At 56.6% G+C, this 65348-nt stretch overlaps 1 protein-coding gene across 2 annotated transcripts; it reads right to left on the bottom strand.

The window, feature by feature from the left end:
- Positions 1–4889: 4889 nt before the first annotated feature.
- On the bottom strand, positions 4890–61359 carry KIF3C (kinesin family member 3C). 2 transcript variants are annotated; one of them, XM_067550472.1, is made up of 8 exons: positions 59508–61359; positions 23350–23451; positions 22558–22680; positions 22018–22136; positions 19397–19513; positions 15006–15114; positions 11998–12173; positions 4890–9971 (listed from the first exon to the last, which is right to left on the bottom strand). In XM_067550472.1, the coding sequence occupies exons 1-8, from the start codon at positions 60921–60923 to the stop codon at positions 9878–9880; spliced, it is 2256 nt and encodes a 751-aa protein (XP_067406573.1). In that variant the 5' UTR covers positions 60924–61359; the 3' UTR covers positions 4890–9877. The 2 variants fall into 2 exon arrangements, with proteins under 2 accessions (XP_067406573.1, XP_067406574.1); XM_067550473.1 differs by having other exon boundaries at positions 15006–15111.
- Between the last annotated feature and the right edge of the window lie 3989 nt (positions 61360–65348).

Raw genomic sequence — 65348 nt, 5'->3', positions numbered from 1 at the left:
TCATCGGCCTGTGGGGTGAAGAGTCTGTTCTGGCTCAGCTCCAAGCAAGCAAAAGAAATTTGGATATCTACGAGAAGATAGCTCGTGGCATGTTGGAGAAGGGGCACAACAAGGACACGCAGCAGTGCTGCATTAAGATCAAAGCGGTGAGGCAGGCTTATCAGAAAACTAAGGAAGCTAACAGCCGTTCTGGCTTCTCACCCAAAACATGTCGCTTTTACGAGGAGCTGCATGTGATTCTTGGCAGAGACCCCACCACTGTGCCACCACGCAGCATTGATACCTCGGGGGAATCCGAGGCCAGAATGAATGAGGACGAGTCCATGGACAATGGATGATTGTCCATGGATGATGATGATGATGAGAACAGGGGACAGGCAAGTGGGGTATCCCTTCTCTCTGAAAGCCAGGAGCTGTTTGCAACCCGGGAGCAGCCCACGCAGACGCAGGAAACCGTGACGCAGGGGAAGGCACATCTAGTGAGTATGTACTGCAAATTGCATGTCTTTGGTTATACCACCTCTCCAGAACCTTGTACCAGCGGTAAAAAGAGGGGTGTGTTGCAGTGGGGGCTGTGCTTCCTCGTACTTGGTGTGCTTAAGCATTGGGTTCACCCCGGAAAAGATTATTTATGTGCACAGGGATGCTCCAAGAATTTTCCATGCATATCTCCAGGAAGCTTTCCTGCAGGTACTCTGCAATCCTTTGCAGCCTTATTTCTTCCACTGCGATAGGACACTGTCCCCCGCCACCCTGTTATTAATTGTGCAGGCATCATCGCAGAACGCAGCATAGCAGCATAAGGGACAGGCCTGTAGCAGATGCTTGCAGCAAATCCTCCCTTTCCGCCTGTGTGACCCTCAGCAGGTTGATATCACTCATGGTTACCTAGGGAAGATGGCGCACATTTACAGTACCTGACCAAGAAAGTTTTTTAAACTGTGTTATTGCACAGCTGGGGATGATTGCTTGATTCAGCACACTGCCAAGTCCCTAAGCAGGACGTTGTTGCTATGTGTCTTGGGCATCCACAAATGGGTTCCCACTTTTTTCCTCCAGAGATGGTTAACCCGTACCCACCCCACACCCTTTCTACCACCTGTTAAAAGCCTGATCAATTGGGAGCCCGGCATCCATGCTACTCTAGGGAGCATGGACTTGTGCAGCATGGGCCCCAGGGATTTCCCTCCCATAGATGCACTCGCCCCTTACTCCCACGGCTGGAACGGCACTCCGACCCCTGCAATAGTCAGACAATGGTGTGTGGTTGTAACCTTCCCTTGGGAATGTTCAGGGGACTTATTTTTACATTGTAACATTGCTTTTCGTCCATGGGATGAGTTAGCAATGGGTACCTTGTGCTTTGCTTCCCTCACAGTGGCCAGCATGGCCTTCAACACACCACCGTCTCCTAATCCTGAAGCCCACCTGTCGCAGGTAAGAAGGCAAGAAAAACAACCCGGAATGACATGTTTTATGAGCTAATGAACGCCGCCGCGGTTGCTGACACAGAGCTAAGAGCGTGGAGGATTTCATTATCTGACAAACTGAACATGGACATGGACAACAGGAAGGCAGCCCAGGAGTAGGAGCGTTCAACACAAGAAGAGATGCTGCATATAATGCATGATCAGTCAGACATGTTGAGGCATCTGGTTGAGCTCCAGGAAGCTCAGAGGCAAGACAGACTCCCACGGCAGCCCCTGCAAAACTCTGAGCTAACGCATTCTTTCCTAGCCCTCACCCCAAAGCGGTCTAGGAGGAGGTTGAGCAGGGTGCAGTACGTGCTGCACTCCTCGCCAGTTGAGGTGAATGGAAAGAGGTGACGGCCCCTTTAAGGTGTGGGGATGTGTGGTTCTTTTGTGTGTGCACAGCCAAAATGGGCTCTGTATCCCTGGCCCCACACAATGCATGTGCAACATTCCATTTCCCCCTTCTGTGAAGGATCACTAATAAAGAAAGTACGACTTTCCAGTTCATTGCTCTTTATTTATTGATAAAAGGGGAATAAAGAGAGGAGGAATTGGGGCGTGGGAATGGAATGGAGGGGGAGGGGGAAGTGGCGGAGGAAAACATACTGCTTCACAATTCATTACTGTTTATTTATTGATAAGAAGGGAATAAAGGGAAGGGGAAAGAGGGGGGACTGGAATGGTGGGGGAGGGGGAAGGGGGGAAACTGGCTCGGTGGGGGAAGGATAGGGGATGCAAAGTGAAAGCACAGCAACACACGTTACTGTTGTTTCTTGTTGCAAAAGCGGTTTTTCACTGCTTCCCTGAGGCGCAGTGCTCTGCAATTGGCTCTCAGTGTTGCAGTGACATCTGGCTGCTCAAAATTTGCAGCCAGCCTATCTGCCTCCACAGCCCAACCCAATGGGAACGTCTCCCCCTTTGTCTTGCAGACGTTATGGAGCACACAGCAGGCAGAGATAACTATTGGATTTTTTTTCACGGAGGTCTAACCTAGTGAGCAGACTGTGCCAGCACACCTTTAAACGTCCGAATGCACATTTCACCGCCATTCTGCACTTGCTGAACCTATTATTGAACCGCTCCTTCTCGCTGTCCAAGTGCCCGGTGTAGGGCTTCATTAGCCAGGGGAGCAAGGCATAGGCAGGATCACTCAGGATCACTATTGGCATTTCAACATCGCCAATATTTATTTTTTGGTCAGGGATGAAAGTGCCCAACTGCATCTTTTTTAACAGACCTGAGTTCCTAAAGATACGCGCGTCATGCACCTTTCCAGACTACCCTACATTGATGTCGGTGAAGCATCCCCTGTGATCCACAAGGGCCTGCAACACCACTGAGAAGTATCCCTTTCAGTTTATGTACCCTGTGGCAAGGTGGTCTGGGGCAAAGATAGGGATGTGCGTGCCATCTATCATCCCCGCCACACCCCACAGTTTGGGAACCCCATTGTGGAAAAACCGTCCACTACGTCCTCCACATTTCCCAATGTCACTACCCTGCTTAGGAGAAATCTATTAATGGCCGGCACACTTGAATCACAGCTGCTCCCATAGTGAATTTACCGACTCCGACTTGCTTCCCAACTGACCGGTAGCAGTCTGACGTTGCTAGCTTCCACAGAGCGATGGCCACTCTCTTCTCCACTGTCAGAGTTGGTCTCAAGAGAGTATTCATGAGCTTCAGGGCTGGGGAGCGCTCTCCGCAAAGTTAAAAGAAAGTGGCCTTTCGCATTTGAAAGGTCTGCAGTCACTGCTCATCATCGCACACCTTCATAATGATGCGATCCCACCAGTCACTGCTTGTTTCCCGGGACGGCGCGTGACAGCCTGCAGCAACCGGCAATTGTTTCGTTCTATGGCTTGTAGCAAGGAAGCCTCTGTAACATCGCAATTTGCAGCGCTGCGGCTCCTGTCTCACCACTGAAAATACTGCAGAATAAGTCGTGAGGTGTTTGTGATGCTCACAATAATAGTGCAGCGCTGAGCAGGCTCCATGCCTCCCAAGCAATGGCATGAGCATGGCAGAGCGTGAAGGGTTTGAAAAAATGGTGCGAAAAGGAGCTCGTCTGTGTGTCTGGGACAAGCAGGGCAGTGGGGGAGAACGACAACCTTCCCCAAAGCCTCTGCAGCTAGTTGCACTGTGGGACAGCTACCCTCAGTGTACTGCTTTGCTTGTCGACCCAAGCACGGCTAGTGGGGACACCATCCCCCGACACAATGAGCGTGGTGTGATCACGCTGCTGCAACTTCTACAATTCGGCGGGGGAAAGTTGATTTAAAATTAATCAACTTCCCTCTGCAATGTAGACGTACCCTGAGATGATGATGACTGCAGGAAGCAGTGTTCACAGCAGTTCCCTAGCCATTGTCTAGTGTTTTGAAGCCATGATAGCGAGGAGTTTTAGAGAGAGCTTTGAAGGCGGATAACATGGTGGGTTTACGGAGCTGGCATAGCAGAAAGTGCAACAGTGCTCGTGGGAAAACATGACTAGTAGGTAAACTTTCCTTCTCGCCTCACATTCAGGGGCTCTACACATCTTGCTGCTCCCTCCTAATCCTTTCCAATATGGAAACCCTTGTTCACACCACAGTTTGGTGTCACTGGTATGCCTGTAAATTCCTCCTCTCCAGTCTCCCTGGCTCTCCCCAGGAGCCTTTCTCTCCTGCAAACCCTTCCTCAGAACCTATTCCTCCTGCTTTTGTTTTCACTACTTCGCTGTTTACTCATCACTGTCCTCCCTCACAATGCTATATATTCCCTTCTTCACAGAGCATCCCTCCTTTCCCCACCCCCACCCATTGCCTGTCTTCAGGTTCTCTGTCCAATTTAGCTTGTAAACCCTTTGCGGGCAGAGACTGTGACTCTACAAATCATCCAGCAATGTTACTAAGGCCCGGTCTACGCCTACCTGGCAATTCGGCGGCAGTCGATGGGAGTTACGCAAGCGACACAGAGTAGTGCTGTGCTTCCCTTCTGTGCGGTGGCGTCTTCACTGCACTGAGCCGATGGGAACTGCGTTCCTGTTGACGCAGCGCTACGCCACTTGAGGGGGTGGTTTTACTGGATCAACTCAGTGGGTCTTCACTGACCGCTCAGTCGATCCAGATAGGTCGATCCAACGGCGGCGACTTTGCCGCCACCAGCGTAGATGTACCCTAAGGTGCCATAGTAAAACTGCTGCGTCATGGCTGTTGGTAGCAGTTAGGCTGCCCTGGTTCACACAGTGAGTAGATATCCTAATCCCAATGCCCTTGCGCACACCTCTTGGGCTGAAGATTTAACATCACCCTCAGCTCTCGAGCAGCAATGCTGTGTGGAACTGTTATGTAGGGGTTGATTTGTGAGTCACCCTGCCACGGTTCTGCTGAGTCCCTGCTGGAAACCCTGCAAATGAATGAGGCCACAGCCTTCTTTGCAATGATGCTCATTTCTTTATTGTCGTCAGTCTTGACATTTTGAAGGGTGCCAGCACTTGCTGTTCATTTCCAGCACCAAATCAAAGCTACATTACAGAGTATTGAAGAAGTGTCCATCCAAAGCCAGAGGGGGTGTGAGGACAATGACCTTTCCCAGTACAGTATGTATAATATATATATATATATATGTCCTGTATATTCATATGTATAGCGCGACAAGGATGGGCCACCATACAGTAAACTTTTGATTTCTAAATAAATCACCATAGCAACAGGCACAAAAATTTGGTCCTAATCAAGGCCCTCACCTTGTCAGTCAATCAGCTGATCAATTAAAAAAACAACAACCCAACTCGCTAACCCCCTCTGGAATATGCCCCTGTACAGTCGCTCACACTGAAGGTAAATAGTTCCCTTGGTGACACACACGCCCGCCCGCACACACCTACATACGTTCATATGTAAATACACACACACCAACATACAAAGACCAAAGAACATTAGAAATATACATCTGAGGTTGTTGCACAACGCAGCGAGGCTGTGAGAGCGACCCAGCCCGGCGTACCAAGGCGGAGGGCAGACACCACTGCTAGCGTCGTGCATCTTAAATAAATCAGTATTTATTTACAGCCTTACTTGGTTTTTGTGCTAAGAGGATCGTGAGGTTATTGGCAGCAGCGGACAGCGAGTGTGTGCGTGCGAGATTGTCGGACGTCCACGCACAACAGATGCATCAAAGCGGCACTTAGGCATTGAGAGCAGCTCAGCCCCACCCTCTGCATGAGCTCCCTGCACACCACCAATGGGGGAGGGGTGCTAACTGTAAGTTTTCTTAGGATGCCAAATCCTAAAAAGTCAAAATTCAAAGCTGGCCATGTGGTGTGATGTGATCCCAAAGTGTCTGTGTCACATTTCCAACCCCCTGTGGGATTCTGAATGAGAGTAGCTGAGTCAGTTGGGAGAGTTCTCACAGGGACACCGTCCTGTCCGTATCCTGCGCTTCATCATGGCACAGAAAATACCTCCAGAGGGCAAACAGCTGCTGCACAAGATGCTGTGGGAGATGGTATTTAGTCCTGGCTGGGCAGGTAGCCAGCCCATTAGGCTTTGTCTGCATATACCCACCTTACGCACCGTGTGAAAGAAAAGAGCAGGGTGTCAATGTGCTAAGAGAAGGTGGGCAGGCACAGATGTCAGCATGTCTAAAACTGGGTAGCTAGCACTACACAACTGGCCTATGCTGGAATCATAGAAATGGATGGACAGGAGCTAAAGGGCAATTGCATTTGTCTACAGGTGTCTTTGCGTGTCTAGCTCAGCCAATTTCCAGCACGTTTACCGTAGGTGGCTCTTGTGCTTGAATGAAAATCCAGCAGCTCTCTCTGCATGTGTTTGCAGCTACATCCCTGGTCGCATCCTTCTGCAAATCAGGCTTCCCCCAGCTCTGTGTGAATGGGACTGTGGAAATGGAAGGTGAGAAAGGCTGTTCTGCAGCTGCCTCAGCTAGTGCAAGTTCCTCTTGTCTAAAGGGGTAAAGAGATGGGGAGAAGGGGTTTTGTTCTTGGAGCTGGGAACGGTACATACCTGCCATGGGTGCGTATGGGCATGTAGCTGCTTTTGACCCACCCACATTCCTGGAGGAGGGTTGGAGCCCAAGTGAGTCCCCAGGGATGGTGCTGAAGATAAGATACTTTACCTGGCATGTTGTCCATACAATCATCCCCAGCGGCTCACCCTCCAGATTAGCTCTCTCCTCTAATCTGGGGAGAAGTGAGCCCTTCAGGCAGGTGCCCTGCTTCTGGGTAAGATAAAGGAGCAAAGCTGTCCGTTTAAATCACCACAGACCCACGTGCTTCCTTCCAACATTACGGGCTAAGGTCTAGGGTGAGGCAGCAGGAACGAGGAGACCCAGTCAGTTCTTTGCACTAGATGGAGAGAGCGAATCCTCCAGCCGCAAGGAAATCTGCCAGCAGCTCCCCGTTTTCAGCCCCAGCTAGCTCCATCCCACGGAATCTGATCAATACCCCCTCCCCATCAAATATAACTAGGCCAGGTCTCAGTTTCCCCAGCCCCTTTACTTAGCATGGAGATGGGAGCATTGGGGAGCCACTAGCGTATTTTAAGGGGGTACATGGAGTCCCCAATTTTCAGTCCATATCCTCCCTCCTGCAGCCCAATTCTCCATTAGTAAGTGTGGGGATTTGTCCAAGGGAGACTGAGCCTGTCTTTGATAGGAACACTGCTTCAGTCCGTCTCCATGGCCACCGAGAGAGGAGGAATGCATCCCAGCTTTCACTCCCACCTCCTGGTGCTCCTCTCACACTCTGACCTGGACGGGACACTCCCTGTGATTGGCCCTGCTCCATGGCAGCACGTTCCCCAGTGCGTGTGGGCGTGGCACCTGGAGGATCTTCCATGATCTCATGGGTCTTTCACCTTCAGATGAATATGCTTCTTTTGGTTGCTCAGTTAGCTTTTCCACAGACCGTGGATCAGCAGGGCCAGTTACCAACCTCAGCCAGAGAGACGCTGCTTCTCTCACCAGCTCTACACACCCACATCATTGGAAGTGATGTAAGCACCACACATGCCATCCTTCTTCCGGTGAACAGGGCGGGGACTAGAGAGAAGTGTTGGTGATGCTACTGCACGAGCACTGTAGAGCCTGGTGATGCAGAAGCAAGGTGCCTGTGCATTGCCCAATGGAGAGCTGCACTGGGAACTTTTCCAGTTTGGAAGCTCCATGCTGGCTGGTCGGGAGCCTGAACACATCCTGGAAAAAGCAGCCACTTGCTTCATCTTTAAACAGGTCCGTGTGGCCAGCTGTCTCAACGGGCAGTAAGCAAGGCTGCTATACGCTGAATGACGGCAGCTTCCATGGGCTACACCAGGATATTAAACAAGAGGGTGACTGACAGCCCTATTATTGAATTCCATGGACTCCACAGGCCATGCTTTACCCATCCATGACCTAGGGACTAAATGGAAAGTTGACTCAGCAATAACCATTCTCTTCTATAATCTGTACAAACTAAGCCCTAGATCCGGGGCAACTAATTTGCTGATTCCTAAAATGCAGGAATCTGCAACCCAGTGATCACTGCAGTGACACTTCCCTTTCTGCAGTGCTCAAACTGTTTTAAACAGGAAGCTGTTGGTGTCTTCCCTCTGAGAGAGACCCCAGCCCTGCCACTCTTTTGTTCCCTGCACAATTCAACGGCCTGTGGGTTTCAACAGCTGAGCAACTGGGAGCAGGAAGTTCTAGAGAGCCTGGTAGAGGCAAACAGCAGTGACGCTGAGAGAGGGAGAGAGGGGAGCAGTCACAAGTGCAGAAGGCTCCAAGATGGGCGGTGGCCAGACCCTGACGAGGAAGTCTCTTGGTCTCACGATAATACACTCTCTGGGGCCAGCCCTCATATCTTCCTCAGATTTCCTAGGTCACGCCCAGTAATATGGATTCCAGGGCACACCTCCTTCTTCCACTCCAGCAGAGTGCTGGCCTCAGACCAGGAAAAGTGGAAGGACAATTTCGTAATCCAAGTCTTCTTGAGTGAACCAGATACACCACTTTCCCATCGACTGTGATCTTGAAAAACTCTTTCTTTGATCTCCCCTCCCTCCTACACATTGGCAAACCATCCTAGGGCCCATAACTCTGCCCACCCAGTCACATCCACCCAGATGGGCTCAGGCATCAACCACCTGCCTTCATCTGAACTCAGGAACCCTGAACTGCAGCAGTCCATACTGTTGCCGGAGCCATGTTTTAATCCTCAACCTCAGGACAAAAGTTTCTCACCTCTGGTCCCTCTTTCTTTTATCTCCGACCAACGATGTTCTTGAGACTAGCAGTTTAACACCTTCTTGTATCACCCAGTCCAGATAGCCAGTGCAAGGGATAGATGTGTTCAGTTACCTCTCCTAGCATGAGCACTTCTGCCCGTCACTCTTTCTTTCCCTCTAGCTGTCAGGACAGTAGATATTTTCATTTCTGGTTTGACCTGCAAGGTCAGTTCCTGGGTAGATAATGGTCTCCAGCCTCTGTGCATTTCTTTGGGGAGAATGGGATGAGGTTCCCAATGGCTGCTCCACCCCATCAAGGGACTGTGAACCAACCTGGATGTCAGATGACTCAATGGGGCAGGCCCAGCCATCGCCAAAAGGTGCCATTGGCGAACAAAATCCCAGCTCACCCTATTGGCTCAGTCTAGTTAATTCACCACGGGGTGGCAGTTGCGCTCAGAACGCAAGGAGCTGTCACTGCTGCTGCCACGGGTGTCACAGCATGGGAGGTCTCTCTTCGCCTGTGGCTAGCAAGCACATGGCTCAATCGCCAGAAAATCCCCAAACACTTGTGAAATGGCAAAGCAAACAACCACCCCACATGCTGAGTACACGGAGAGCTCGGGGCGGGCGCATCTCACAAGAAAGCCATCAGAGGGAGAGGACATAGTTTCTCTCCCATCTTCTGCTTGTTTCCTCCTCTGTATATGTGATTGTGCAACAGGGATGGGCAGTACATCAATGACACGAACAAAATGCAGCTTCCGCTGGCTGTGGCTGGCTCCCTGGAAGATGCTCTGGCATTGCACAGCTGCTTTAACAAGATGGTGTGTAACCGAAGGGTGAAATCAGCATGGTGCCCACCACCAGCCTTGGATGCACCTTAATCTGAACGCATCTCCTGACTCTGCATTGCCAAACCGCTTCATAAATAAATACGATAAATAAATAAAGTGACAGATCCAGATGGGGAGAGGCAGGAGGGACAGCGCCCGTGTCCCTGGGAACCGTCTCCGAGTGTCTCACACAAACACACACACACACAAGAAATAGCTGAAGACAAAGACGCAATGGGACAAGGCGGGGAGGCTGCCAGCGGAGAATCCCCTTCCCGGGCCGAGCGCTTTCAGCAGCAGCCAGCGATGGGTGGCGTAGTCCTTGCTGTGTGAAGACGGGAGGGAAGGAAGGAGTTGCAGGGTGTCACTCATGAGCTGGCATCGTGGAGGGGCGCTGCGATGCGGATGCCAGGGAAACATGAGTTGTTGAGGGTGGCAGCGACCGGGGTGTCTGGCACCTGAGAGCGGGACAAGACAAAGTGAAAGCTGGTCTCTTGTTACATCGTCCACCTCTCCCCACCTCCCGGCCTTCCATTCAGTTCCGTTAACAGGAAACACCAGCCATGCTGCTCAGCGACTGGCTCTAAAGGAAATTCCAGCGTTGGGCATGTGAAACTAGAGGGGCTGGAATAACTGCCGCAACAGCAGGACGAAACTCCCTTTGAATCAAACCAGGTTCAAATTGCAGCAGAGTCAGTTCTGCCCGTCAGTTCCACATCCTTTCCTGTGTACCTAGCTGCTGCACTTCAGGCCAGAGGAGGCTGCATTTTAGTGGCACCGGTTGTGGGACGGGAGCCCCTGTACATGTCTGGTACCATCATCATCCTGCTTTTAACAGTGGTGTGACAGCAATTATAAAAATAACGTGGTGGTTTATCCAAAGGGAATTGGGGTGCTCCATCGACTTGGGACCAACATTTTCAAATTTGGGAACCTAAAGTTTGGCACCTAAGTTCTTCTTGGGATTGTTAAACCGGCACTAATAGCTGGCTGTAAAGTGCTTTCCTGCCCCGGCACCACAGCTGTCTCTTCAGCGAGAGGGCAGCTCTGAACCACCGGATGGCCAGGAAAAATAGTTCAGTCCGGCTGAGGATTCTCAAGGCTGGGCAATGCTGGGCTGCATTCGTTGCGACGCCTGTGCTCAGTGAGACTCGGGTCCCCGGGATTTGCTAGCTCAGGAAGTCTGGTAGGGCCGCACAGGTGGAGACCTGCACTAGACTTGTGAAGAGGCTCTGGCTGTGTGAAAAGCCGCGCTGTCCTTGAAACTGCCTGGCTTGGGCAGGATGAGGTCCCACCAGTCAAACAACAAGCTTGTCATCTCTGTGGAGGCCCTGGGCACTGGCAGAGATCACTGCTCTCATTCGATAATAAAACCAAGCATGTGTAAACAGTGCTTTCCCCCCGGACAGCGCTGTCTGAACCCCCTCTCCAGTCCCTCGGACGTGGGTATGTCAGAGGCAGAAGGCGGCGATGTGACCTGTTCGTGGCAAACAGCAAAGCCACAGCAGAGCGGCCAGCAGAACCCAGGTGCTCCTGGCTCCCACTCCTGTGCTCGGAGCACCTGCCTCTCACCACCACGTACAACAGGGAACAGGAAGGAATGACACAGCTCTTTCCATGCTCCATGTTTCTTCCTTAGGGGACATGGAACCACAATTGTCATCCGAAATCTCACAGGCGTGGGAGTATTGATGAGGTGGCACCTGTGCCTCCTGGGGGGGCGAAAGGGGAGGTGAAATCAGTGGTTCTTTCCATGATCGCTCAAGCCAAGCCAGATGGTGGGGAGACCCTGCATGGTGACATTGGGCTGCACAGGTCGTGTCAATCTGGGAGCTCGGGAGCCAGAGAGAAGCACCGAGTGTCTGTATCCAGCTGCCTCAGTCAAGAATCACCTTTGTGGTCACCACAGCTGAGTCCTGTCTCTTCTCTGCTAGGAGGGGGATCTTGGGAGCGCTGGGACAGCAGCGGGAGGAGCACCTGGATGGGGTAGTGGATGGAGGGAAGGGCCACTTTGTGTCACTCTGCTGTGAGCTTCCTAGCAGGTTAGGGGCCAGGGTGATGGGCTCTGGCAGCTGTTGGGGCGTGGGTGTGTAATGCAGGGTTATGACAGATGTACACGAGTCCCCCCTCCACCCCCAGATGTCACCAGGGAAATGATCCCTAAAGCAATGACCAGGCGATTGCTTTTCTCTATTCTTCTTTGCTTGGAGCTTCCTCATTATCCGATTCTCCAGCCTGAGGAACAGATGCCCCAGCAGCAACAAATGCTCGGTTCTTATTTCAGTGAAACTGGTTATTAATTATTCACTGGCTGACCAGTGGAGACTTCACAGCTGCTCATTTCCCCTTTGCCTCTTCCACCCTGTTTGGAGGTCCCGGCCTCCCTTCAACACCCATGTTCTCCCAGATGCCGGTGTCACCCCACTGAGCGCCAGCGGGCATCACGATCAGGCGGTTTTCCCCTTCACCCCAACAGGCACTCACCAGGATCGGGACTTCCGCACCCTGGAAGCCGCTGGCCGCTCCAGGAGACTATCCAGGCGCATCAGTCTCTCGAGGTGGAGAGCTCGTGGGTCCTGCTCACCTTGGTCCCCAGTCAGCTCGAATTCAAACACAGCTGGAGGGGAGAGGTCCAGCTCCAGGAACATGATGTTCTCAGCCTTCACCGGAACAGGATGAAAACAACACCAACAAATGGATTCACTGACATGGGCACGGGCAGAGCCATTGATCACCCTGAAAGCAGCACTGCTGAAAAGCCCTGGAGGCAGGAGACCTCTTCTAATCGGGGCAGCGGTAGGTCAAAGTCCCCAGACACCCGGCCTCCCATCAACACACTCTGACCCTCCCCTGCTCCCTTTCCAAAGCCCGCTCAAACCTGGGCTGCCTGCCAGGGAGCTGGCTAGTGCCATTGGGGGTGATTTGTCCACCAGGGGCAGGGCTGAGAGGCCCCAATCCCATTGCACACAGGCCACCGGACAGCTGGCTGATTTAGTTGGGGTGATTTTTTAATCACTGGCTGTAACTGTGTGGACAATAAACACGGGCACCGATCTCACTAAGCGAGGCCCAAATGGCATAGATTCCCAGGCCAGAAGAGAGCACTGCGACAGTCTAGTCTGACCTTCTGTCCAGCGCCGGCCAGAGAATTCCCCACGGTCATCCCCGGAGCAGATCTTTCGGCAACACAGCCGACCTTCACTGAACAATTGTCAGTGATGGGGCGTCCAACGCTGGGCGCCTGACTTGGGGCACCGAAATGTACCCAGCCTGACTTCTCAAAGCAGCGCCGACCGCCCTCGACGGAATTCGCAGGCTTTTTACTGAATTGCTGTCCATGAGCGGGATGGACTAAGAAGGGCCGTCCAAGGTAATGGGCCCGAGGAGCCGCACAGGCCCCTCTACTGCGCTGCCCCACAAGGGTATTTGAAACCTTTCCTTTCTGCCAGCCCGAGCAGAGAACCTCTCCTTCCGCCTGTACGTCTGAGTGCTTTTCCGGAACCCACCCGGAACTATAGGCCATAGACCCTCGTGGCTGAAGTAGCTTCTGATTAAGGCTACGAGTCTGTCACGGATTCTGTGATTTTTCGTGACCTCCGTGACTTCAGCCCCAGGGGTGGGGTTTGGGCTGTCTGCCCTGCCCCTCCACGCCCTGGGTGGTGGGGCTCAGGCGATCAGCCCCCATCCCCACTGCCCTGGACAGCGGGGCTCAGGCTTCCATGAATTATTCTTTACTGACCACGTCCTGTCCGTGACTTTTCTTAAAAATAATTGTGACAAAATCTTAACCTTACTTATGACATATTTAGTGTGTTCCCAAGTATATGAAAAGGTTTAATGTCCTATGAGTCAGTGACCCCATCGAGTGAGGTCAATCAGACTGGAGGCAGTAGTGGGATCCCACTGCATTTATGAACATAAGAACGGCCACACTGGGTCAGACCAAGGGTCCATCTAGTCCAGTGTCCTCTCTTCTGACAGTGGCCAATGCCAGGTGCTTCGGAGGGAATGAACAGAACAGGCAACCAGAGGCTAGGCACACCCACAGCATGGGGTTGCATCTTTGACTATCTTGGCTATTAGCCAGTGGTGGACCTGTATCTAGTTCTTTTCTGAACCCTGTTACAGTTCTGGCCTTCACAACATTCCCTGGCAATGAGTTTCACAGGGTGACTGTGTGTTGTGTGAAGTGGTATTTCCTTGTGTTTGTTTTAAACCTGCTGCCTATTATTTCACTGGGTGACTCTTGTTTCTTGTGTTATGGGAAGGGTAAATAACACTTCCTTGCTCACTTTCTCCACACCAGTCATTATTTTGTAGACCTCTGTCATCTCCCCCCTTAAGAATCTCTTTTCCAAAGCTGAAATGTCCCAGTCTTTTTAATTTCTCCTTGTATGGAAGCTTTTCTATTCCCTTAATCATGTTTGTTGCCCTTCTCCGTACCTTTTCCAATTCTATTTTATATCTTTTTTGAGATGGGGTGATCAGAACTGCACGCAGTATTCAAGGCGTGGATGTCCCAGGGATTTATAGACTGGCATTATCCTTTTCCTAGCATTCTGGTAGCTCTTTTGACTGCACTGCACATTGAGTGGATGTTTTCAGAGAACTGTCCATGATGACACCAAGATCTCTACCTTGACTGGGAACAGCTAATTTAGACCCCATCGTTTTGTAGGTACAGTTGGGATTATACCTACATTGGGTATTCCAATGTGCATTATTTTGAACTAGTCAACATTGAATTTCAGCTGCCATTTTGTTGCCCAGTCACCCAGTTCTGTGAGATCTCTTTGTAACCCTTCGCAGGCTCCTTTGGACTTGACGATCTTGAGTCATTTTGTATCATCTGAAAATGTTGCTCCCTCACTGTTTACCCCTTTTTCCAGATCATTGATGAATATATTGAACAGCACTGGGCCGCTATTTACCTCTGAAAACTGACCATTTAGTCCTACTCACTGTTTACCCCTTTTTCCAGGTCATTGATGAATATATTGAACAGCACTGGGCCGCTGTTGGTGAATTTGGCTGGCAAGGCAGTGGGGGAGATGCTGTAAGCACAAGCCTGCTCTGTGGCACCTTTCCCTTCACACAGAGGCAGACAGCGCAAGGTGTGATGAGCGTAGCATGGCTCGGAGGGGGAGCTGGCTCCCTTTGGCCCATCAAACAGAGCTCCTCTTCCCAGGCCAACACTTATTCGCCAGGTGGATGATATCCTCTCCCCCACACCCACAAGCTTAAAGATAGATCTTCAAAGCCAAACCTTGAACATGGTCCATCCAGCTGCTCTGCTTCACAACAGTTAAACATCTCTTCCTGCTGATATGACCCCAGAAGAAGAGGTCACCACATTTCTGCACTCAGAGGACCCATTACCTTGAGTCCCACATTCCTTCCATCAATTCACCCAGCCACAAATCGGTTCCACCTCTTTCCCATCAGACCATCCAATGACTCACTCCACCCCTCCCTTCAGCTCCGTCACTCACCCGGTACCTAGGGTGGGATCCCATGGCCATGGCCACCCGTGCATACTGGCTGATGGGTCTTTTGTAGCCCACGGCAGAGGTCGGCCTCTTCTTCATTTGGTTGTTGCTGCTAAGGAGAGATTTACAATAAATAAACATTTTACAATATAAAATGATTTACTCAGAATAAATCCAGACAAAGCATGGCATTGGCTGTCTCAGTCTCCCTCTAAACAGATGTAAATATCTGCAGAGTGGGTCTGCCCTTTCTTCACATTATATGTCCAGGATCTGGTGGAGAGCTGATCCCCTAGACCAGCGGCTCGCAACCTTTCCAGACGACTGTACCCCTTTCAGCAGGCTGATTTGTCTTGCGCACCCCCAAGTTTCACCTCACTTAAAAACTACTTGCTTACAAAATCAGACATAAAAATACAAAAGTGTCACAGCACACTGATACTGAACAATTGCTGACTTTCTCATTTTTACCATATAGTTATAAAATCAATCAACTGGAATATAAATATTGTACTCACATTGCAGTGTATAGTACATAGAGAAAGAGAAACAAGTCATTGTGTGAAATGTTAGTTTGTACTGACTTCACTGGTGCTTTTTATGTAGCCTGCTCTAACACTAGGCCAATAGCTAGATGAGTTGATGTAGGCCCTGGAAGATCTCTGCATAACCCCCCAGGGTACACATACTCCTGGTTGAGAACCACTGCCCTAGACCTCCAGGGTTTAACTTCTATTAATTGCATGTCCTTAACAAAGACCACCCACAAGGATGAAAAGTATAAACGCTTAGGAACAAGAAGAATTTGGGGGGGATGTCCAAGGGGCTATGGCTAACAGCAGAGGGCAGAAACTAGTACAGGCTCATTGTGGCTGAATAACGCAGCCCTGGAATAGATGTAGCAGTCTGTGGAAGAGGCTCACTGTGACCTGTGACTCTCTGGCTAGGAAGATCACCGAAGAGGGTGCGTGTTGGGTTGGGAAGCTGAAAGCCAAGGGGGTCAGAGAGGAGGCAAAGAAGAGAGATTTGGAGAAGCGGCTGGACTTTGGGAGGCTCATCCAAGCTGAAAAGAAGCTCCAACCCTTTGAAGGCTTGTCCATCGCTGGGAGCTGAGACAGAAGAGCCAGTGATGGTTATCTGGGTCAGCCACGCTAGCCCGTGTTTCCAATAAACACAGGCTGGGAAGGATTAGCCTGGTATCAATAAGTGTCAGGAACCATCAATGTCACTGCTCACGCACACACACACACAGCTGAAAAAGATTTCCATCGATCGGCAAAGTCAGACAGATGCTGCTTGAGTTTGATGTAAAGCTATTTGCTTGGTATATTTTGACATGCGATGGTGACAATCTGTGGTTTAATGGTTATAAAGCTTTCACGTTTTGAATCTCAGTGTCACCTGTAATCATTGTCCTGTCCCCTCTTCATTTTCCACAACTGTGACAATTTAAACCAACGAATACCGTGAAAACAAACCATTATTAGCCACCAAATTATAAAAAGAAAATCCTGCCCTGCCTAAATAAGTAAAAGCCTTATTCAGAAACATCAAATCCACCTATGCATGGTGCATCTGGCTTCCCCTCGCCGGCAGCTTTGCATGAGCCTTAGTCACTGGGTCTCAAACTGTGTGGCCCATAGAGTACATCTCTGTGATCTGGAGCCCTGGTTTGCCGGGAGGGCTGGCAGGGAAGAGATGCTGGTCGATGTAGCAATTCCTGTCCAGAGGAATTGAGCTGCCTCGATAAAGAATTGAACCCCAGCAGTTGAGCTATCACTGCACAAGGGAACAATGAGATAAGGCCACTGAGTTTCAGTGTCTGCGTACGGGGAGGATGGGGGGTCGGGCGAGTTATAAGACAGTGGCTCCCTCCCCGGGGCTTGGCAGATTGGGTGGGGAAGACGAGGAAGAAGCCAAGACCGGGAGGAGGATGGGGGAGGTGTCCAGACCGGATCCCAAGCACAAGAAGTGGGCAAAACAGAGGAAAAGTGAGCGGCCTTGTCCTTGTGGTCTCTGTGGCGAAGAGGATGGTGGCGTAAGCCAGCTGAAGGCTTTTCACTCTCTCCATACGGCTCCTCTCACGTTGCCCCCGCACTCCCAGTTCCCACTAAGGCTAATGCTGAGCAGCGGGAAGGCAGCACGGCTCCCCATGCTACTGGCCCGTCCCCTGCACTAGGACTCGCAGGGGTTGCAGCACAGTGCAACTTATGACAGCCCAATGCCGTGCTTACAATAGGCTAATTCTCCCCCAGCCAGTCACAGCTCCTGTACGGCCCCTCCAGGCTGCCAGAGTGGCACAGAATGGGCCCCACAGCTGTGCCAAAGACTCCCTGTATGACCTTGGGCAAGTCACTTAACCTGTCTGTGCCTGTAATGAGGGTTCCCTTCTCGCACCCTTTCTCTTGTATTTAGATCTAGGTCAGGGAGTTCTCATGAGCCCGGAGTAAGAGGCAGTGCACAGGACAAGACCAGGGACTGAGCTGTGACTCCGACGTCCTTCGGACACTGGTTCCCCCTGGCTCCAGGAGGGATGTAAGTGGCCCCCCTTTTATTTCCCCCTTCGCACTAGCTCAGTTGGGCTGGTTGGCAGGGTGCAGGGCAGAGTGAAAGCTCCCTCCATTCCCCGCCCCGGCCTGGCTGCTCCCCCGTCACGTGAGTGGCTGAGTGGAGTATCAGCCCCACGGAGGCTGCTCTGCCCACCCTGCAGGGACCTGCAATGTGTTACCAGTTGGATTATGCCCTGAACCTGCAGACCGAAGGTCAGGAAACATTCCCGATGGGGATTCCCATAAGGCCGGGTGCAACAGCCTCCAACGCCCAGTTCCTTGGGGCATTTACACATGGGCTAGTCAAAGCCTGGGGAGCAGATTGTAGGAAACAATCCCACCCTGGACCCCTGGGTGATGCACAGATGGGACCTAACGGGGTTCTTCTCCACGGCTGCTGTCTGTGACTCACTGAACTTCCTGCGGGTTTCTGCTGCCAATCTCACCACACTGCCCCGGTGCTGTGCTTCTTGGCCGAGCAAGAGCAGCAGCAGCAGACACAACAAGGAGACATGCAGCAGACACAACAAGGAGACATGCAGCTGACAACATTACTAGCTTCTTCCCCATCCGCTGGGAAAGTCCACCACAGACAAGGAGAACTCCATGTAAAGCCTGGCGACCCCCCATGCAGGTTCCAGGGCTGAGGGCCGCACACAGAGCCGGGGCAAGTGCCACAAGGTGTAAAATGAAATGAATCCCCCGATGGAATGAACAGGCAGCAGATTTAACCTGAATGTGCGCGGGGAGACCCTAGCCCTCTGACTCAGAAGCGAGGGGTGGAAGACAGGGGTGGATCACTCCACAGTTGCTCTGTTCTGTCCACTCCCCCTGAGGCTTTGGTGTGGGCCATGGTCAGAGACAGGATACGGGGGAAGGTGGACCAGGGTGTGACCCAGCATGGCACCTCTTACATGTTCTTAAAAGCCCCACTGTCTGTCCGGGACATGCCAGGCTCTCTGCCTTCATTTCCATCAGGCCATCCAAAGGGTGAGTCCTGCCCTAAGGGGTCCGGACATAGTGATCAGCATCTGTCCGCCTGACTGCGGCAAGAGCCATTGCCCTGCCAGCCCATTAACAGAGGCACGCCTGGCCTAGATCTGAGAAAGGGAGTCCCAACGCCAGCATGAGCCAGAGGCTGGAACGCCCTGCTGGGTGTCCGGACAGAGCCAGCCCTGAAGTTGCCCTGGTATGCGATGTCCAGATGGGAGGCGGCTGGAGCACAGCTCGCTTGCCTCCTGAGCTCCCCTGGATTCTCACCCTTTTGCTGTGTGCAGCCCTCCAGGAGCCTGGCCATCTCTGCCCTTCCCTGCACGGTGACGGGACAGTTCTGTGGGTATTTGCCTCTCAAATGGGTTCCATTTCTCTGCCCGATCCGACTCGGGTGTGAACTCAGTGCCCTCCTTACAAGGACACACTGCTCCCTCGGGGGACTGGGGCCAGGGCAATGCAGGCCCCGCAGCGGATCCCTGCACCGCACTCCTCGGGCACCTGCTGCCCACCCGCTCACCGCGCTGCGCCACTTCCCCGCAGCCGGAGGCTGTTCTTTCCTTGTGTGCTCATTCTTCAGAGCCCTCCCCTCTGAAACTGGGCCAAATTCACCCCTCAGGAGGCGTTTTGTGAGGCTGCATCTGGACAGCGACACGCTGTGTTACGGTGTTAAGGAGGGTTCTCCGCTCCGGGAGATGGTAACTCCGAAACGGACAGGCCGTCCCTGCCATTCCAGACGGCTAATTTCCCCCATTCAGAATCCTCCCTCCTGCAGCCACTTGGGGGCGCTACCCGTGCCTCAGAAAAATGCCCCAAGGGTGGGCCAGGCCTCCTCTCCCAGAACTGTAGCCTCACCCGCCAGCAGGCACAAGCGGCTGGAACTTCCACTGGTCCTCCTCACAGTCGTAGTACAGGCGGTTCATGATCTTGTTCTTCTCTTCAGGAGGGATAAAGTTCTCAATGATCAAGTATCTGAGCAAGAGCCGGGGAAGGGGGAGACAGAGTGAGTGGGTGACAGTGGCACGACAAAAGGGGCGATGGAGTGAGAATAAAAAAAGGGGGAGGTGAATGGGAGAAAAAGGTGGGGAAAGGCAAAGTGTTGGGAAAAGAGGATGGGCAAGATACACAGAGAAATGGGAGAGGGAAACATGGGGAAAGGAGAAGAGGAACAGGTGAAAACAGACAGGATAAAATGACAGAATCAAAGATCACGGAGAGAGAAATACAGAGATAGGAGCAGAGAAAGAGAGAGAGCATGTCAATCCGAGAAAAGAGACACAGCATTTCCTATACGCTTTGTTTTCAGACAATAACCCTGCCAGTTCCCTGACCTGCGGCTTCCCCTGCACTGATGCCAGTAATACTTAGCACTTTACACCAAAGCACTGCATGAACGTTAGCTCATTACCACGCTACAGGAAAAGCTCATTAACGCGCACCCGGGTCTTTCCCAAACCTGCAGCATGACACTGATGGGGGTGCGGATGTAGAGCAGACATTCCTCTGGGAGGCAGCTGGTCTTTCTCAGCGTATGAACACAACGAGTCAACGTTGCTTTTTATCAGCCCCACTTGAGCCAGATTTTGAAGGTCTGACCCATGTGACTGTGCATGTCCATTTACACTCACCCAATTTACATGCAAAAATCCCCAGTGTCCGTCCACAGATGAGACACTGATTCTTCCCTGATCCAGGAGAATGAATTCATCCCAATCTGTCCCCAAGCATAAAGCCTGCCCATACAGCTACCCTCATCCCTTGGTTATTTGCAAGGGCTTCCTCGTGAGCCATGTGAACTCTAGATATTAAGGCCAGAAGAGACCATTATTATCCTGTAGTTTACCTCCAGCATAACACAGGCCAAAGACCCTCAGCCAGCGGTTCTTGCATCAAGCCCACAACCTTTATTTGATGAGAGCAGTTCTTTCAGAAAGCGAGCCAGCCTTGACTGAAAGATTTCAAGTGATGGCGCAGCCACCACCTCCAGGGGAAAGTTGTTCCAATGCCTAGTTATCCTGACTGGTAAAAATGTGCACCTTCATTCTCCTCTGAGTTTGTCTGGCTTCAGCTTCCCACCCTGGGTTCTCATTCGGCCTTTTCTACTAGATTAAGGAGCTGCCTGCTGTCTGAAATCAGTTCCTCAGGTAGGTACTTGCAGACTGATCAAGTCTCCTCTCTTAACCTGGATTGTCTAGTTAGACGGAGCTTCGCAAATCTCTTGCTATAAGGCAGGTTTTGCAGACCTGGAATGATTCTTGTAGGTCTCTCCTGAACCCTTCCCAATTTTTCAACATCCTTTTTGAATCATGGACAGCAGAACTGGCCGCAGTATCTAGTAATGGCCTCACTGATGCCTTCCTTCTATTGGATACTCCCCTGCTTACGCACCCGAGGCTTGCACTGGACCAGTTAGCTACAGCATTGCACTGGGAGATCATCTTCAGCTGGTTATCTACCATGACACTTTTCACTCTAGGATACAGTCCCCCATCTTGTCAGAGTGACCTACATTCTTTGTTCCTAGATGTATGACCTTGCATCTGGTTGTACTACAATGAGCCTATCTGACCAAGTGATCCAGGTCAGTCTACACAATGGAGCTGTTCCCATCGTGATTTACCACTCCACCAATTTATGTGTCGTCCAAAGATTTTGCCACTAATGATTTTAATATTTTTCCCCAGATCATTGATAAAGATATTGAGTAGCTTTGAGGCATGAACAGATCCCTGTGGGACCCAACTAGAAACACTCCCTGGGAGGACGATTCCTCATTTACAATTACTTTTTGCAATCTTCCAGTTAATTGGTTTTTAATCCATTTTACATGGCTACACAGATTTTGTATAAAACTATTTTTAAATCAGAAAATTATGTGGGACTTAAGTCAAACGTCTTAGAGAAGCCTGAGTATATTATGTCAACACGGTTACCTTTAGCAACCAAACTTGTGATCTCATCAAAAAACGGTAACAGGTTTGTTTGACAAGGCCTACTTCCCATAAACCACGCTGAGTGGCATTCATTATGCTACCATCCTTTAACTTTTTACTAAGCGAGTCCCAGATCAGCCTTCCTGTGATTCTTCCCAGGATTAATGTCAGGCCAATAGACCTACAGATATCTGGGTTATCCCATTTGCCCTTTTTAAATATTAGCACAACATTAGCTTTTTCCCAGTCCCCAGTGTGCCAAGATTTGTAAAAATTAACATGAATGGGTCAAAAAGCTCCTTGGCTAATTCTGCAAGTGATCCAGTCCTGCAGATTTACAGATGTTTCCCTTGAATAGCTGCTGTTTAACACCCTCTGTAGTTACTGACGGAACAGGACGTTTCTTTTCTTATCACGGTAAAGCAGGAAGGCATCACTCTGCTTCTTTCCAAATCCTTCTGCCTTTTCTGAAAGCATGGTGAGCGGCTGGCAGGGCACTTGGCTTGCATCATGCATTTCCCATTAAGGTGGGGAGATACTTACTTCAGTTTCAGTTCCCGTGTCTGCTCATTTTGCGCTTCCTCCAGGTCCTGCCGCACTCTGATGTACTCATCATGCTGGTCCTGAATCTCTGCCTTCACAGCCTGCAGCTTGGCATAAAGCTGGAACACCACGGAAGAGCAGCTTGGTTAGTACCTGTCCACAGCAGCCTCTGGGACGTGGCCTGAGGTCCCATCCCACGCGGAAAGCAAGTCATTTACTCATGTTATCCCCCAAACGCCTGGAAGATGGGTCTCCCTAGGGTCTTCAGATTGGGGGAGCCCAAAGTTCACCCAACATTAACTCACACAGCACACTCGCCAGGAGCCTGAATGCTGTGCCGATTGCGCTTAAGTGAAGCAGGCTGCACCTTTACGACAACGGCGAGTCTTGCAGAGACTTCAGGACAGACAGACCCACCTGTCACAACCCTCCCCCCCCAGTTTCAGCACACCAGTAAATCCACCCGGAAGCGTCATTTAAAAGAAGCGCAGCCTGAGGCTGTCTCCCCACAGCTGTGTCCCAGCACAGGCAGCCTCTCACCTTCTTCAGCTTCTTGGTTTTGATCTCCACTTCCTGCTGCAGAGACGTGAAGGTCTCCCGCAGCTCCATGGTCTCCTCATCCCGAAGCAGCATCTCTTGCTGCATCTCCCGCTCCCGACGTTTCTGCGACAAGGAAAAACACAAAACCCAACTCACCAAGAAAGAGTCAGTAGCAGGAGCCACACCCCGCTCTTGAAATCAGCCTGCTGGCCGGCAGAGCATGATGGGTAGTTTATGCAAATTGGACACTGGAGGGGGACTGCATTTGGGCATGTGAATTGCAGAAGGATGGTCTAGATGGGTCACACCAAAGTCCACGGACCTCCCCTTTCCCTACGACGGGATCTCCTTGAATCTAGCGCCGCCATGCCAGGAACAGAATGAGGCAGCTGTGCTTGAGTGTGGCTTCAGCACATCACACTTGCCTTGGCAATGTGGGCGGGACCTAGGTGACGCCGCCGAGGTGGACTGAGTTTAAACACGGCTCCTTCATTTGGTTTGCAGTGCGTTCTGTCTTACCGGTGGGACTCTGCTTGGTGCCCATCTCTGTAATATCTGGGCACGGTCCACTGGGGATTGGACTGAGTCTGGCAACTCCTTTTATACACCGAAACATATTAGTCAGTGACTCAGGACCGTGTGTTTTGTCAAATTCACCCTGTGAAATATCATCCAAATATATAAAACTGCTTCCGGCACAATCTGCTGACAATACCTGACATCGAGGGTGTCTTTGGGGACCACTATCCGGTGTCAGCCCTGCTCAGCCATCGTCCAAAGCAGAGGCCTTACCTGCTCTGCTATCTCCTGCCGCTTCAGCTCCAGCATCTTCTGCTGCTCGTTCGTGTGGTCCATGATGTTCCTCCCTCCTATCAGCAGCTTGCTCTCCATCGCCTGGCAGGGGCAGAAGAAGGGCGAGGGGGAGGAATCAGAACATTTCTCTCACATGCACACACAGGAAAGGAGCAAGGGGCTAACCAGGGGGAACGGCCACCTGACCTTACAGCTCCTGCCCTGCACTGGCAAGTGGAGCAGTAACACCTGGGAGGGGAGAGCAGAGCGTGTACGGAGCAGATTTGCGGGTGGGAGGAAGGCAGGAGGGATCGCACCTGCTGTGAATGAAAATCCGGCCCCAGCTTGCTGACAGAGAACAATGGGCTGAAATTGGTCAGGACGCTGAGCATTTCTACAGCACTTTCCATCAGCAAATCACGTACAAACATTACCTCACTAACCTCTCCACCCCTCGCCCTCTGGAGGTCGGTCTCTATTACCCACATGGTGGGGAAACTGAGGCACAGAGGTGGTGGCCAAACCGTGGGGTTTTCAAAAGTGACCAAGGGGCGTAGGAGCACAGGTCCCATTGAAAGCCATGTAGGTGCTTTTGAAAATACCACCCACAATGTTCCAAATGGCTGTGGATTTTGAATGCTTCCATTTTTGGGTGCCTGACTCGAAACACCTGGAGATTCAGAGATGTGCTGCTGAGCTTCTGCAGCTGCCATGGGCTTCAGCTGGGATCAAAGATGCTCAACTTCTCTCAAAAGTCAGGGCAGATCCCCCGAATTAGTGGCCACTTTTGAAAACATTGGCCTAAAGGACTTGTCAGTGGCAGAGTAGGGACTAGAACTCAGGACTTTCTGGGCTTCACAGTAGTGATTTCAAGTCAAATAACTGTGATGTCTTGTGTTTGTAAAGTGCCTACCTAGCACCCTGGGGCCCTGGGCCATGCTGGGGCCTGTGAGGCACGACTGCCATAAAATTCAGTGTGACACTGTCATTAAAAAGCAAATGCCACATTGGGTTGCAGTGAGAGACCAGGAAACCCTGTTCAGGGACATGTGCAGTGGAAACGGCAGCATTTCAGCATGCACAGGGCTGCAGGGTTTTGATCACCACGCCATGAAAAGCTGTTCTGAGCAGGGCTAGCTGACATGGTGGCAAAGACTCCGGAGCCTAGATTAGTGCTTGCTCCATTGATACCGCCTTGCAGCAGAGGACAAAAACTTGCATCTGACGCTGTGCAATGGGCAGTGAGCGAAGGGATTCAAAGGGCGGCCAGTGCTGCTGGAGCAAGAGAGGGAAGATGATCGGAGCAGCCCTGTTTTGAATGGAGTGGTGTGGTTTGGACGTTAGGGAGAGGGAGGTTACAGTTTATCAAGATGGGAGATAAAGAGGGCCTGGCTGCAGACTAGAGAGAAAAGGCTGGCTGTTAGCCGTGCTATGGAGGAAGAGTGTCAGGATCGGGACACAGCCTGGCCGTGTGCAGAGCAAGAGAGACGGACGAGTCAAGGGAAAGGAAGTAATCAGCATGAACAGCGAAACGTACGTTGGGTTTCTAAAATCAGGGCGTCCCGGGTGACCTTGGCCAGGAAATCTCTTGTTCCTGTTTTTTCAAGTATGTTTTTCATGAATCTGACATAGTCCCTAGAAAGCATTTCAGTGCCTCAGCCAGCCTGCTTCTGCTCAGGGAGCTTAGCTGCTGTCAGCTGCTGATAAGACCCTAGAAGTTACTTCCAGAGTCACTTGAATACTGAGTTAGCAACTCATCGAGTGTTCAGGACACGTCTGTGAGGGAGACACTAACCAGCTCTCAGCCCTGGAGACGCATTCGGAGCCTGACTTTCCGGGACTCACAAAAACTGCTGAAAAAGGGCTTAACATGGCGCCAATTAAGTGACAATAACTGTGTTCACGGCAGCATTTTCCACTGCATCATGCGTAACAGATGCCAGGTAATGATCTGCTAGTCGGGCTGAGACTGGGCTGACACGTAACCAGCAGGAAAGCGCTCAGAGGGTCAGTGCACGGGGACAGGAGAATGACAAGGAGCAGTCAGCCAGTCTCGTTCAGCACCCAGCAGAGCACCAGCAGTAATGGGCTTACGCTGCAACGGAGGCACCGAAGGATAAACACGGGGGAAGCTTCGTGAGGAGCGTGCAGGTGCTGGGAGAGGCTGCTACGGGGGGGCGACCCCCCAGCTCCACTGACTGGATTTTCGTGAAGGAAATGATTGAAAGTGACCAGCGGCTCCACAAGCCGCCACCCGGAGAGTTGGCCCTCCCGAAGGGCCGGGGGCCTTCCCCGGCAATTCCAGAGTCGCGCTTTGCCTGGCTCTAGGGGCTTCCCCCCGCGGGCCTCAAAGCGCTTCGCACCTGTTCGTTGAGGAATCTGGGACTCCGGCGATAACTTCTGCAGGGAAGCGTCTTTGACAAAGTCTCCGTTTTCCACGGGGGTCAGGGAGGCGCAGATGGTGCCAGGCGCTTCCCTGAGCAGCGTCACACGGCGAGGCGGCAGCAGAGCTGGGAACACACATCGAACTTCGCGCCCGATCTCGACGAGGCGCCGCTCCCTCCACGGCCCCGCCTGTGCAGGGCACCAGCCAATCACACGCACACCTGGTGCTTAAACCAAGCAGCACCCAGGAACTTCAACACCAACGGGCTTAGACATCGGTAACGCTGGGTGTCCATGACCACATGGAACGGCTTTGTTCCAGGCAGCGAAGAGCTTCACTGGGGTCTGACTGATCTCGTGCAGCCAGGGGAATCCCGGGCGCCCAAGTGACCGTTGCCAGCCCGCGACCGGGCAGCATCCTCTCCTGACCTCAAGTCCGATCTTCAGTCTCTGAGCTGGGCAGTGTGACCACAACGGCGCACAGCCGGTGGTACCAGGCCAACGGTGATCAGTCCTCTGGAGGCCAGTTCTCAGTGACACATCCCTACAACTGAGCCAATCAAACCATCTGATAGCCGGCAGTCGCCGCTGGCAACGCATATGCAAGGCCTCCAGCATGAACTCCACACCTGCTGAAATATCCACGCCCCCTAAGCGACGCTCACTGCTCGCCCCTTTGCTTTCTTCAGACTTACGGAGCGCAGAACCTAGAGGAAGCCATGCCTAGTGCTCAGTGCCCCCTCCAGAGTCCAGGATCTGCAGCTTGTACCATCTGATAGCCTAGAAGAGCTCTACGCTCCAGGTCACTGCCCAGCCGGCCTCACTGGGGGCTTTAGGGAGGCAGAATGTAATCAAACAAACACACTGGAATAGGCGATATCCTGGGGGGCCACACGTGACTTTTGAGAAAGGTGCCGTAGGATCTGCACGGCCACCAGAGATCAGGACGTTGGCTGTACGCCTCGTTTGGAAGATGGCACCTACCGCAAAGCAGCAGTTGATGGCACCATCCTTGTGAACCGGCTCAGTGCTGCTCCGGCGGGAAGAGCATCACCTACTGAATTATCAGCAACATCCTGCCCAGGATTGCCGTCCGAGGCAGAACGCCGACCCGCACAGGAGCTCTGCCAAGGTCACAGCCCCAGGCTGTGCAGCTGCAGGACTAACCAGCACCCAAAAGGAACGCAGCACTTCAGAGATCTCATCCCACGGTAACGCTGGCCCGTCCTAACCGTGGCCCCATCCACACTTCAGCAGGGAAAGAAAGTTGGAAATTATCTTTAAAACAGCGTCAGCTACAGAGCGACCCACCTGCACTGCTCCAAACCATGGAGAACTGCACTTTTCCACGGGTTTCCCGAAACGCAGTTCTGTGACGTTATTGGGATGAGGCCCAGATCTCCGCTGTCCTGTACCGTGCGTAATAAGTTACACGGGGGCAAAATGGGTCTGAAAGGCTTCCACTCTGATTTGGCAGCGCTTCCTACCCCTTCAGCAATGACTGCAGCAGATGGAGGGCAACAGAGAACGCGGCCCATGGAGCCTGACTCTGATCAGTTCTATACTGAGGTGACTTCATTCAGTTCGGAGACGTTACTCTCCATTTACACTGGTGCAGCTGGAAGCAGGATCAGAATCCAAAATCCTGCTGCTTTCCCAGCATTTATCTGCCAGAATATTGGGCAGCGGGTAGATTTAGCCACACGGGCAAAGCCTGAGCTGATGGCGGGAAGGAGGACGGAGGCCCCTGGGCAGGAATCCCGGATGTTATTTTTCAGGCGCGAGGAAGGGACACCAGTCGACTTCATCACTAGCTGCAATGGCTGGTTCGATTCAGCAGGTTTTCGGCACGGGGCAGATTTAAAGTGAGACATCGAGTTGTAGCTAAACCGCAGCTGATTCCTTCTGTCTCTCTTCAGGTTTTCTTGGCAGCGCTGGATGAGCGTCATCTGGCTTCCCCTTCGGTGCCGAAATGGCTCATCTGTCACTTTCCGCTTCCCAGAGCTCCACGGGCATGCCAGTCCGTGTTCTCCATGTGTCAGGAGACATGCCACTGCGAGACACACGTGACCATGTTTGCTGCCGACTGGAACTGGACCGGCTCTTAGAGCGACGTGCTCACATGACCCCTCAGAACCAAGCGTCACAGGATGGGGCCTGAGACGCCGGGAGATCAAAGGAAAAGACCCACTGGGTTACGTGGTCTTCCACTCGCTCCCCCAGCCCATTCTAGGGCAAGGCAGGCAGAGCCTTCCCCAGTGCCTGCTCCAGACCAGCTCTAACTCCTAGGGAACTTGCCATTCCTAAATTAGTGGCTGGACCGTTCCCAAAGAGCTGGCCTGGGATCACTACGGGGCAAGGTGGGGGAACAGGTTTCTGGCCCTGCAAGCAGTCCATGCCCAGTACTCGGTAGGGAGGAGCCACTGGTGAGTTCTGGGATGACAATGGCCATTGCTGACGGCCCTCTGAACATGTCTCCTGGGCCCTATGGTAAGAGCAGGACTCAACCATCTTCATGGCACCGTCCTACCCTCCATATATTTGGTGAGACGGGCTGGAGGCGAGGCCTGGTAAAATATATCATCCCCCGCACTACCCCCACGGGAGCAGAGGTAACCCCCCAGATATTGTCCCCCCTCGGGAGTGGGAGAGGTGATGCGAAGTTACTACGCACGTGGTCGGGCGGCATCAGGAACACTGGCGAGAGGGCCATGCTGTAGGAACCCTGCTGTAGGGATCCTAATAAAAGGACTCTCTTAAAGAAAGATCGTGACGCTCACTCACTCAGGAGGGCCTGGCAGGGCAGGTCCCTAACGCTCCATGCACAGAGAAAAATGCTCACCCGGTCAGTGTCAGTGTCAGGGAGCGGTGCGGGCGAGCACCAAAAAAACTCCTTCACGGAAACGCCAAAGCCTTTTGTGTAAACGCCAGGATCCCGTCTCTTGCCCCGTAAAACACAGCCCATTCTGGGGTGGAGCCCAGGAGCTGTTTAACAGCTACACCGCAGCACGTCAAACCGTTTAGGACAGGACGGGAAGACACACATAACAAACATTGCCAGGAGAACACAACCACGGGCACTCTTTCCCTGTCGGGATTTCCACGCTACACTCGAGAGAACTTGGGATTCACAACAAGCCTGCGTAGCTCTTCAGCTCAAACACACAAGAGCAGCCAGAACATACGGCTCTAGGCACCCAGGCAAAGAAACCAGCGTCAATCCATCCCTCTTTCTGAGTAGTGAGAGTTCGTCCCAGTATCTCAGTTCCACCCACACTTCCTCTCTCCTGTTTCGAAGGTGGCCATGCTCAGCATGGTGCCTAGACAACACAGCTGCTGTGGTTAGTTATCAGTCACCTTGACTTGACCGCTACGTCCGGGCCACGTCAGATCACACATCAACCCCCGAAGAACTAACAGCGCCAAAGCAGCTGGAAGAAAAGCCAAATCCAGTTCTCCAAGAAGGGCTGCACTGTGTGTGATGCGGCTGGACAGAGAGGCACATACACCTGCAACCTCTTCGTCGACAGCTTCTGCTACACGGTCCCTTGAAATTCTGGCCCAGTCACCGACTACTGCCACGGTAGCCAGCTGCGTGTGCTGGGGCCTGCCTGGCGACGCTGGCGTGTGCTGGTATTCTGCATGGCTCTGTGCACAGTGAGGAGCCCCGTTTAGCTGCCTACCTTCAGAAGTACAGGGTGGCGGCAGCAATCTTACATCGGCTGCTCTGGAGGAGAAATGGATTTAACAGAGAAGATTGTTGCTGAGCTGGGTCTTGGGTGGCAGGGCCCACTTCACTGCCAAGCAGGACCCAGCGGTCCAAAGGGACGCAGGCTGGTTTCATCCAGGCCTGCAGTTACTGCAGTGATGAGCGCAGTACAGAAACCTCTAGCGAATAGCCTAGCCCCACGCGACGCTCCATTCAAGGCAAGATCCACCACCGGTAGGAGAAGAAACCACACCACAGCAGCAGTGGTGAGGCCCGAGACAGGGTGTTGTACTCCCAGAAGATCCTCGGTGCAGCTGGGACACCATGGCCCCCTCTTGCACACGGGTGTGTAGTCTGCAAGCGGAGGGACCCATCCTGCACAAGGAACGTGTGTGTGGGGGGTACTAAATAACCATGAAGAAACTCAGGGATGAACGGCACTTTGCGGGGGGGAAGGAGGGTTTAAGTAGCTGAGTCCCAGCTCTGCCACTCATCCACATCCTCTCCCCGCTCTGCAGACCTAACTGATGGAACAAATTCTGCGTGGGCGGCTGCTGCCCGGACACTCCCAAGCGCTCCGCACCCAATGGCAGAACTGGGCCCTCGGGGTTAGTGATTGTGGCCGATCGTTCCCCCTTCCCCTTCGGCAGTTCTGAGCCCCGTCACGGTAGCTGCCAGACGTGTCCCGGCACCGGGCATGTCCGTCCGATAAAAGCCCAAGGCTGCGGCCTGGCCAGCTGGCCTCAGAGCGTATTTAGCCAAGGTCGCTAGAGCGGTAGCTGCCTCAGCTTGGGTCAGACGTCACCAGACACAGACTCTGTGAGCAAGGAACCCAAGAGTGGAACAGCACCACCGCTCGGCCTGGCTCCCACTGGCTGGACACCACCTGATAACCAAGGTGGCCCCGGCGGTCTACACGTCAGCTGCAGATGCCAGCTTCCTCAATACAAAGGTGTGGCCCGTGGAAACTATGGTGTCCAGATAGACCAGGGGCAGGGATACTGCACGGACATGAATCTGTGGGCAGCTCTGATGAAGGAATCACCCCCTTCACAGCAGTGGACGTTAACTCTGAAACCTAATGATGGCAAACGCAGTATTACTTGTTTCACTGTTGATCCTTTTAGCTAAAAGAGTCGGCTGTGCTAGGACTGTGGGCAGAGCTTGAGTGGAGCCACTCTTCCTCTTGCCCCAACCGGGCCCCGCATTGCATGCTGGGAGCTGCACTCTCATTTTTTGGTATTAAAAATGAAGAGGGCTGCCATGGGCTTTTTATGGGCATGAGGCGCTGTCTTTGGGCTCCCGGCAGGTTTACTGCTTTGTCTCTCCTCTCCTTCCCCCCGTCTCACCGGGCACGTGGACAGATATTTCTGCTACAGCACTGGGTAAGCTGCCAACGCAGCCCTCACCTGTGCAAAGCCTGCATGCCGCTGCTGTGCAGTGCCGAGGGCGGGGATGGCACGAGCGAGGGGCTCATCAAAGGAAGGTGCCTCAGCTCATTAGCAGCAGGCGCTGCCCAGCAGAATCAGGCACTCACCCCACTGGCACTGGGGTGAGGGCACAGAAGCTCCTCAGGCAGTCCAAGCTCCACGGCAAGCCTCCCCAGCTGCATTCTGGGCTTTGGAGCATCACATGTTCCACAGAGTCACCTGGCAAAGCCTGCGAAGGGAATTCCAGGCTGCTGGAAGGATCAGCGACAGGACAGGGCCTGACGGGGCCCATCGCCTTTGTGTTCATGCCGGGGCGCTACAGACAATCCTACTTCACCTTACAGCCAGGCCCCGCGGCGCTGAGTCCAGCTCTGTGACTTTCCCATGGCTACAATTAACCTTCTGCAGGGCCCTGGGTGGCTGAAACGCCCTCGCGCGTTACAGCAAAGACACAAAAGCTGTGGAAAAAATAGCAGGCCAGAGCCGCGCTGGCAGCGGGAGGAGTCTTGGGGGGGGGGTGTCGCAGCCGTGCTGCTCGCATCCGCAACGTGAGTGCATGTGACATGCAGACAGCCCCAACCAGCCCAGCTGCATTTCTGTGCTACTGACTGGAGCCGCTGGGTGGGGGCAGCCCGGACGCCCCTTCACCGAGCTAGCTCTGAGTGCAGCTCCCTGCCCTCCGGCACCACACGCTCCTGCCGGGACAGGCCCAGTGCGTCCATCAGCTCAGGCTCTGGCGCAGCAAAGGGGGAGACGACGTGTCACTGCAGGACGTGAGGGAGTGGCACACAAACAACTGTACCCCCCTTCACACAGCCGGCGGCATTCTGCCGGCCCCCGCTGTGGGACCCCAAACCACTTGCACAGAGCCGCGGGGACGGACTCTTGGCTGCCACCTCTTCTTCTAACGGCTCTGTCTTCAGCTCGGCGCTGCTAACTAATTCATTTATACACCTGTGCCCAGCGCAGACTTCTGGGGACACGGTCCGGCCTCAGCTCTGACCTTGTGTCGCACACAGCTCACGTCCCCGGCCTCGGCGCAGCTTGGCCAACGCTCCTCAGGGCAGCCGGCAGCTGCCAGTTCCAGGCCCAGCCCCTGCGCTCTTCCAGCCCTGGTTCCTCCCTCTGCCCCCACAGCCCCGGTAATGCTCCGCTCTCCTGCCCCGCCAGGCCCTCTGCCCCCACAGCCCCGGTAATGCTCCGCTCTCCTGCCCCGCCAGGCCCTCTGCCCCCACAGCCCCGGTAATGCTCCGCTCTCCTGCCCCGCCAGGCCCTCTGCCCCCACAGCCCCGGTAATGCTCCGCTCTCCTGCCCTGCCAGGCCCTCTGCCCCCACAGCCCCGGTAATGCTCTGCCCTCTGCCATGCGTGTCCAGAGACAATGAAGCGCACCAAGCTGCGGCTGGTTGCAGGCTGGCTGAATAACTGCTGCCGCCTGGGCTGAGACTCCTACGTTCACTCTGCCGTGACCACAGCCCGGGACTTTGAACTCCGGTGTGAAGAGACACAAGGTCCAGTGGTGGCTGGGTAATGAGGAAGAACACTCCAGCCTGGCTGGGGTACCTTTCCCATCCCGGGCCCCCACACGGGAGGGGGAAGGGTACACTTTACCAGGGCCCAGAGGCTCTGGGCGCCCGGCCCAGGCTGCAACCCCCATTACCATGAGGAAAAAATGTTTCCCGGCTCATGAGCTTGTCTGTCTGGGCTGAGGGATGGTGTATGTGTGGGAGGGGGCCCGTGTTACACGGCTGTGCTGGGCCTGAAAATATTCTGCTTGGGCCCTGTTCCCATCGAGCTGCTGTCAGCTCCCCACTGCCGGCCTCACACAGCCCTGGGACTCGGCAGTGCCATGGTGACGCTCCTGGAGAGGCTCGACGCTCTGCAGTGTCTTCGCCGGCACTCGCGCTTCATGCATCTTTTATCGCCTCCGCGCAGGGCCCCGTCCCTCGGCTGGCAGCTCCTGCTGCTGCGAGCGTACCTGGGCCTCGAGGGAGCCACGCGGCCCCCCCGCGCTCGGCACGGCAGAGCTTTCATGTCAGGCTCTGGAGAGGAAAGCGGAGGGCGGGAGCCAGGAAAGCTTCTTGGCAAGGGAGGCCAGGCAGCAAGGCTGGGTCGCCAGAGCGCCCGTCAAACGCAGGGCCACGGGGGCAGGGCAGCACGTCGCCGCTGCCACCGCCCGGACGAAAATACCACGGGGGGCAACTGGCTACTCAAATGTGGTAGCGGGGCTGGAGGAGCAGCTCCAGTTCCTGAACTCCTCCGGCCCGAGTTCCGCAGGAGACCCGGCTGGCTGCTTGTCCTGGTCATTCCAGCCCCCGAATCTCTGTAACTGGCAGGGGCTGGATGCGGGGACAGGGATAAAAGGGAGTCCCGGGAAATGCAGGCCGAGGTCGAGGGGCAGGTCTCCACTGCAGCCAGACACACTCGCGCTAGCGTGCGACGGCTCACAGCCCGCCGAGCTCAGGCTCCGAGGGCCGGGAAGGCTTGGGTTCGGGTGGCTAGCCTAAGCCGCTGCCCTGCTGACACGTCCACGTTGCTCTCTTTAGCACACTAGCTCCAGCGCCAGTCTGTCTCCCCGGGCCGGGTGGCTCACGTCCAGTCACTGCGGGCGCAGGCCCTTCGCACATAGCACAGCACGTCAGCGGGTCGGCGTCGGGGCACGGCAACGACTCTGTGGCTGCACCGGCTTCACAGCTCTCGGCCCATCCCCACGCAGCGGCCAAGTGGACTTCACAGACTTCAGCAAGGCAGAAAGCGCAGAACCTCCTGCTCCGAAAGGACCAGCCCATCCTCCCGGGGCTTGCGGAGCTTTCTCATTAACTGAGCCCTAGGGCGTGCTCCAGTCTCCCCCAGCAGGAGGAGACAGGCCCCATACGCCAGCTGCCACAAGCGTGGGGGCCGCTGTAGAGTCGAGACTGCATAACTGTCCGTCCAGGCGCGGCTGCTGTCGGCGATGGGCTACTGCCTTCAATGGACCCGTGGGCTGATCCTGCAGTTCTCACCATTCCTCCACCTACCCTGGTCTCCCCCTGCTACCAGCCATCCACTGTTGCCTCCCACCTTCTGAACGGACAGACGCACCTCCCTCTGCACCAGCTGCTGCCCCGGAGCTGTGGGGACCATGCAGTGCCCTCTATTTGGCTTTATCTGTGCCTGTACCCCCCCCTCGAGGCCATGGGCCGAGCGCTGCAGGGCGGGGTAAGGCCATTGCTGCTGCTGCGCTGGCTTGTGGCAGGTCAGAGGGGAAGCACTGGGATGCCGTTCAGAGGGCAGGTGTCCTGTACATTAACTGAGAGCCTGGGGGGCCGAGCAGGGGGGCAGAGCGGCTTTGTGACCTAGGAGGCAGGATGCTCTAGCGGTTAGAGAACAAGGCTCGGCAGGAGGATGTTTCCGTGTGCTCTCCCCCGCGCCTGGGGCTGTCTTAGACCCCGGGAGCAGGTTTCACTGGGCTAAGCCGTGACCTGTACGGACACTGGCTTGGCTTTTCAGACATTGAGCCCAGAGTCCCAGGGACATTACCGCGGCCCTGTGCGAGCAGCAAGCGCCTTCCTGCCCTGCGGGGCTCCTCCGCCGTGTGGGGTTAACCTCCCCACTCACACAGAGAGTGTCTGGGCTGGAAGGAGGGCCAGGAATGATCCAAGCTTTTTGGGCAGGGGCTTTTGGAGGGGAATCTCCCTCCACCTCCTTCTCTGCCCCTCTCCCCGGTCTCAGTCTATCCGCGCCTCCTTTCGCTCTGCCCCCCGGGCCTAGCAGAAGGGCAGGGGCGGCGGGATGCAGGAGGGAGAGGCCATGTACTGAGGAAATAGGGCACGGCTCACATTGGCCTGGGACTGACGTAACCTGCGGCAGCCCCCGATCTGCTCCCACCTGCCCTCTGGGCCAAGGGCTCTGGGGCAGAAAGACGGGGCCACTCGCCGTCAGCCCAGCCCCGCTCCCCTTTGAGGGGATCCGCTCTCAGTGGGTCCCGGAGCCAGGCTCCATTCATGGGACACGCCTCTCTGACACAGGCCCCAAGGGCGACCTCGGCCGGGTAGCACCTGGGCTCCCCCAGGCAAGTCCACAGATCTCAGAGGGATGCTCCGGTGATTTGTGCCACTCCCCAGGCTGGCCTCCCTCGGTGAAACGGGCCGTGTGCGGCCCCCTCCCCCGGGAGCACAGGGCTTGTGGTGGGCCTGGTGCTGCCCAGGCAGCCGTGGGATGGAGCCCCAGCAGACAATGTCCCGTTGTGTGTCCGTCCCTGGGATTCGCTGATGACACATCCCAGAGGCTCTGGAGCAAAGCCAGGGACATTTTCTATCCCACTTCCTTCCGCGCAGCTGCTTAGTTCGAGGAGTGCTGCAGGATGCAGTGCAGCTGTCTGACAGGATGGTACGAGGCGCCCTGGCCTGTGCGTCCTGCCGGACGTGGGGAGGGCAGCCCAACCCCGTCTAGCTGAGGAGTTCCAAGCACCCTGCAAACCTGACAGACTCAAACCTCTCAGCCGTACACCGGGGAGACAGGCAGGGCAATTGGCAGATGGGGAAACCGAGGCACAGAGAGGCATGAGAGTTGCCCAGTGCCCTACCCGCAGCCCAGGGTAGAGACGAGAACAGACTCCAAGTCCTTGTCCTGCCGTCCGACCACTCGGCCACATCCCCCTTCCCGTACTGGTGTGCGCCTCCCACAACGGGCATAAAAGCTGCAACCTTCCGCGCGGATCAGGAGAACGATTTCCCGGGGGGGCGGGACGGACACCCTCCTGCTGCCACAGGCGTCCCCAAACAGCATGGGGGGGGTCAGGACGGCAGCCAGGGAACAAGGGCCGGGGACACAGATAAGTGGGCGTGTCTGTTTCCACTGGGAACCATCGCAGACGAATTATGCCCCGTTGATCCCCACGCGGCCCTGTCCCCGTCCCACCTCCGCAGCCCGTTGCCGGCAGCGGCTTGGCACAGGTGTGACGGGCTGCAGTCGAGTTTACAGGTCCGGAGGTGACGTGCACGGGCTGGGACTGTGGACACAGGAACACCAGGGGCCGTTTTTAACCCCCCGCTTTCCAGAGCAGAGCGGAATGGCATTTTAAAAGCCAAGACCCGCCGTGTGCTACAAGCTCTCGCCCCCCCGGCCCCCGATCACCGTCGGCTGGTGCAGTTACAGTCTGCTCCCCGCCCCCATCGCCAGGCCTTCTAAATGTCACCTTCCCAGAATGAGCATCGGCTAAATCCAGAGTGTCGGCTGCTACCACGCTGGGCTCAGTGTAAACACCCAGAGAGAGGGACTGTTCCCGCCTTGGTCCTGCAGACTCCACTCCGGGATTTCCCTGAGCGTCAGGGAACTGGAGCGGGAAAGTCACTGTGGCTAATTTCAATGTGAGCTGCAATCAGACGAGACAGCCCTTTCCAATCTCCATCCGGCCTGGCCTGGCCCCCAGGAGAACTTGCCGCCCCCTGCCACCCTCCTCCTGCTGCCTGTCGCTCCCAGAGCCTCGTGCCTCTGATCTCTGCCCCCTGGATGCTGCTTCCCTTCTCCCGGGGAGGCACCTGTCAGGTTCCATAGCACGTCCCGCACTCGGCTCCTGCTCTCTGAGCCTCTCCCTGTCGCTCCTGCCAAAGCCCAGCCGCTCCGCTGGCATCTCTCTCCGGTTCAGCGTGGGCAAAGCTAATGCAATTAGCACGATTCATTATCCTCTGCAGGAAACGGGCCTCGTCCTGAGCTCAGGAAGTTCAGCAGACCCTGGGTCCTCCAGCCGGGGGCCCTTGGGCTAGTCAGGGGGAAGGAGGGGGTGTGTATTTGTGCCCAGACACCCTGGGAGCCAAACACGGGGGGAGGAGACCCCGCTGCTGCTCTGCTCCTGCACTGGCTGTTGCCCACTCGAGAAAGGACCAGAGCAGCTGATATGGGGCCCCCCAGCGCCCGGCTCCCTGCTGTCAAAATCTGTCCCTCCCGCAGCCTTTTAGACCCTTCCCTGGCTGCTAAGAAAGCAGCTCCTCCTGCAGAGGTGCAGCGTCCCTCCGGCACCCGCGCGGGCCCCGGCGCACACGCGTCGCCTCCCCCAGCCCTCCTGCCGCCCCGCAGCCCCGCACTCAGTCACGCGGCGCGGCAGACGGCACGCCGGGGGAACGGCCGCCTCGCAGCCGTGACACGCTGGCTGAGCTTGGCGGTGCAGGGCTTGGATGACTGAGGAGCCAGACATGGCGGGCGGTGGCCTGACTAGGGCTGCGTCTCACTGAGCGGCTGGTGGGGGAGATTTAGGGCCCTGCTAGAGATCCTGGGCACGTCCAAAGCGCCTTGCGGGATGCAAAGAGGGAGAGGGATTCCTCATGGAAGCGACCGATGCTCGTGTGTCTTGCCTGGAGGAGGGGAGGGGGGGGTGCGCAGGCGTGCGCCAGTGTGTGCGTCATTCCTTCTCCGCCCGTGTGTCAGTGAGCACGTGTCTGCCCCGTCCAGGTGTGTCAGTGTGTCAGTGTGAGCCCTCCCCAGGAGCTGTGCAGACAAACCCGAGGTAGCTTCCTTGTTCCAGTGTAGACGTGAGATCGAGGTAGAGAAATTTTCCCTTCCCTGTTCTGATAACGGTGCGGCACTGCTTAGCGTGGTGTACGTCAAACAGCTGGATGAATTCTCTGTGTGTGTGTGTGCGCGGAGTGTCTGTGCCGGGCATACAAAGACGCCAACCTAGACTGCTCTGACAACAGAACGGGGACTAGAGACACCGACTGCCCCACCCTGCCCCTGACGGCCGAAGAGCAGCTATCAACGCCCCGACCCTGCCCTGCAAGCTAACAACTCTACAGTGCAGAAGGATCCACCCTGGGAACACACAAAGTTCAGAAGTAAGAGAAGAGTCAGGCTTGCAGTTAGCTGGTGATTAACAGCCACACTGACCCGCCGGCAGCATGGCCCAGCCAGGCCCAGAGACTCACAGGAGAGCAGCAAGTAGCAAAGACGGGTACAAACATGGGAACGTTGAATCGCGTTCTGCAATCGTCATCCCGGAGCAGCGGATTCGGTCTGACAGAGGCCCGGCTCCCTCCTGGTGCCCAGCCTAGCAATGGCTCAAGCAATGCATAAAAGGCCTGGTCATGATATCACAGCAGCCTGCAGAACTTTATGAGTGTGTGTGTGATTGTGACGGCTTTGTGATATTCTGACATGTACAATTGCCTGGTCCCCTGAATAAGACTCTGCTAGTATAACATTGGCATAACCAGGGCCCTGACACAGTCACAAAGGTGAGCTCGCCCCGCCCCGCCCCGCCTTGCCGAGTAAACATCAGCACAGGCCCGGGCAGCCCTAGCTTGCAGCAAACTGCCGGAGGTCAGAGAAGAACAAGGGAAGCAGCCAGTTTCTAATGCTATTAGCAGGGACGGAAATCCCGTCAGCCCCCCCCAAACGGAGAATCTGGACACAAGTGCCACTGGGCGGCAAGGGGGGATCGCCCCGCTACTTAACTGCTCTCCAGAAAGCTGCTGTGCTGGAGATTGTGGACACAGCGCATGGAAGGAGCCAGACAGCCCCTTTCTAGGAGGCCGCCACACACCGCTTTAAAAATTAATCTTCCAGCCAGACAGCGAGCGGCAGCAGCAAGGTCTCCAAAGCTGCCCCGGACAGACGTTAACCCTCAGCCTGCTGGGAGCAGCAGAAGCCAGCAGCAAACACCCAGCGTGGAGAAGCTCAGGGCTGGGCGATGAAGCGCTGGTGGCGTTTCAGCCCCACTCTTAAGCACGACAGGGGGAAAGGCTGCGTGGCTCGGGACTGGTGATGGAGGATGGGTCCGTCTCTGGCTATCAGCCAAGAGGGTCCCGGATACAGCCCTCTGCTCCAGGTGTGCCTAAACCCCTGGGGCTGGATCATTCGAGAACTGCCCTGTTCTGGGCAGCGCCTGACCCTGGCTGCTGTCGGGAGACAGGACCCTGGGCTGGATGGACCTCTGGTCTGACCCAGTCTGGCCCTTCTTATGACGAGAGCCTTTCCACTCAAAGCCAGGAGTCCAACCCCAGCCCGGGGACCAGAGCGGGAGCTGGGCTGCGTGTGTCACTCAGCAGCACACAGCCTAACACTGAGGCCCCCGGGGAAAATCTGTGATCCACAAAGCCTGAGTTAGGCGCCAGCAGCCTAGGCAGGGAGCCCTGGGGATTTGCTGCTGACAGGGTTGCATGCTCAGCCCCCCTGCTCTCATAGAGGCATCTCAGGCAGAGGCGGCTGGGTGCAGGAGGGCTTCCGTCCTGCCTCTTTGCCCAGTGCTTAGGGTGGGATGTGGGAGATGCCCAGCACAAGTCCCTGAGGGGGAGCAGGTGAGCGCTCTAACCCCTGGGCTCTGCTGGGGGGCTGCCTCAGTTTCCCCGGCTGAAGCTGTTCCACCCTGGATAAATACAGCGACTAGACGAGGGAGACTCTTGCCAGGGGGCTGGAGCATCTGCAAGGTTTGGGGGTGGGGGGTGCATCGCCCTGGGACCAAAGCCAGCCCTTGGGTGCCCAACTCCTCGTGGGCAGGCCGGCCCAGCTCGGTCCCCTCGGGTGGGCTGCACGCAGTGTACGGGGGTCTGAGGCTTGTTCCCAGCAGGGCGGGCAGGCCACACGTCCAGCCCAAACCCAGCACCCCACAAGCTACCAGCCGCCTCCCCCTTTCGGCAGCTCCAGCACAAAGGCCAAGGACTGAATGAGCCGTGGAGCGAGAGTGTCTCACGGGCTGAGCCCGGCTGGCGGGGACAGCAGGACACGGAGTTATGACTGAAGGGAGCGAGGGGGGGTCGTCGAACGACTGGACTAGATCCTTAGCAAACCCTCAAATGCAATAGCTCCAAGGCCGTCCTTACTGAATGCAGAGGGGGCACCGCGGGGTGAGAGGGGAGGGGCTGTGAAGGGGAAGGACTTGAATTAGAGGGGGAGGGAAATGGGTTGGGGGTGGAGGGGTCCAAGGAGGCACTGCAGGTGTGTGGGGGGGAAGAGGGAGGCGTAGCGAGATCAGAGTAACAGAAAAACGATCTCTGGGCCGGCCGGAAGGGATCACCCACCCCCATCCCCAGAGCAGATCTTTTAGAAACACAGCCAAGCTGGGTCTAAAAATTGCCAGTGAACATGAATCCACCGCGCCCCTTGGTAAATCGTTCCGCTCGTGAATGGAACCGCTGTTAAAAATCTACCCCTCATTTCCAGGCTGCATTTATCCAGCTTCAGCCTCCAAGGGGGAGAAGTTGAAGCGAGACACGTTCTAGCGGCTAAGCAGGACGGCTGGAGGCGGGCAGGGGGTGATGGTAATCCAGGCAGCTGATCGGAGCCAGGATGAGCGTTCCAGCCGGACAGAAAGAACAGGGACCCAGCTTAGAAACGTCCTGGGGGAAGAAGTGGCAGCTGCTGACGCGGCCCCGACGTGTGGGCTGAGGGAGGCGTTCGAAGATGGCGCCAGGGTCACCAGCCCCGTGAGGAGGGATCACAGGAATCTCTCTGCTGCTCGGCCCACGCCCCCAGGCAAGCAGAAGCTCAGACGGGGGCAGCAAGCCGAGGAAAGTGCATACAGCAACACACGGGCACGCAGGATCCCAGCAGAGAGTGAAACGCCCGAGACCCTCAGTACCACTTCTTCGCTCTCCTTCCATGCCTGTCTGCTCCCTGCGTGCCAGGCAGGGCTGCCTGACGCCATTTACCATCACCAGGCTATATAGGTCGCTCTGCACCTCCCCAGTATTTCAGTTGGCCTGGTTCTGGCTGTATATAGAGCGCTCTTCCCCTGTTTGTGCATCTGCTACCTCGGCTGGTTTTCCTGTCCCTCGCACAGCTGGAAATGGCTCGTTTTGGATGTGGGTGAGAGCTTTCAGATGCTCTCTGCCTGTGGCTTGCGCTTGCCTAGGTTTTAACGTCTTACATTTTTAATCTACAGTTCTTAGATGCCTCATGGCAGAAGCCAAGACAACGGATTCAATAAAAAATATATATACACATCCACAGACTGCTAAGCCAGCCTACAGACCCCCCCAGCTCCCGTAAATCTATACTCGATACACACCTCTGTACAGACAAACATCTCTCTGCAGCCGCCCCCTCTCTAATACAAACGACAAAAACCATCTTAAGCTGTAAGGATTGCAGAGGCAAGCTTCCAAAGTTAGGAAATGCCGGAATTCAGGGGGCCAGTGTGACCACAATTCGGTCCCTTTGCATACATCTATTGTGCTCTTCCCCAGCATCACACAGGCAGGCGGTGGCAGAAGCAGGACCAGAACCCAGCTGCCCCGAGGCCTAGTCCAGTATCTTACACGCAAGAGACCAGCCCTTCTCTCTCAGTCACAGCCCGTGCCCACGTACGGCAGTAAACGAGAACAGACGAGCATGTGTTTAACGATTGTGTATCTGCACAAAGTGGGCAAACGCGGGCTGCGTTGGCAGCACTGAATTTTGTCACCTCCTAGCTTTTAAATCCCTGACTTTGAAACCGTGATATTCTTTTAGCATCAGTTTTGGATCTGTCATTTCCCTGGGTTCTTAAAAAAGAAACTAAAAACCAGGTGTTCCATCCCGTGGAACCGTCCTGACCCCTTCCCACAGGTCATCGGGGTCTTTAGGTCCCCAGCAAAGACGTCTATCACTTGAGCCAGAGGAGTGACTGGTAGCAGTAGTTTGTGTTATCCGCCATGTGGACCAGCCACAAGAGAGAGGCCAGGACACCCACTTTGTCAGCGATTTGTCGGCCAGCAGAGGAATGCTGACAAATCAGGAACCCTGAATTCCTCTTCCTGTCTCTGGAGGGGAGCGGGGTGTAGGGATGACAAGCAGGACAGCCAAGCTCAGAGTTGGCACGTTCTCCGGGAACTAGACTGTGAGTAAGTGACTGTGACTGGCCCTGTTAGAGATCTGAGCTCTAGTCTCTGCACTGCCTCCTGCCCTGCCTCGGTTAGGACATCCCTAAACTAGGGGAATGATGGCAGGTGGGGCAGGAGAACTGGGGCACACGCAGCCTGCGGGCGACCAGGGCAAGGCTAGGGCCAGTCTAAAAAAATAAAATAAAATTCAAATTTCAAAATGAAAAAAAAAAAAAGGGAAAAGATTTTCATTACAAATATTCCCACTTTTGGACCCGCTCTAGGTAGCGCTGACCGAAGAACGAGACATCTTGATGTAAGAGCTTGGAGGGCCCTGAAAGAGGTGAAGAGTGGTTTACCTTTGCTTTGCAAACAAGGAACCTCCGGAGGAGAGCTGGGTGCTAAACACGAGCATAATGCTTGGCTGTTTATTGAGCTGGGCCCCGAAAGAGGGGGGATGCAGAGGCCAGGTGTGGGGGCAGGGGTGACCCAACCCTATTTCAGGACATTTACGCCTCAGCAGAAGAGAGCAACATTTCAGAAACAAGACAGTTAGTGGGGATGCGTCCAGATGGATTTCTGAGTTTCTCCATGTGTCATATTTTACCATCGTCACCAGCACATTACACCGAAACCCCCGGCAGAAACATTAAGAACTAATATCCTTATCACAGCAATATCACTGAGCACCACTCACATGAAAACCTAACCGGGGATATGACAGCAATGCCCCAGAAAATGCCAGTCTGACACGGAATTCGACCCCGAGAACCCAGACGTTCTGCCGTGGTGCACTGAATAGCTCAGATTACAGCTCAGTGCTCAAATCTCACCCGCAGGTATCACGAATAAAGGACTGTTCGAGCACAGCCTATTATGGCAATGCCTCCGAATGCCAGGCTGGCGCCAGAGAGACTCCAGAAAACGATCTCCGGTCTTTAAAAGCAAGAACAAGGAGAGTCCTGTAGCACTTTAAGACTAATACATTTCAGATGCATCTGATGAAGTGGGTGCAGCCCAGGAAAGCTTCTGCCTGCAGAAATGTGTGTGTCTTTCAGGTGCGACAGGACTGGCTGTTTTCGCTGTATACAGACTAACACGCAACCCCCTTGAGGCTTTAAAATGGCATTTCCTGCTGTCAGCCAGACAGGGCTCTAGTCAACTAGTCATTAGCTCTATCAGTCCGGGGGAAAGAGCAGGCACGTGTCACATTTGGTAAGAGCGGAGGTTGCCGGACGTCTTCACGCAGGGTCAGACTCGCTCCAGGTTTGGAGGCCAAGAAGCTACTACCAGGGCCAGTGATAGCAGTGGTAGGACGAAGCGCGCTGGCTGACTCAGGAGAGCAGAGACGAAGAAAACCTATGAGATCATCAAGCTTAATCCTCGGGGGCAGGGCAGGCTTGTCCCTGCCAGAATCCTCCCCGCGGCTTGGCCCGGCTCGTTCCAGGTTTCCGCAGTGACGGGGTTTTGCCATTTCTCCGGGGAGATCACAGCACGGTGGAAATGCTCGCGGTGTCAGGCCGCATTTCTCCTGCCTTTTAGTCCGGTCACGCTTCTTTTATAGCCCCACATCCCCACCGAGACCATTCCTTGCTGTCCTTCAAATACTCGGCAGCTTTATCTGTATAGTCCCCAGTAGCCCGCTGGGAACCTCACAGACGGACTCAGAGAGACCGACCCCAGGCATGGGCTGGCCCCTGTCACCTTCGAGTCTGAGCTTCGTCCTGCTGTCACGGCCCCGTGCAGCCAAACCAGACACATTCAGTTCTTGTCGACCTTTACCCATGAGAAAGTCCCTCCAACCTGCTGCCAAGCGGTGCGAAGCCATGACCCTTCCTGCTGTTTCCCACTTGTCTGCCCCTGCCCTATGGACTGCCATCCACCGTGGGGCTGGCACGCAGGCTGCTGAACTTCTTCTAGGAAGGAGCAGTTTATGCGCCGTTGAACTGCTCACCCTCCCCGTGAGCATTGCGACAGCCACAGACTTGCTAACAAGATGCCGCCTGACAGCAACAGCTAAAAACAAATACCCGCACAGAACAATGGGGCAGAGGGCAGCGTGACTGGCTGTGTGACTGGCTCCAGCCTCCCCCTCTCCAGGGATTTCTCTTCGGCTGGTCTCCTTTGTCATCTTCCTCCCCTAAAACCCCCACGTCTAGACTGTTCTACCTGCAGCGTCATCCCCCCATGAGTTACCGACTTCGCGGGCTGAGTGAGGCCTGCAGTCGGAGATCCTGACGGCAAGGTGAACTAACGGCACATCCCCCCACGAGGGCCAGAGATGGGGGTCTGCTGGGCTGGGAGCAGAGTCCCGTGTGTTCCCCCAGCCGCTCCGACAGCGGTGACGCCCTCGGCAGTGGGGCAGAGCACGTGATAGGACTGTTTGGTGTGCCGGGGAAGGGACAGGTAGATCCTGCCACACTGAAATACTTGGTCCGGGCTGCATTGCCCTGGGCCATCTCTTGGGTTCCGAGGAGGCAGAGGGGAGAAGCCCCCGGCATCTTACCATTGCACTGAGAGCGAAACAGGAGCAGAGCAGCCCCAGAGCAGCTCTCAGGCCTGCCTCATGCAAGGGAAGGTACCAGGCAGAGCCGGAAGTGCAAGGAGCTGCTGAAGACGGGGGTTGGGGGGGATGAATAAAAGGGCCTTGCACAGAGCGGCGCTTGGCTGGCAAAGGGTGGAGAGCAGCATTGTCAGACGGAGGGGGGAGGTTGGCTGCGTCCGCACCCCCTCTGCGTAGCCCCCGCACAGACCAGCCCAGCGTGCACAGAAGTCATACAAGGACTTCCCGGGGGCACTGCTCACCCTGCTGCACGGGCAGCCTCCCCCACCAGCCATAATGGGGGATCCACCCAGGTACCTTAGCTCTACCCCCCACCCGGTATCTCCAGCCCTTTGCCTCTCCCTGCCTTGGCCACTATCCCTCCCAGTCCCACTATCCCTCGCCAGTCCTGCTCTCTGCCCCCCTGGAATGCTGAACGTTTGCTGGGGCGCTGGATCCTGCTCCAGTGACACGGTGCCGATGGAGCATTCTGCATTTACAAGTGTAGCTGAGAGCAGAATTTGGACTTGGTCTATTTGTACCACAGTTGCTCCTGCTTTGCGCGGGGAAGGGTGCAGGGAGCGTCCAGAGGTGTTGTCATGCTTGTCCTGAGCACGTCTGCTCTCTTCAGCTGCATGGTCATTCGGGAGGGGAAGGAGAGAACCTGCTCAGCACAAAGCTGGGGATGGATTTCTCCAAAAGGCCCTGCCCATCAGCAAGCTCTTAACATCCAGCCCGTGCTCCAGCACTGCCTCCTTAGCGGGAGAGACCCTCCCAGGCATTCATAGAGTATTAGAGTTGGCAGGGACCTCAGGAGGTATCTAGTCCAACCCCCTGCTCAAAGCAGGACTAACCTCAGCTATATCATCCCTACACCTCCCCCACTGCAACTTGAGACCGTTGCTCCTTGTTCTGTCATCTGCCACCACTGAGAACAGCCTAGCTCCATCCTACCTTGAACCCCCTTTCAGGTAGTTAAAGGCTGCTATCAAATCCCCCCTCATTCTTCTCTTCTGCAGAATAAACAAGCCCAGTTCCCTCCAGCCTCTCCTCATAAGCCTTGTGCTCCAGCCCCCTCATCATTTTTGTTGCCCTCCGCTGGACTCTCTCCAACTTCTCCACATCCTTGTTGTAGTGGGGGGGGGCCCAAAACTGGACACAATACTCCAAATGCGGCCTCACCAATGCCAAATAGAGGGGAATAATCACTTCCCGTGATCTGCTGGCAATGCTCCTCCTAATGCAGCCCAATATGCCATTGGCCTTCTTGGCAACCAGGGCACACTGCTGACTCATATCCAGCTTCTTATCCACTGTTACCCCCAGGTCCTTTTCTGCAGAACTGCTGCCTAGCTCGTCGGTCCCCAGTCTGTAGCTGTGCATTCTGGGAGTTGTAGTTCTACCTTGCTTAGATGAAATCTCTAAGAACGGAAAAACCACACACACACACACACACGGACTTTGATTTGAGTAACTAAATTTAAGACAAAAATTCCCCACTAGAAAATGAGGAACTGTCCAAACTGCAAAGCTGTGAGAGACAAAGCCATCCTCCCCAGATCCTAGAGATCAGAGCCTTTCCCCACTACCCAAGCAGGAAGAAGAGCTGTGCAGAAACCTCATGTGAAAGCAAAGGTGCAGAAACAGCATCACACTAAGGGAAAGCTTGAACCATGGACCCTGGACCCCAGAACAGACCAGCCACATGTTTATCCTGAAAACACCTGTCTGTAGACACAGCTGATGGATGGATTAACCACGACATCATGCCAGTGAAAGCTACTGAAATGACTTTAAAAAAACAAAAACAAAACAAACCATGGAATGGTGTCTGGAGGAGGCGAAAATCTGTCTAGTTAAAGTCCTGTAATTACTGTAGAGCCTCGAGTCCCAGTCACAGACCAGGCATGCACTGTGCCGGCTGCTGTGTAGACACAAAACAAACAGGTCCCTGCCTCGAGGAGCTTCCCATTTCCCTCGGTGTGCTCTTGTACCTTCCATGACTGCGGATCCAGGATGGCACACACCGATGGGCCCGTTCTAAGCAGTGCAGGCTGCATTAGCAGCCGGGGAGCTACAGAGAACCCCAGGATTTGCCTTTGTCCAGCAGCCTCCGGAAAGAACCCCTCTCCCAGCCATCGCAGCCACCTCCGTTTCTTCCCTACCACCAGGGGCCCTACAGCAAAGTCCTGACGTAGGTGGATAAAGATCCAGGTTCCAAAAGCCATCGGGGAAGCAACCTGACTCCCCTACCCACCACAGGGTTATTCGGACTCTTCTTTAGCCATCTGCCAGTAGCTACCAACGCTGAACCTCAGGGGCTTTTGGAGCCATCATCTGGAATCTACTACTGCTCCCGTCACTGCCAATGACTGGGCGGCTTGTGCGTTCTGCTTCCTGCACAGGTTACATGTCTTACACCTGAACACCTTCCCTTTGACAGCAGCATTCACGCCCGGACAGCGCTGGGCTCTGTTCGGACAATTCGCAAAGCCCAGCAAGGTCCGGTGGCCTGTGCTCTTTATTTCAGACCTCGTGCTGTACGGTGAAACAATGCTTTCTGCACAGAAGGCCATCTCGCGCTCTGACCCCTATACGGATTTATGCTTTGAGGTGCCCGGGTGTTTCCTGTCCCCTCCATCCAGAATTAGTCTCTCAAACTCTGGTAAGGTTGGGGCGTTTTACGTTTCTCTTTTGAGCTGGTCAGATTTTGTTTCAGAAACAGGCAGCACTTCAGTCAGATTTGCTTCAAACGCCTTTTCCTGCAGCGTCTTCTTTTCCCTATTTATAGGTCAACGCGTGTCTACTTTAAGAGACCCCTTACTGGGCCCGGACTTTACATTTAATGAGCACTTGTGCTAATTTGTGCAAGTGCAGGATCATTTGAGAGGTTGGGGGCTGTGCTGTGGCTTCCAACAATTGCGACCTTGACCAGTTTCTGTCCATAAACAGACAGAAGAAAACGCTCACAGCCGGAAACATCTCACAGCATTTCCTTCTGCGATCTGAACACCAGTCTACGGCCCTTCGGGGACTGCTTTGGAAGCAAATGCCTCTGCAGTCATTTCGCAGGACTGACTCCATCCCGCCTGAGCCTGCAGTCAGCGGAGCTCTTCGCTCTTTGTTAGTCTCAATGCAGTCCAATACTGGTGCGCCGGCTTTTTAAAACAAAAACAATGCTGCTTTTCTCACTCACTCCAGCAGCATCCGATGCCGTTTCAAGCAGCAGTCTGAGCGCAGCACTAACTGTAACAGAGTAGGGACGAGTGTGACCCACTGCTGCTCTGTGCCAGGCCCGTGAATCCGTGCAAGTCTTTGGTGTTCTGGGGTCCCTCCATTTATACGGTTACTGTCACCCTTCTCGGGCCCAGTCAATGAGTGTACTTCCTACAGAAATACTGGACACTGGGAGCTCATGTTCCGTTGACTGTCCCCTACGAACCCGGAAGTCTTTTTCAGTCACTGCTTCCCAGCCTGCCCCGCAAGGGGAGCTGAAGGTGCAGAGTTACATGCTTCCCCGACCCATGCCGACCTGCCAGAATCTCGGACTTGCACCCAAACCGGAGGTCACTCTTCACTGTGCCGGCCGAACGTGACCGCCTCAATGGCTCTCATGAGGCACCCCTCACGTCCAGTGGCCTGCAGCAGAGTCGACTCACCGTGGGAGCGCCCGCTCGCAGCTGGGCATTACCCAGCAGGCTCTCCTGCTTTAGCGCCCCTGGCCAACGCCCACTCCAGCCTTGCGGCGATCAGCCTCAGGTCACGCTTTGGTCCCACCCCTTGGAGGGAAACAGGAAGTCCATCAGAAACAAGTGCCTGGTCTGCTGCCGCCCGTTCTAGGCCCAGTGGTTCAGAACCCTTTTCACAGGGTTTCCTGTGATCTATATCCCCTTCGGAGGGACTCCATGCTACCTTGGCAGGAGAACCCAGGCCCATTAGTCAGGCATATGCCACCCTCAAGATGCAACTGGGGGTGGGGGTAGCTGGCCTCCCAGGCCCACACTGTCCCTTTCACCAGCCATGTGGGGTAAGTACCCATCACATGGGCTTACTTTTGGCTCTATAAAACTTGTTTGGTTTTATGACAGCACCCAGACCATTGGCCCTGTGATTTGGGATCTGGGTTCGCTCAATAACACTGAGTTTTGCCATCCCATGGTCAGAGCCTTTCTCGGTTCTAAGGACACTTTAGATTGACGGATTCGCCGTCCCGGACCATTGTTAAATCAAGACTGGATGTTTCTCTAGAAGATCTGCTCTAGGCAGACGTTCTGTGGCCTGTGTTACACAAGAGGCCGGATGGTGCCCACAGTGGACCCTTCTGGCTCTGGACTCGATGAAGTCACACGGTACGGGTGTTTTTGGCAGTACCACGGTCTAGGATGCACCGAGGATATAATACCTTAAACACTTCGTCTAATTCTTTCAGAATCCCGCCTGCATCGGGACCTGCAGACAGGTGATGCACCCTTCTGATCATCTGCATGTTCGGAATGCACATCAACTCGAGCTCAGAGGGGACTTTAGATTTTACTACTTCAAACTCGGAGTGGGAGCTTTCCTTACATTTACAGCCTCTGCTTTCCCGCATGGACGGATTTTGAAGCTGTTAAACAAAACGTACTAGTCCATATTCCCATCAGGCGATCGCTACTCAGATTGGCAGCGATTCTCGCACACTCAGCCCCCGGATCTACTTTGTAATTCACTTTTTGTTCATTTCCACTGTCACACACTAATCCGTTGCAGAGCCTCGCTTTGTCCATTTATGAAGAGGCTCAACAAAAAAAATTCTCTGCATCATCAGAGCTTTGTGCAGCAGCAGCAGGTTCAGAGGCGCTGTTATTATTTATTTGCTGTTTGAACTAACAGCAAACACGCTTTATAAAAAGTGGCTGCTTTCACTGGGGGCTTGGCACGGCACCGCTTCTGCGGTGCACCTTTGTGGTGTGATTGCCTGAGGACTTACAACAAACAGAACCGGCCTCTGCCGTTTGCTCTCCGTATGGCGAGTCTCTACACCTCGCTCTGCGTCTGGAATTAGATGCACTTCTGTGCTTGTGCTGCTTGCAAACAACATCATTTGGGAAGCACATGTCTGGCAAGTGCCGCAAACACCCACTGGCCTGTGCAAAGCGGAGTCCATTTCTCACACTCAGTTGGCCTGGCCTTAGTCATACCACAAATAATTTGCTCTCTGACTAGCCCATCTGGTACTGCTCGAATTTACATCACTGAGCCCCAAGTAGATCTAACACGCTGCTCAATGGCCACCTGGCTTCTTCTACAGAAGATGTGTGCGGGGGAGAGAGGCGGGGTAGCACTCACTAGCCTGGGTAGCCCCCTCGGAGCCTGCAGTAGTTTGCCCTTTCTCACAACTTCGCCCTCTGGCCAGTCCCACCCCCTTCCAGGGGGACGAAGAGTCCCAGCAAACAGAAATCGGACGATCTAGGATTTACTGAGGGGCCTGTGTTATACAGGAGGTCAGACTAGACACTCACAATGGCCCCTTCCGGCCTTGGCATCTGTTAATAAACCTTATCCCAGCCCTTCAGCCCCAGCCTTGTCCCCTCTGCATCAGAGCTTCTACATCCCTTCCCTCGGCGGCTGGTACGGGCATCCAGGCCATCCCTCTGCTGGGGTTTCTGGACCAGGGACCCCATATTAAGCACCTGTGCTCTGCTTCCTCCGACTCAGCGCTGCTTCCCCGGGCCACTTCCTGCCTTCCACTGCCTCCAGGCCTCTTTCACATAGCAACGCCTGCCAGGGCTTGTTCCCTGGAGGCTCTGGCTCCACGCGCTGCTTCCTGCCAGTCTGTGGCTGATGCAGGGTCCCCTCAATCTCCATGGCAGCCGGGGACTCCTGGCAGGCTACACCTCTCGCATCTAGCTGAAAGGGCCCCCGCAATCCCCCTCCCGGGACGTGCCTCTCCTCGGGTGACTCCTGGCTCCAGGAGCACCTTTCTGCACCCGAGTTCTGGCAGCCTTTTATGGGTGCCCTTAGCTAATCAGCTGCCAACCAGCCATCTAGGAGGTGATTACTTCCAGGTGGGCCCAGCGGGGCTCATTCTCAATAAAGGCAGCCCTCCTAGGTCCCTCCTTAAAGGGGCCAGCCCCCCATGGCAGGGAGCCTTTCCCACGTGACATTCTTGCATGGATCACAGTGTTTTGGACATCTCATCACTGGCAGATCGAACAACGTTCAGTCCCCTTTCCATGCTCCCCCTGGAATCTCTTGTGGTCTCCAGTGCCTCCGGACCAGCCAGAGTCGCCCCGGGAAGGACTTTGCCCTCTCAGCCTTCTCCGCTGGGAGTTGGGGAGCGCTAGAACGAAGCCCTCTTCTCTGCCTGGTTCCCTCCCACGCAGAGGCACCCACGTGCCTTCATCTGCTCCATTTCGCAGAAAGATTCAGTTTCCTTCTGCCCCTGTGTAACAAGGGTGGGAGGCGCCGGCGCGCTCGCCGGGACCGGGTTCTCTTGGCCTCACACAAGGAGTTACACCCTGCCCCGTGGCAGCAGTTGGGATGTAATTGCCAGCGCCAGCAGCTGCATTCAGTGCTCATTTCTCCTTCCCCCGCCCAGAGCAGATCCGGGTCAGACACGGAGCTCCGGGTCCGGGGCAGCGCAGCCATTCAGAGCCAGAACTGGGGCCCAAGAGCACGGCCCCCAGCCACTGAGATAGTCCTGGGAATCAAAGCCCCTCATGTCCCCAGCGAGCCCTGAGCTTTGCCAAGCACCAGACAGATTGGCTCCAGAGCGGGGTCTGCCCTGGTCCGAGTGGGAGAGTCCCTTCTCCCCGGGGGGTGCAGGAAATGGTGCGGGAATCACAATGGGCTGTACCCTCTGCCTCTGCGACAGGTGCCTGGGAACTGCACATGGCTCATCGCTGACTCAGCGGGGAGAGTGCCACGTAACGGCCCAGCACAGGGCCAGGGCGGCAGCGCTGCTGGAGGTGCTGTGAAGGTCCCGACCACCCCGGTCACTGACGACCACAGGCTCAATTCCCCTCCCCACGTCCCATGGGCGGTGCCAGCTTCTGCTCACGGAGCGGAGCCCTCCTATGCGCCACGAAATCAAACAGAGGCTTGGCCAAGCGGCTGCCGGGCGGGCGGGCGGGCCAGCGAGACATGGCCAGGGTGAGATCCTGAAAGCAGGGAGAAAGGCCGGTGTCCCTGCGTGGGGCTCGCTGGGATGGGCGGCGCCGTCTCTCCCCCCAGGGGATGGAACTATGCCAGGGGGGTGGTGGCGCTGCTGCCTGGGAGAGGAGCGTGTCAGGGAGGGCTGGGCGTGGGGATAGGGCTGGGCTAATTCCCGGGGACCGGCATTGCCTTGGGTGTGAACGGGGCCTTCACGTCTGATTGCCTGGTGTGGGAAAATACTTGTGAGCAACCTGAGCAGGGAGAGAGTCGGGGGGGGGGGGCAGGGTGTGTGTGTGTGTGTGTGTGGTGTGTGAGAGTCCCTGTGTGCGTCTGTGTTCCCGCCTGCGCATGTGCGTAGCTCTCGTTAGAGCACAAGAGCCCTTTATGCTCGGCGCACACCCTCCCGGGGCGCCGCAGGCGGCGAAACGCTCGCTAATGGTTATTGTGCTTGTTAAATGAGTGAGTGAATGTGCCAGACACAGGACTGCATTCACGGCAACCCCCCGGCCCCCGTCACCCTGCCCTGCCTCCCACATGCCCCAGCCCAGGTCCGAGAGGGGATGACGTCAGCGCGCACCGGAGGGAGCCACGGCCTGTCTCTAGAGACCACTAAAAACCCCCTCTCGCCTGCTTGCGTGAGGCCAAAGCGGGTCATATAAATGCTCCCCGGTAATGGAAGCGAACACCACTTCCGCAGTCGTCTCCATGCCAACGGCTCACAGATCTGCCTCACCCCTCCGCACCCCTCGCTCTCCGCCCAAACTGAAATCTCGGCCGGTCTCTCCGGCGTCTCCTCGCGGACGTCCAGCCAGTAGCTGAAGCTCAGCGTGGCTAAAACCAAGTCCCTAATCTTTGCCCCCAAGCCTTCACCTGTCCCTTGTGTCTCAGCCACTGCTCTGCCTTTCATTCGAGCCCATCACCTGGGCATCATCCTGGACTGGCCCTCTCTCCGGGTCGTCGCATCCCGGTTGTGTCTGAGTTCTCGTCTACACTTAAAACCAACGCAACTGGGCCCCTGCAGTCTTTTAATGAAGATGCTCTAAGCAGACAGGGGAGAGCTCTCCCAGCAGCTTAGTTATTCCACCTGCCTGAGAGGCAGTCGCAACTCTGTCCACATGGGAGGGGCAGGGAAGCATGTTAGATCAGTAGAACTACATCCCCCGGGGGGTGGATTGTTCACGTCGTTATACAGACATTGGTCTGCAGTTAGACCAGAGCTAAATCTGGCCGATTTTCCCTGCAGAACAGCTCTCAGGAATGACCTTTCCTGCACACGCACAGCTAAGAGTCTCATCAAGCTCCCATCTCGCGTCTCAATTACTGCAACATTCCTTTCAGGAGCCTAGACAAACGCAGTCTTGCCCGGCTGCCATCCGTTTAGCCTGCTGCTCTGCAAAGAACACAGCCTCGGGCTGCAGCCCTCCACGGGAATCCCTTTCTCCATCACATCAAACACCAACGACTTCACTGCCCCTCTCCACCCCCCTCTATGGGTGAGGTTTCCGGCCCCCGTCTCGATAGGGGCACTCAGTCCTCGAGGATCCCTGGCCCTGGAGCCTTGCTTCCCCTCTCACTCTCTGTAGCTTCTCGCGACCTCTTCCCACAGGAGCTGGAGTATAGCTGCTGCTCAGCTAGCTGTTCCGTGTAGGCCTGCCAGTACTCCTGGGCCCCCCACTGCCTCAGCGGGGTGTCGAGATCCTGCCACAGTAGGGCCTGAATCCCTCCTTGCTGCTGGTCAGCCCCTTTCCACAAGGGCACAGACTCCAGGCCGGGAGGACACAAGAACCCTCTGCAAAAAAGGCCTCTGCATACCCCGGCTCCACTGTATTCACCCTCAGCGTCTTTCAGCTTCTCAAATCCCTGTGACGGGCAATGGCCCCTACCTTCAGATCCTCCCTGTATATGGGGGTGACCGTGTGCCCGCATTCTCCACCACGTGTAATGGGGCTCCACTCGCTACGCTGGCACCTCCTGCTGGTTGTCTGGGGGATTAGCCGTGCCGGTCAGTACATCCTCTCCCGGTGGTGCCTTACCTGCCATCACTTCTGTTCCTGGACCCACATCACTCCAAGGACCGCAGCGTCCTCTTCATGATAGTCCAGCTGTCCCGCCACCTCCCTGTTGGTGACGGGGGGAGTGGGGAATCCAGGCCCACCCATTACTCTGGGTCCCGGCCCAGGGACCTTGTAGATGGCAGCCACCTGCCGAGTCCCTCCAACTCCTCAGTACCTTTCCCTGGGCCACTTTTCCATGGCTCCAGCATCTTCTTCACTCTGCCTCAGGGCCTCAGCCTGCAAATCCTAGCAGCCAGCCAGGAGCTCTCTCTAGCTGCCCCCGGTCCCTGCTAGCGGCACTGCTCTGTCCAGGGTGCTCACTTCCTCCTGCCTGCCGGGCACCCCGTCCTGCCTCCTTGAGCTCCAGGCAGTAACTGACTGTGCTCTGTCCTGCAGCTCTTCTTATATGGGCCTGCCAGGCCCTGATTGGCTGCTCCTCTCAGCCCCTCTCCAATTGGCTGCTGCCTGTGCAGCCTCCCTAGGGAGCTATTAACTCCTTAGAGGCCGGTGTGGGGCCAATGCCCCATCACAATCTTATAACACAATTCTTATATCACGTCTCTGCTACAATGTCCACAAACATTTGACAAGGGTTTGGCAGCTGGCACGCTGTCCAGTATTGTCTGATCATTCCCTTGTGCTCCCCCAGCGCTCGGTCCGTATCCAGCGGGCGTCTCCTGCCTTGTATTTAGATTGTAAATCCTTGGGGTAGGGACTGTGTTTTTGTTCTGTGTGTAGCACACTGGGCCCCGGACACTCTCACAGTGCAAATAACCAAATACAACGAGGTGCAAACAAGAGGCGATGCCCGGCTGGCCCGAGTCCGGCAGCAGGAGAGGAAAGCGGTACAGAGGGGAAGGCGCTGCAGAGCCCGGTCTCTCTCATTTCTCAGCTGTGAAAGGAGACAGGGTGGTCCCGGGCCAGTCACATCCTGGGGTGGAGAGGAGTCCATGGAGCCAGCTGCTAGAATCAACCCCCCCTTTGACCACATCAGCGACCTGCCCGAAAAATCCCCCCAGTCTGGAGGGAAACGCTCTCTCTAGTCTAGTTCAAATATTGAATTCCCCGCCCCCCAACGCGCCCTGCTCTCACCCTGCCAGCAGAAAGCATCGTTTCTGTAGGTCCTACAAAACCCCCCACTGCTCCGAGCTGACCTGCAGGCTGCGCAGCAGGTCCCCCACCCAAACGCCCGGTTCCGAGAGACGCCGACATCCCCGAGGAAGTAAACGCAGCACAAGGGAGAGTGGGAGGCGAACCTGAGACCACGGCGAGGCAGGCGGCAGGGACTCTCTGAAGGAAGGAGCTTCCGCCTCTCAAAGCTCCCGCCACCTGCCCCTCGGGACCGAGAAGCTGCCATTACTAGCAGGAGTCCGGCCTCCTCGGGCGCCTGGACCAGCTTAGTCTAATTCAGGTGCTTACCTGATCGCCATCACTGGGGTATCACCTATTTATTTACACCCCACACCCCGGTGAGGGGGGAGGGATATTACCCCCGTTGTACAGATGGGGAGCAGAGACCCACCCATGGTCACACAGGACTCTGTACCCAAGCAGGGACTTGAACCCAAAGCACTGGGCCACCCCTCTTCTCTGAACGTCCCCCACGACCTCGGCTGCACCAGCCGGCGCCCGCCGCCTCTTGCACTGGTGCTGCTGTAACCTGCCACTGAGCCTGGCCTGCGCTAGACGAACGGCGACGGGGCTGGGACGGCGGGGTCACAGCAGCACTGCTGGATGGCTGGGATGCTGGTGCATGGAGGTTCAGCATCACAGTCCGGAGGGGGGAGCCTGGGGTGTCTCTCAACACCCTCGAGCACCAGCAGGTGCTCATGGGGATGGGCAGGAGCCGCTGATCTGCAAGGCAGGGCGGGTGTGGTTGGCGGGTCAGCCTCCCTGAGTCCCAGCGCCAGGCTGCCACAGCTCACGTCTCCTTGAAAGGGGAGGGCATCACGGCACCGCGCTAGCTAGAGAACCCCCAGGCTGCAGACCTTCGCCCAGCACCTGGCCCATGGGCTGCCGGCGTTCAGCCCAGTGAGACACGGTTGCAGAACCTAGCTCCCGGGGGGTCTGTCTGCGTCTGGGTGCGGGGGTGGGGGTGGCGCTAGCCCTATGGAACAGGGGGGTGCAATCGGGGCTGTTCTGCAAACACTGGGCCGGATGGCCGGCCTTCTCCATAGACTCCCACAGGCACCCAGCGCCCCGCCTGATGCCCCAGCCCATGCGCACAGAAAGCTGAGCGCTACGCTCCAGGCAATGCCAGCCTAGCCCACCCAGGAGGCCGTAGCCCAACTCCCCGCAAGCCCCACCCTGGCCGCCCGCAGAAGCCGTGTCCAAGCCCCCGATTCAGGGCCGGCTTCCGAGCTGGAATCAGCAAATCCTGCTGCGTGGGCAGCATGTGCAGGGCAGGCAGCCCCTGTCTGCCACCGGAGGCAGGATGCAGCAGCTCCTGGAGTGAGGGCAGGAGGGCAGTGGGCAAGTAGCCGGAAAGGCCAGGCCACGGGCACCACACAGCAGCGATGCAGCCTCCAGCCTAAGGCACCACGACCAAGACGGCAAAGGCTGGGCAACGGGCGGAGAATCCTCCCGTTCAGGGCTGTGTCCCGCCGCCGGATTTACTCCCACTGAGGTAACCAGAATATTAACCAAGCCAGGCCTCCGGGACTGGGCCCAGACCATGCACGGCTGGGAAGGTGATGGAGGGAGAGTGCGATTTGCGGGGGGAGGAGAGCTGGTAAACAAGCAGCCATCAGCATACACCAGAGATACCAGTGTGGAAACCAATCTGAGCCAAGATGGGGACTGGGGCCCACTCGGAGACAGACGCGGCCAGGATGCAGGCAGGGGCTGCCCGGCAGAGCTCCAAAAACACAGGGGTGTTAACAGCCATTCTCAGGAGAACAAAGAGCCTGGGGCTGAGCCGGGAAAAAAGCAGAGCCAGGCCAAAGCGACCCACGGCGCAGGAGAGGCTGGCCGGGCACAGCACGCAAGAGCAGGGACGCCGAGAAGCTGCCGTCCCCTGCCACCCGGCGGCAGGCCCATGGGCAGGGCGGGCGGGCGGGCGGTACCCAAGAGGATTTGTGGAGACCAGCGCCCTCGCTCCCAAAGGGAGAGCGCCTGAGTTCTGCCCCTATAAACCTCGGAGCAAACTCGCGGGGGGAGGCTCCAGCCCACGGCTTGGTGCAGCTCTCACAGCCTCTCCCTTGGCACCGGCAGGACCTGGAAGGCCAGTGGCCCGCAGAGATCAGTCCCCGTCAGCCCTTGTTCCTGAACGGCGCGTGGATGATTGGGGACTGCCTGCGCGTTCCCTTCCGGTGAACTCCCCCCCGCACGCTGCTCTGCCTCCTCTGGGAGGAAGCTCTGGAGCTGCAGGCACGTCCGGGAGCAGATCAAAGGCAGCCCCTGGCCCCTGCTGTGGCAGAACCGAACCGACGTTGACCCAGGCAAAGCGCAGACCGAGGCTCAGCAAAGTGCCCCTCTTTCCTGAGCACCCCCTGCTATTCCAGCCCTGTTTGCACACCCGCCCCCCCCACACAACCTGCTGATGCATCTCAAACACAGCCCAGAGCTACCCCGGCTCCTCCAGCCTGGGGCTCCCCGGCCAGAGCTCTGCCCAGGAACTTCACGCCCTCCCCACAGCTCCAGGCTTGGGATCCTCCCCTCTCAACACATGGTGCTGCTCCACCAGCGAACTGAGCCCTGAGCAGCTGCCCCTCCTCGCTCCATGCTCCCCCCCCAAGACTGCCCCGACCGCCCAGTGTGGGTTAATCCCACTGGATGACAGTGGCACACAGGACATGCCCGACCGGATCAGATCGTGGTCATCTTAGTCTGGTCTCTGGCAGCAGCGGGTACATGACGCTTTAGGGAAAGGAAACCCCCACTCCAGAATGCCCCATGCCAGCTGGGCAAAACTGGGCTGATTCCTCGTCCACTCTGGGGATCAGCTGACGCCCTTATTACTGATCCGGCCCGGAGCAGGCCCCCAGGAAGCTGGCGTTTGCTCCAGGGGATGGTCCTGGCCCTAGACAGCACGGCCAGGCCGCTCCTGGCCAGATCCAGGCCAAGTGGGCAGCCTTCCCACGTGTGTCGTGGGTGCAGAGCCATGCCCCTTTGGGGAGGGAGGAAACGAGCACTCGGAGCAGGCACAGCTCACAGGGGGAGGCTGGCGCAGAGCGGCCTTTCGAATGCAGCGCTCCGTCCGCGGCCCAGCGGGGGTCTGAAGACCACTGACGGGTCACTGTACCCGGGCCCCTCGGTGCCCGACTCATCCGCTGCCACGCCTGGCCCCTCAGCAGGAGCTCTGCCCCGGGCTCCCAGCACCCCTGGGCCACGGCATCCCCCTGGAAACCCACCGGGCCCTGCAGGACTCTGAGACCTTTCTCGACATCAAGGATTTCTGCTGATTGCAGCCCAAGCTCGCCAGCCAGGGGCCTCCAGGAATCCTGACCAGCCCCCCCCCGGCCCAGGCACAGCACAAGCACCTCCAAACAGATCACACCCAACCTGCGAGTCTGCGGCACTGGGCTGCCGGGAGATAAAGAACCGCAACCGTCTCCTCTGGCCCGCAAGGCGTTAACTCACCAGCAAACACCACCTGATCCTCGACCCCCCTTCCTGCCCCCAAACAGACCCCAGGAGAGACATCAACAGAAACGGGGCAAGGTGTCAGGAGAAACCAGCTACAATAACACCCCCCCTCCCCCCCAGAAGACAACAAGGGAGGAGGCAGCCTACGGGGATCTGCACTGACAGCCCAGGGCCTGCAGGGATCTCCACCCCCAACATGTGGGGTGGGGTGGGGGGGGTTGGATGGCAAAGCCCCGCCTGCCTCTTGCTGGGCGAGAGCGCTCTGCACGCAGACGGGCGCACCGGCGTGCCCCTCTCCAAAAGGCTGGGTCAGGTACCCGGGCCGAGGTGATGCTTCTACCAGAACCACAGCCCCCAGCTGCCGGTTCTGGGGAGGGTGTGGCACAGGGGCGTGGGGTCAGACCTCCGGCCTGGGGCATTCAGGGCAGGGGATTCTGTCCAAATACCAATCAGAGGAAGGGCAGCTGTGGTTTCATGGACCGAGCATGGGGCTGAGGGTCAGGACTCCTGCATTCTTTCCCCAGCTCTACAGCAGACTTGCTGTGTGACCCTTGCTTGCCTCGCTCCGTGCCTCAGTTTACCCAGCAGGAGGCGATGGCGTGGAGCCCCCTTGGTAGTGATGTGAGAGCCGTGGCTGGAACGTGCCAGCTGGACCAAGCTTAGAAAGCCCAGAGCGGGGGTAGGTCCCTCCTCCGCCATTCCCCAGATGAGCCAGCAGTGTCCCTACAAAGTGTTCCCCAGGCCTCTGCAGAGTGCTGCATGCGCTGGGGGGGAGCGCTGTATTTCAGACCCTGCGCCACGCCCCAGATACACACTGTCCCAGGCGCTGGCTCCCACGCAGGGGCAGCAGGTCTGGCTTGCAAACAGAGCATCACAGTCTCGGCCCAGCAGCACTGAGTAAAATGAAACCCACCCCCACCCCCGGACTGCTGCGGGCTGGGGGAGGGCAAGCGGGGGGAGGGGCAGGCTAGGGGGTCTGAGGTGTGGACACCACGAGGGTTCCTGGGCTCCAGTAGGGGTGGTGAGGTGTCCAAAACGCTGCTGGTGTGAGGGTCTGCGTCTCCCAGCTCACAGACCAGGCCGGACGGGAGGGTGGAAGACAAGAGGAGTCGTTTGGCACTGGGGGCTCCAACTGGCTGACATGGGCCCTCCGGCTCTGCTGGCCAGTGCGTATCTGGGAGGTCACCTCTACGGCCACGGCTATGAATCTGCAGCATCATCAGAGCACACAAGCAGCTCTGCCATGTGGCGGGGACTCAGCGGAGGATGCCACACTCATCCCACTGATGAGCGCGTCAGCGACGGCCAAACCGCTCCCCCCGCCCCGACCACTCCCAGCAAGAGGCAGGCGTGTGGCGGGGCAGCCCCTGGCCGGGCTCAGGCTCAGGAATCCACGGCACAGGGCAGTCTATACACAGAAACGCGCCCACGCTGCGGGTGCAATGCCCGGCACGGGCCCGTCGGACGCAGCGCGCCCGCGAGGCTAGAGAACCGCGCCCTGCCCCATGCAAACCCCCGGCTGTGCCGTGAGCACAGACACTTACCTTGTACTTCGTGGCCAGTAACTCAGTGGCTTCTTGCTCCTTCCTCAGAGCCTCGATCCGCTTCTCCTTCTCCTCCAGCAGCTTCTGCTTCTCCTCGCTCACCAGGCTGTGGTCATCTTGGATGGCCACCTTCTCCTCCTCCAGCCTTTCCTTCTGCTCCTGCAAGTAGTTCTCCATGTTCTTCTCCAGGCCGTCGTCATTGTCCTCCTCCCCTTCGCCCTCTGCGATGCCCTCTCCGTCCGCCACCTTCTTCCTCCGGCTGTTCCTCCTCCTCTTCTTGCTCAGCATCCCCCGCTTCTCCAGCTGGGCTTTCAGGCGGGTGATCTCCTCCTGGAACTCCCGCAGCAGGGTGTCCTTCGGGTCCTCGTTGACCCTGGGCTTGTTCTTGATGTTCTTCGCCCGGTTGGCGAAGCGGAGGGTGGACAGGCTCTCCTCGTAGCTGTGAGAGGCGGGGCCGAGGGTGGCCACCATGATGGTCTTGGCATTGCCGCCCAAGGAGTCCTGCAGGAGACGGGTCAGCTTGGAGTCTCTGTAAGGGATGTGGGTGCTCTTGCCGTCCACCAAGGCAGAGATGACGTTGCCCAGAGCCGAGAGGGAGAGGTTAATCTTGGAAGCCTCCTTGGGCCTCTCCCCTTGGCCCCCGCCCAGTTTGCTCTGGCGCTCGCTGCCCGCCAAGTCCACCAGGTTGAGCTTGCCCACCCGGATGTGGTCCTCGCCGTCCGGGCCGGTCTCGCTGCACTCCACCGTGATGACGAAGATGGCGTGGGAGCGGGAGCTGTGCTCGTTCATGTTGGTGCTGCCCACCGACCGCGTCTGGTTGCCCAGGTTCATGACGTGCTCGATCTCCTTGACGTTCTTGGTCACGAAGGAGGAGAGGTCTTTGATGTACACCCCCGTCTCGGGGTTCTCCTTCAGCTCCAGCTTCTTGTTCTGGTCCTTCGCCAGGAGGTCTCTGATCTCCTCTTGGTAGATCTCCAGGTAGGAGGCCCTGACCAGGTACTGCTGGTTCTGGGACCGGGAAATGTGAGTAAAGATGTGCTCGAAGGAATTGGGGATGATCCCCCTCTTCTCCGGGTCCGCCCAGGCCCCTTGCATGGTGTAGGTCTTCCCGGTGCCCGTCTGGCCGTAGGCGAAGATGGTGCCGTTGAAGCCCTGCAGGACGGAGTCGATCAGCGGCCGGACGGTCTCGTCGTACAGGTCCGCTTGCTTGGAGCTGGCGTCGTAGACGGCGTCGAAGGTGAAGGTCTTGGGCAGCTCCCCCGGGGCAGCCTTGGGGTTCTGCAGGGTCACCTGCCCCAGCTTCACGTCCATCTCCAGGATCCTCTCGTACCCGGCGGCTTCCTCCTTCCGGCTCACCGGCCGGCACCGGGCCACCACCTTCAGCGCCTCGCCGCCCAGCCGGGCTTTCTGCGCCATGGCGAGCCCGGGCCGCTCACCGGGCGCCACTCATGGGCGGCTCGGGGCGGGTTTTCCCACCCCCCCGCGGCGGCGGACGCTGCAGTTATTTGCCCCGGCGTCTCCACCCCCTTCTCTTTGTGCCAGGGCGCTCACTGGGCGCGGTCCCCTGCGAGCAGCGGCCCCAGCCCGGCTCATCCCCGAGGCTCAGGCCCGCCGCCAGCCGCCGGCGCAGAGGGGCGCGGAGCGGGTCGCCCGGGGAGCGCAGAGGGGCGCGGGCAGAAACGCGCAGCCGGGGCGCGGGGGGGGGTTTAAAGATGGAGCTTCCCCGCCAGGCGCCCCGAGCCGCTGGGCCGAGCCAGGAGCCCGGGGTCCGGGAGATGCTCAGCGGCGCTGGCTGCCTCCAGCTCCGGGGGCTGGGAACGCCGCGCCCGCCCCTGCGCGGGATGCTGCGCCTTCATCCAGCGCAGCGCAGCGTGTGTGCGCCCGGCAGCCGCGCAGACAGGGGACAGATGCGGCGCAGCGCGGTGGGGCGGGGCTGGGGGGAGGGAGGCCGCCGAGCAGCTGATTTGCTGGCGGGGAGAGACGAGCAGCGCCCCCCCCCCCCCCCGCGTCCCCTAGCCCCGGCCCTGCGCAGCCGCCCCGCCCCGGTGCGCGGCCGGGCATGCCGGGAGCTGTAGTCCTGCCTGGCCGGCCGGCGGGCAAGCGCAGGATGCTGGCCCCTCGGGGCAGGGAGCAGGGGGAGGGCCGCGCAGGGGAGGGGGCGTTTCTGGCTGGGCCTGGGAGCGGCTCTGGGTAGGTTTCCCTGGGAAGGGGGCGAGGCAGCGGCAGGAGCCCGGCTGTGCGTCTGTGGGCCCAGACCCGGCCCGCGGGGACCCCCCCGGCAGGCAGCCAGCGCCCCGGGGCCAGGGGAGGGGTCGCCGAGGGGCTGCCTCTGTCCCTCTGCTCCGCCGCCCGCTCCCTGCCCTGCCGTTTGCGCCCGGCCCCCTGCACCCGCGGGCCCTGGCACTCTAGAGGGCAGGGGGTTTGTACCGCCACCCGCTGGCAAACGGGGACCTCCTGAGTGATGCCGGGGGGCTCCCTGGACTGCACACGAACCACTCGGTGGGCTCGCGGGATGGGAAAGGGACAAGGGCTCTGCTCAAGGGGTCCCCCTGCCACTGGTGCTCTTCCACCCAAGACTTTGCAAAGACACAGAGGTGCCCGCGCCAAGGCGGAGCCGGGGCCGTCCGGGTCAGCAGCAGAGCTGCCCCCAGCCCAGCACCCGTCCAGCTGAAATCGCTGCCGTGGGGTTCGGTGCTGGGCAGCTGTTTGCTGATGATTCAGTGCAAGACTCTGCTTTATCCTGCGCCCGGTTCCCTTCCGATGGGCTGTGAAGAACCACAAGTGTGCGCCCCCCCCCCCCCCACACACACTCTCTGTCTGGGAAGCTCAGCCCTTAAAGGCACAGTCTCTAATACCACAGGCAGTGGCTGCAAACGGGCCCATCTGAGTGCCCGCCCAGACTCTGGTACCGCACCACCGCTTGCACCAACCCATGAGTGCGGTGGGGGCGAAGGGAGGGATTAAAGGGCCCCCCGCTGAGCCGGTGTTCACACTGGCAGGTGAAGAACTGCATTAAAAGACACGCTGGAGGACGGGGGTGTAGCTAGCGCTGATTCACATCTACAGACAGTTGCTGTGGTTTCCAAAGCCGATGCTGGGTTGTATCCTGCCCTGGTTTTATACCCACACTCGGTGCCTGGGAGCGGGGGAGCATTGCCTGGGAAGGGTACCCAGGGCTGGCGTTTTGCTTCCCCAGGAGTTCGGGGGAGGGGCAGGGCTTGTACTGTTTTGGGGTTGGCCCAGACCAGCCCAAGCAGGTGGGGTCTGTCAGCCCTCGACATTCGAACCCAGCTCTTGCTGCTGCTGCGACAGCTGGCAGAGGGGTGACGTGCAGCGTCGGGTGACCCTGCTCCGCACCCCGGCTCAGGGGTGACCCCTCGGTGTCTGCCTTCTCCCGACGTGCCAGCCTCGGAAGCAGCACCACCCGGGCATGCAGCCAGCAGCGGAGGGGGGCCAGACAGCAACCCAACCCTTCGCTGCTGCCTTCTCCCACTGCTCCTCCACGTAGCTGTGTCCCCCCCAGCCCTGCACCCAGGGCCTGGCTGGTCTGGGCCCCACTAGCATCGGTGGCATGTACCACACGTTACAATCGTCCAAGGGGGACCTTTTGTGTAAGGGCAAATGTCAGGGGAGCTTATTCCCCACCAGGCCTGTGCATCTCCACACAGCAGCTGCCCGCGTGACCAGAGCATGTTTCCAGGCAGGGCCTGGGCCCTCGGAGGGGCTTTGCCGTTCGTGAGCTACCAGCTTTGTGTAGTAGGGAGATGGTAGGCGAGACTGGTTGTCAGTCCTGAGTATCTCTGGTGTCGGTGGAGTTACTCTGGCTTCAGACCCGTGGGACTGCCAGCAGGATTCAGCCCTACGTGTCTGCCCCGCAGCCTGGCCTGAAGATGGCCTTGCTGCATCTTCGTGCCTCTCCTGCTCAGGTGTGTCTCTTGCCTGTCCTCTAGGACCGCCCAGTTCCTGAATGCAGCCCGCAGGGCCTGCTCACGGAGGCCATCCCGCCTGGGGAGTTATCATGTGCCACCAGGATGGATTATTGCAGCAGCATGGGCTCCTGTGCTCTTACTGCACCCGGAGAGAAAGTGGCTGCAGATTGTGCGTACTCGGGGTGAGGAGAACAAGAGAAAGCGTCCCAAGGACGCCTGGTTTGGGAGTTTCTTTGCTGACAGTGTGGTCCACCGCACAGCGTGTGCTGCGCGTCCCCCGCTGTGCTCTGCACGCAGTCTGTCAGCCCAAGCTGCAGTGGTTTATGGGCTCCACTCGGGAGGATTGCGGTTTGAGCCCCAGAGACACCCCCGGTGGCAGCTATCGCAAGAGGACGCTGCAATCAGTATTGTACGTAAGAACGGCTCAGACCAATGGTCCATTTCTAAGGGGCCCTCGCCTACAGGCCTGGCCCTGCCTCCCGAAATGCTGAGCAAAGGCAGCTGCAAAGAGGACGACCCAACAGGTTGCGAACCACTGATCTAATCCAGCCACCTGCAGCCTAGGGGCCAATGCTGGGTGAGTCCCTCCAGGGCTTTGTCCGGGGTCAGTTTTAAAGCCCCGAGCAGATCAAAGAGGAACAGGAACTTATGGGTGCCTGACCTGTCTGAACCCAGCCCAGCCCTCTGTCACTGCAGTTCACGTCTAGGACTAAGGCCGGATTTCCAGTGAGGCACAATAGGCACGTGCCTGGGGGTGCTGCTGGTCTAGGGGCACCTGAACAGTGGCGGATTACCACACGGGCCAAAGGGGCCCATGCCCGGGGGTCCTGGCCAATTTGGGGGCCCCACACGAGCGCCAGAAATCCGCCCCCGCCCCCTGCTCCTCCTTGCCTTTCTCAGGGCCTCGCCCCCTGCTCCTCCTCTTCCCCCTGAGACTCTGCCCTCTGGCAAGCCGGAAGCAAGAGCCCAGGGGTGAGCGTATTCCCCCCGCCTGGAGCTGGCTGAGCTGGGCGCCCCAGCTCTTCTCCCCCTCCCCTTAGTCAGCCCCTCTCTGCCCTGTTCCCCCCCAGGCAGAAAACACGAAGTCAGCTGGAGGCAGCGCGTCGCTGAAGATGCTGTGCCTAGAGGTGCGTAAGGTGTAAATACGGCCCAGCTTATGACATGCTGGGCCGCATGTTTCTGGTCCAACGGAGGATACTAGCCTACTACAGCTGCCATCGAACAAAGGGACTCCTCTGTTCTAGAGGTCTGTGCTGTGCCACGGAAGGGGGTGTGTGGAAACAATCCAGGAGTGGAGCTATGGGACTGGGGTCCACACGGGGGCTTGGCACTCAACACCCCTCCTAATGCTGGGGTGGCCCTGGGTGCGACGTCCCCGAATGTATGGCTGTCGTCCCGGATGGTGGAGTTGTGAAGGGGGAGGATGCATCACTGGAGGAGAAAGTTTGTTCACGAGAGCTCCCTGCCATCCAATCACCCGCTTGGCCCCCCCCCTTACACATTATTAACACTTAATTGCACAACAAATGGCGCACCCCAGCCAATCCAATCACAACCCATATTGATGGCAGACAGCTCTGACCAGTTGCTCCGCCCCTTCGAAACAGGCCACGCCCCAGGAGCAATTATTTGCTCTATAAACCCACCCCTCAACTTGCCTGTCTGCCTGGCCCGGCCCGGCCCCGAGGGGGTGTCACTGAGGCAGCAGGCCTGCACAAAGCTTGGTGCACCCGGGAGACGGAGGGTGCTTTCACACATGCACGTGCATTCGGGTTTGTTGCCTGCTTGGAATAACTCCGATCGCTTTGTGGGGCCGCACGGTGAATGGCTTTGGAGGTGGATTAAACGTCTTGTGGTTAATCAAGTCTGAACAGCCGCCCACTCCCAGGAATGAGAGATTATCCCTTAATTA

This window comes from Emydura macquarii, unplaced genomic scaffold (genome assembly GCF_026122565.2).
Source record: "Emydura macquarii macquarii isolate MOO-44397 ecotype Brisbane River unplaced genomic scaffold, CSIRO-AGI_Emac_v2 contig_1300, whole genome shotgun sequence".
NCBI classification, from domain to species: domain Eukaryota; kingdom Metazoa; phylum Chordata; order Testudines; family Chelidae; genus Emydura; species Emydura macquarii.
This window is presented reverse-complemented; position numbering and strand designations above follow the sequence as displayed.

Bases quoted from the DNA above. Each gene is read 5' to 3' on its own strand.
- KIF3C (XM_067550472.1), bottom strand. From the start codon at position 60,923: ATGGCGCAGAAAGCCCGGCTGGGCGGCGAGGCGCTGAAGGTGGTGGCC. The intron at 23,452-59,507 runs GTAAGTGTCTGT...TGCCCCTGCCAG, and splicing joins TACTGGCCACGAAGTACAAG to GCGATGGAGAGCAAGCTGCT. The intron at 15,115-19,396 runs GTGAGGCTACAG...ATCTCTCCTTAG, and splicing joins CCGCTTGTGCCTGCTGGCGG to CAGCAACAACCAAATGAAGA.